Genomic DNA, 72,089 nt, shown 5'->3' with positions numbered 1-72,089 from the left:
GGGAACAAGATCTCTGTGGAAATGCAGAGAGTTGACCCTGGAAAGTGCCCAGAATTAAAACCTGAAGACTGAATCTTCTGCACCACTTTAACTTTCACTATAAATTACAGTGTCCCTAGCAAGGTTGCAGGGCTACTCCAGTCGCTGGGGATCATGAGACAACCCATTCCCTATTAACCTTTTTCTTTCTGTTGGCCTTCCTTACAAGAAAGGAGATGTATGGAACAAAGGCAGACCAGTTCTGGGGCACTCCAGAACTACACCAGAGAAGACACCAAGACACAGTGGAGTCTTGACCTCCTGTCCTTAAAATGGGAGACAGGAGGCCAAGAACTGACAGATTACTGAGGATGCTCTAGGGGCTGGTTTCACCAAACATGTCCTCTTTTATGTGTCCAGAAATCTGGCTGAAAATAAGGATTGCTGGCTGTCCCACAGACTGTCAATAGCTGTAAATGTTTGAACAGTGTCTGGGCTCAGACAAAGCCTGCTTTTGCATGGAATGCATATGTTACTAATGTATGATAGAGCAGCCACATGAAACTCCTTGTCACCAATACATGCAAAACATGAAAGTACCACCAGTTTTAGACAATGTAGCTGGCTGGCTGGAAATACACTCACCTTGATTCTATCTTACCTCTCATTTTTTAATAGCACCACTGGGTGGTCACTATGTGCCCCTGTATGAAGTCTCTTGGGCCCCTTTGCACTCACAGGCAATAAGGCACCTCAGTAATGACATTTGCATGTATCCACATGCAGTGTTAAAAGGAGTGAATGCATAGGATTAACTGTGGCAAGCAGGGGGATGAGTGGGGAGGATTTTCATTGCTGTCTACACAGCAAGGTCACAAGGGCAGACAGGAGTAGATCATACAACTGCTCTTACCTAGTACAAACCAGACTGCCCTGGCAGGCTGAACACAGGCCTGATCTGGAGTCACCCCAGCACTGCCCTCAAGGAAATCAAGAGACAGACTGGAAAGTAACCTTGGATACCACCCTGTGCTGGTGCCAGTTTGCTCTCTTAAGGGGATGGTAGCTGGAGCAGAGCGATCTCTCAGCTATACCCTCCCTTCCTGTGATCAGCAGAGATGAACTGCTGAAATCGCTGAGGAGATTTTTCTTTGTCTTACAAAAATCTTTAAGGGCCATCCCTGTCATAGATAAAAGGATAGGGTATTTTTCTCAACTTTTTTACTTTCATTAAAATTATTTTAGAGGTATTTTTCCAGTGTATTCCAGCTATTTCCTTGTCTGACAATAGCAATTCATGCTTTAATTACTCATTGGCATAGTAAGACTGTAGAAAAACTGGTAGATTATGAACTACGAGGGAAGAAAAACGTGGTTTAGATGAGCAAACACTCAGAATTTTCCAGCTCTCATAGGTTTTCTTTGATTGCTAAAAAAGCATGTTGGAGAAAATCTGGTAAAGTTTCAGTATCCTTCCTCTTCAAGGGAAATCCACAATTCTTAAACCTTAAGAGCACCATCAAGACTCATTGCAAACCAGAAGACAAGACAAGAATAGAAACCCAGCAATAAAAAAGAAGTCACAACCTTTTAAAAAACAAGCGGGATCCCAGAATCCTATTACTCATCATACAGACAAAAAAAACCAAAAAAAAACAAACAAAAAAAAAAAAAAAAAAAAGAAAACAAAAAAAAAAAACGGAAATGAACCCACATTGTTCCGTCTTGAAGTACCCAGAAGAAAAATCTGCACCTTAAAAAGGTTTGACCTCAATATAGGCCATAATGTAGAAATGTGAGGATCTTGGAAACTTGTGCTTTTCCTGGATTGAGGCCCAGATTTTGTAATATATCTTGCCTGTTACTATTTTTCTTGCTTCTTCCAAAGTAGAAAAGGTTCTTTTGAAGAAATGTGTTTTCTAGACACTTTGATACACCAGAATTGGGGTCTGTTTAAATACTTCAAATTTGACATATATACACATGTAGTTATAACATTTTGTGAATGTGAGCCAACATTGCCTTCTCTGGACCCAGTCCTTCCTAACAATATGTTGTAAGACACTAGACAGAGCAGTGTCTACCCTAACAGGCAGAGTATGCACTAGGCCAGACAAATAACAGTAAAACACTCAACTTTCTGTGCCTTCACCTTCTTCACCACAGTTTTAATGAACAGCACCTGAAAGAATTTATGCCCATGTTGAAATTGGAGTTCCAGGACACAGTGCTGGCACATCACATTTGCTTGGAAAAGGAATCTTTTCTTCCCCTCAGCCTTACTTCACACAAGGAAATCTATCAATAGTTTGATCCAGTGACTATCAGCAGTATAAGTATTCCCTCAGAGGCCATTTTCCTACCTTGGCCACAATGTGCTCTTGCATGTTGTCCTGCTATTTGGTTCCCAATGCTTTCCAGGCTGAATTGAAACTGTGGCTACAAGACATTAACCCTACCCTAAGGTTCTCACACATATCCCTCTTTTTTTGCTGTCTAGAGAGTATGGATGCAAATGCTTTCCTGTGCGTTATCTCATACCAGTTGACTGAGGGCACTAGAGAACTGAGAGACCACGTCTGATCAATATTTTTCCTCCAGCTACACCTTGAAATCCGGCTAGAAGGGGGCCAGCCATACAATAATTCACGATTACTAGCCCCACTAAAATTAATTCCTGCCATATCTTATCAAACAATCAGCCATGAGAGAAAGTTTTCCCTACTGGAACATGCATAAGTCACTCCAACTTTTGTGGCTGTGAACTGAAAGCAATTCTTTCTCCACCTTTCAATGTTTGCTCAGGTGCAGCTTGGTTTCCACGTGGACTGATGGAGGAGAACCTGCCTCAACCAGTGAGCTAACAGGAGCCACCAACCAACTGGCACAGACTGCAAACAAAGTCTTCATCCCTAAAGAGTCTGTTACATAAAAGTGCACAACATAAAACCATCTTTGTGTTTGTGACTTACTGTAAGTCCTTAGGAGGTTTGCCTTTAAGGATGACTACATTTTTAATCAATCAGCAAGGCATGCAGTATGTAAAGTTCATGCTAGCTTGAGCGGCAGCACACTGTGTTTTTCCCCTGGTGAGCAACCCCCTCTCAGCCCCTGAGCTTTAGCTGGTGAGGTTATGCAGCCTTGCCTATTAGGACTGCTCTCAGCCACATGCCTCACTGCACTCTCAAGTCTCAGGGCCAAGAGTAAACTTTGAAGGAACCCTGCCAATTAAATGTAAGCAGGAAACAAAGTCTTCATTTTTCAGCAAAGCTAATGTGGTCAGAAATGTTCTCATGCTGCTGCTACTGATAATTATTATTTTGCATTCAGTAACGATGGCTGTTAACTCAATTTGAATATTAAATTCTGTCATAAAAATGAACGTATTAAAAATGAGAGTTGATCAGATTGTCATTGGTAAATAGACGAAATACATTTTACTACTGGTGAAAAGTGAACCCTTCTGTGACAAATGTTTTACAGTCTTGTTCTGGGGACCTTACAGGAAAAAAAACCAAAACTTAGATGGCATGCATTATCTACAATAGGCAAAGACAAAACATTGCAGAAAGGTTAGGCCAGATGAATTCCAGTAAACCCTTTATAACATTTCCTAGTCCAAGTAGATTACAGCAGGTTGCAGAAAACATATTTGAGGAATGACATGCAGAATTTAATAGAATATACTTGGATTAGTTCTTGTACTTTCTCCATTTAAATATAATTGTTTCAGTCTTCAGTTCAAATACAATAATGTTGCAGTTTCAGTGTTTAATTGTTCTACTGGATTGTGACCCTGCCTGCAATGAATCTAACAGCACAGACAGTCTCCAAAGAGGTCTTGTCTTAAAAATTACAACATTTTCAGTCCCTTTATCTTTTTTTTTTCAACATTAGAAGCAAGTGATGTACATACAACTAGAAAACTTCAGTGCTTGAAGGATCTTGATTGTAATCTTGCTACCCTATGAGACAGCTAAAAGCTATGGCAGGGGAGATGGCCATCTGACTGTCAGAGCTGGCCCAGAGCTTCTAGTGCAGTTTGGGCACCAGGAAAAGCAAAGTGGTCATAAAAAATTTCAGAATGTCCCAGACAGATGCTTGGTTGCCTGCTGCACTGCATCAATGGAGTTCTTGTGGGAATATATTGGATTCATTTCTCTTGGGGCCTCCTAACACCATGAAGGTCTCAGGTAGGTGCCAAACAGAAGGGAAAACAAAGAATTTTGCTTCAAAAAGCCCTTCAAAAAAGATCAGATGTACTTCAGCTTAAAAGAGAAGTAAGAATACAACCATTCCAAGGGGATGCTTGTAATTTCTTCCATGATTTCCATAATTCAATACCTTACAATTATGCATTTCAAAGTCATCTGAAAGTACCAATAAAGACAGATTGATTACTTTATTTGTATACATTGCTATGAGACATTATCATTCGATGCTGCCAAAGTCAGTTCTATGCCAGCCCTTGATCTAAAATTAGAATAAGGACAAGGAAGTGTTCTTTCCTCTACAATGATCACCTAAACCCAAATGAGCCAAGAGAGGCTGAGAGACCATAAAGCAGTCAGTACCAATGAGTGTTTGCTCATGGAAAACCACAGGACCTCCAAACAGGCCCCTTGGAACTTTATTGAGAACATAGACAAATTTCAGCACCCAGTCAGCAAAGTGCTCAAAATATCCACTAGGAATAGGGCTTGAAATTTACCCAGAAAAGGTAACTAGGCAGGAGAGACACACTGTGCAGCAATGTGAAGGACTCAGAGTGGTTTTAGCTTCCGAAAAAATATCATCGGCCATAGCAGCAGTAGAAGGTATTGTGCATTAAGTTCTGCTCCCTGCAGCTGCTCCTCTGAGAGCAACAGAGATCTCACAATGTCCATCCCTGCAGCTCTTCCCTGCCTAGGCAGTGCAGAAAAATCTCAGCCTTGAGCCTGTGCAGTGCCATTTCACAGATACTGAATAGAGGGTCAAGGATATATCTTTTGGCTCTTACTTCCAAAGGCAGGTTTGGCACTTCACAACCACCTAACTGCTCTTGAATTCAAGCCCTTGGCTAAAGCAGGGAATCTGTTTGTTGCTCTCTGGAAGACAATGCCTTCCATATAACCCTGACCCAATGTAGATGTAAGGTTCTGAGAGCTCAACCTGCACCACAGCCTCTCCATCCAGGACCACCTATGAAGAGGGTTTACTCAAAGGATTGTCCACATCTAACTCCACAAGTGCTCAGCTTGCTTTCACCTTAAGACACAGGATGGGTTTGTACGTGTGTACCTCAAGTTATTTCTGTGCACCCTTCATGTGGGCATTGGCCCAGATCCATGAGTGTGTGCACATGCAGATAGATAAACAGATAATCTGGAACTGTTTCAAAGCAAGGGAAACATTTCTCTTTCTTTCTTTTTGTCTTTCTTTCTTTCTAGCCATTTTGCAACAACTTGGCCTTGGGATCTTCCAGGGAGCTGTGTGTATATATGAGTGACACACTTGCCTGTTTTCACTGCTCCTGCCTTATGTCAATTTAAGCATCTTTCCTACACCTGGAGGAGTTCAACAAACATCAGCTCACAGGTGTCACACTCCATTGGCTGAAGGCTGGCTCCAGAGAGTCTAGCCAATATCTGCTTTGGCTATTAACAGCCTTGGAGAGGCCAAGCTCAGTGTGTGTGGGGAAACAGGGGGAGGAAAAGGTGGAAGGAAAAGGAAGGGGGGGTAACATGTATGTGCATGTGCATTTGCTGCTGCTTTAACTTTCCATCCATTTAAGAGTTTAAATACTACTCAAGCACTTAAAAAAACATTAGGACACATTCCAGCTTTCTCTGCCAGTCAGAGGGAAAAAATGTTTGAAACCCTGCATCTCAGCACCCCGAGGGCTTTATGATTTGTTAGGTTTAGTAGTTCAGAGGATTAAAAAGACAGAAATATTAGTAGAAAAAGAAGAGGAAAAAGTCAATGTATTCACTGAAGCAAATCTAATGGGTTGCTGGGCCAGAGAAGAAAAGGTTCTACTACCTGACTGAATCTTATTTATATTTCTTGCTCCACAATAAAAAATAATTTTCTAGACATTCCCCCCCCCTTTTTTTTTTTGCTATGCTAGTCACATTTCCTAAATCCTTTATCAACGACTGCTCTGCATATGAATGGGCTGTAATTGAACTGTCACATTCATGAAGGTCAGTAACCTTTCATTAGGAAGAATGTGTCTTTCTTGATAAATTGCAAAGTCCCTGAGGATTTGAAAGCATTTTTTTTATTTCATTCTTTCAAATATACCTTAAAAATCTAACACAGATCTTTCTCTCTTTTCACAGTACTCTGACAAACCCCTTGTCTTTCTCTTTGTCATAGGCAGTTCCATGCAAAATATTCAATCACAAGCTTTCACTGTGACCTTCTTAAAAACAAAATGGGAAGCATAAGCCCCCCACCCTCAACGCCTCACTTTGAATTGCAGATTGCTAATACTTCTGCTTAAAAATCCCCAAAAGTCAAAACCGTGAGATTAGAAGCTTTGCCGTGTCCTTGCTCCTTCAGACTGGTTTGAGTTTCTATTGTAATGCAACCTAAGTCACCCTCTGTTGGTGCCAGTACATCATTCCATCTTCTTGGTGTGTCCATTCCTGTGCAGAGATGGACAGACAAATGCACCAAGTAGTGACAGGCTGCATGAGAAAAACAAATTGGGGGAGAGAATGGGGAAGAAAAACAAATTGGGGGAGAGAAAAAAACTTATTTAGTACTGCAGACAGTTTTCAATCCCTTGCCACAGGTTAGCTGCATGCAATTCATTCTTCCCTATCTTAGGAAAATAAGCTTTTCAGAGGATTGGTTTTGCACCTTGATCTGCACCCTGACACAGCAGGGTCATTAAACTGACTGGCTGCCAAGTTCATAACTCCTTCCAGAAGTTCAATTCCTCCTCCAGATTCTGATCAGAAAGCGTGTAGCAGGATGCATGGAAATGTGTTAAGCTTCCCACCCTTACCAGTGCAAAGGTGCCTTCAGAAGTGTTAAAATACTACTGAGGCTGCTGGGGCAGAAGCCATCTGTTCCTGTGCCGTGTTCTAGCTAGCTAAGCCTAGTGCCCATCTTCAGCCACTTGACTGGCTGGGGATTGACTGTCAAGGGGTCAGAAAAAAAGACAACTTGGTGGAAAGTCAGATAGATAGATAGATAGATAGATATCAAGATAGAAACACCACAACATGAAGAAGGTGAGACTTGATAAATGGAGGCAAGCATCTGGCCTTCTGTGTTAGCTATTCAAATGCTTCAAAAAGTAATATGAATTACAGGTTCTTGAGAGACTATCCTTTTATTGTCAGCACCCATAAAATTGTGGTTATTTAAGGTACACCCCATAAGATGGAATATAGACGAAAGAGGAGCAAGGCATAATTTCTAAGCAGTTGAAATACTTTGATGGTACAGGCCACACTGGAAGCTTTTTATCTGGAAGGAAAAAAGAAGCAAACATTTCTTTTGATTTTTTTCAGGAATGATTGAAGAATTAATACTTTAATTAGGCTTAATTCACTTTTCTGAAGACTTCTCTCAACTAGTGAGTTCTGTTGGGTCCATATGCCCAGCTTTGAACGGGAATCATTTACTGCAGTACCACAGAATGGATCTTCTTCCACCAGTAACAGAAGTCATAGAAAAAAGACTCTCACAAAGCAGAACAATATAGGTTCTGCCTGACTTCCATATTAACATCCTCCTTCAGCAGCAAGAGTTTGTTTGAATTCACATGGAGAAGGTCTTTATTTAAAAGCTAGAGGTCCTGTTATGCTCCAATTCTTCAATAGTTCTGTTAGATAGAGATAATTCATGCTACAGAAGTAGATCTATATCTGTGTATAAAATATTGAAAAGATCCAAAGTTATGTTTCTGACCACTCTGGCTGGGAAAAGAGTTCTATTCTTATTTAACCAGTTCCCGGACAGCGGTAGGATAATATCAGGTCTGTTACCGTATGAATGGAATGGTCCCTGGCTGTTATGGGGGATTTCCTCTCGCTCCGAGACATTCAGACATTCGGGAGATAGCATCTGGACTTTCCTGGAATGGAATGTCTCAAGGAGCTCACAAGACATACACCTGGACATTACTTCATGGTGGTACTCAGAAACTAGTACATGTGAATGGATCTTCTGCCTGGACACTCAGACATTCCTGTGCATCTCTGAGCTCGCCTTTGTCGGTTTCTACATCTGTATGGATTCAACTACACATGAGAAGGAACATAAAGAAATATGTGGTCATCCCTGCCCCAGGCAGAATAAACTGTATATAAGCTGGTCACTGGAAACACTCGGGGTGAACCTTAGGGGGAACACTGTCACTCTGTCAGCAGGAACCCAAGGTCACCCAGTGGCTGCACCCGGGGCTGGCGCTGTCTTGGCTGTGGTGGGATTTCGAAATTCTCTATTTTTTGTTATTCGATCTAATAAATCTCTGTTAAATTTTTATAAATTTGGCTACAGATTTGATAATTTAGAACAGTTCTCTAGACACAGAGTTCATGGTGAAGGGTAGCCAGGAGTGCCCAGAAGCATAAATGAGCCTAGACAATTAATCATCTGAATTCTCTCCGCCACTTGTGAAGTGAGGTACTTGCAATAACACTGTAAAGAAAAAGACCAGGCTTCATCAGTGGCCAAAGGGATGTGGCAAACACCATCTAGGACTTTAAAACAACAGAAAGGCCTTCACAGACCATCACTTTCAGAGCCACCACATTCAGGCTGCTCAGTGTAAGAGTCTGATGTAGAAACCCCCACTACAGTGGCATCTAAGGTCAATAAGCAAAGAATGATTCAGACTTCTAGTGAGCAGGGGCCACTAGATGCATCAAGCAGGCAGGACTGACTTCTCTACGTGCCTGACTAGGGTACCAAGATGACTTTTGTTTCTGCTGACTGAACAGGGAGCCAAGGTCTAGCAACTTGGCAAGGTGTGCAGAATTGCTCACCAGTCTCTTGACCTGACACACTGTCCTTGCTCCTGTTTCATACTGGGCAACAGGAATACAGCTCCAGTTTATAGCACCCAGTGTCATTGCTGCTCTGTGTGGAATATATTAATACAGTCTTGTGTGGGACTTTTCAACTGTACATCAGGAGATGCCTTTGTAGGAACTCCCATTTTGGAGGCAAGATGCTGACTGCTTTACTAGAGAGAGTAAGCAAAGAAGAAAAAACAAGATATATTTTAATGTGGGACCACTTAATGTTGTCCAAGTCATGGACCAGTTTTCCCAAGTGTTAATTTGGAGACTACAGATGATTTAATCTCTTGCCATGTATTTGGGTGTGCTAGTGATCTGGAGAATGTTTTCATGCAAGTGCCCAATCATCCAGACACTTCCAGTTGCTAAAAAATTGCCAGAATTAACTGACAGTCAAAGCAATTCGAGTGGAAGACTACAATCTTGGGAAAGAACTTACATCAAAATAAATATTTTCACAGATATTTTCTAGCATGCCTGCCCTAAAATGCCCTATAGGCAATAATTCCTAAGGTGTACTGTTATTTTTCTTCTCAGATAAAATGTTAATAGCCAAGTGAATATGAGGTTGCTATTTACAAATCTCTGTAGAATTGATGTTTTGATTCATGCACTTTGGTCCTCTGTCCAGAGTATACTAATTTTTTCCTCACTTGGAACTGGAGGTAGTTTCCTACATTGCAGTACTTGGATTCATACACAGCTAAATTGGGAATTCAGCTGCAATCAGGGAATTCAGATTCCAAGATCTCAGTTGATAACTGCTTATGGAAAAACAGCAGAACAGTATATCACCTCATTGTATATATCCAGACCAAAACAATGAGACCTCTCAAGCACTCCACACTGTGTATAAAATAAAAGTCATTAAAGAATTTGTTTTGAAGTGTGTTAAGCATTTTCCAGGCAGGCGGTGAATAAATCCACTTTACCACTTCATGGCTTTACAAAGAAGCCCATCCATTAACATGGGAACCCTCTTGTTTGCATTTCTTAACAGCTGACATTTGTACCTTTCTAAGGAAAGTGAAGGGCATCTCATTGCCTCATTGTTTAAATCAGTGTGAAAATAATGGGGATGATAGGGAATTGGAGCTAATTTCCTTTGTCTCCTATTCAGCAGATAATGGTGGTATGTGTGGGATGCTAAAGGCCAGGCAGAGGAGGTGACCTGAAGATGACTTCATTCTTATGAGGTTTATCAAAGGCTCCTGTCAGTCAAATGCATGCTGAGAGATTGGGGACTGGCCATCTGGTCCAAAGTTAATCAAAGAGGAAAAAGGAAAGTGAGGAGGTGAAAAATCCCCCTGTCAGCTTTGTGGAAGGTGGAGGGAGAGGCAGACAGAAGAGGAAACTCGGGTGCTCCAGTAGCCCAGTACTCAGACTCGGTGGTTGCAGAGGAGGCATGGAGCAGAGTGGGGTGGAGGAGAAGCAGGGAAAAGGAAAAATATTGTTGTTTTGAAATTTCCCTGGGATGATCCCACACCAGCTTTAAGTGGCAAGCCTGAAGGTCACTGCTGCTGTTAGCCATGCACAGCAGAAGCAGAATTGTTTCACTTGTCCTCAAAAAAAAAAGGGGGAATGACTGACTCACAGTAGGGAACCAGTGCAATATAAAGCACAGGGTTTTCTGTCACAGAGCCAGACTTCCTTCCTCTGAGTTCTGCTTCTTGCAAGCAGGAACAAGAGGTACAGCCATGCCACCTTCGTGTCCTGAAGATTCAACCATACTCAACTCCTCACCTTCTACCCCCGCCTCCACCCACTGGGCTCAAAAACAGATGTCCTGCAAGCACTACCCACAGCCAAGAGGTTGGCATAGTTTGCCCATAATCACTTTTCTGTCAGTGCTGACCCACATACATTTTTGCACTGTGCGTAAGCTAAGAGGGGTATAGAGCAGGGATTTATCAGCAAATGACTTGGATTTTGCTGGGCATCACACAATGCTTGTACGTGAAAGTGAAGGCGCCAATCAGATAACTAAAATACTATTTAAACGTGTGTGCATGTGTTATGCAAAAACGCATTTCTTCACCAAAGATGCATTCTGAAGTAAAACACCAGAGTGTGACAGCCTGATTTCCATAACTAGCCCTGTTCAGCTGCTCAAATCAGCTAAATAGAGACATATTTTTAAAACTACAAACGTCCAGATTGTGAATCCCTCCTTCATGCTGGCAAGTAGTCATGCTAATGAGTAGTCTCCTTGACTCCAGGGGAAAAACTCTTGCCAGCAAAGGTTTCACAATCCCAGCCCTAAACACTTCTAAAATGATTAACCAATATGAACTAACTTAAAACAAAACAGAACAAATGAAAAAAAAATTTAAAGGGAAAAAAAAAGGAAATAGTGGAAGATGGTTTTTTGAGGGCTGCAGATTAAGGCTGAGCGTTAAATGTATTCATGGAATTAGCAGAGCAAGGGATGAATGTGCTTCCTGTAATACACACACACACAGAGGCTCCTCCCCCCAGGACAGAAACATCCTAAACCAAAGAGAATGAGAACTAAAGAGTTTGGCTGCCTCATATTCCTGGGAGCGGGACTTACTTCTCCATTAAGTTTCCATTCCGCATCTTCCTCAGGTTGAGGTCCAGTCAGGCCCCCATAGAGAGGAACATATGGAAAACAGTGGCAACGAGCTCTGCTCTACCTGCAGCTTTGCTGAGCTGAGTCTCCTCCAATGCCCTGTTTGGGAGCATCACTTTGCATGGCCAAGTGCTGCAAAATAGAGCTGAGAATAGTGAGAATAGCATCAGACAGGACTTTTAAACCAAACCTTTACAAAGCACCTAACCCAGGGAATCTCTGCTGAACAGAGGATTTCAGTTCAGGATATACAGCTCTGTCTGTACATACAAAATACAAACATAACTATAGACTCACTGCTTGCTGTCCTCTTATTTTTATTGAGTTTTTAAAATGGCAAGCAGCCTGCTGCACACTAGGCAGCCTGAAACGGGCACAGCCAAAAATGAGCAAGGGTGGATAGATATTGGGACATCTAGAATTTTCTTGCTGCTAATGTTTGATGTGACCCTTTTGTACAGCAATAAAAGTCAGTGAACAATCTCAGGTACCAAACATGCGCTCTGCTTTTACATATCATAACTTGCATTTACTTTCTGCTGAACTACTTTACCTGAACTGTGATTACTTCAGAAGGAAGAGAGTTAATAGCACTAAGAGTTCTTTTTTGGTTTTGTTTTTATCTGCACAGCTCTAAATCTCAGAGAAATATGACTAAGAAAATGATCTTTCCCAACCCCTGGAAACAAAATGCAGCCATTTGGATCCCAACATAAAAACAAGCATCAGCATGTCTGAAATTCTCTGCCGGCTATAATTAAAACTCACGAGTGACTACGACACAACTGTTTCTGTCTTTATGACATGAAACATGCAGAGATTTAGAAATGGACTGACAGAAAATTCAGTAAGGAAATTTCACCAGAAAACTTCTATCTCCTGAAAAATTAGGTATTTTTATCAGGCAGCAAGCCATTATCATAATATTTATGATTCCCCTTGCCCAGTTCCTGCTGGATCTCACAGAAGGAAAAAGCTTTAGGCTTACCTGTGTCTGGCACGGATCCCTAGTCTAACACATTGGTTGAATACACAGGCCTGAACATGCTGTCATCAGCATATCCTCCTTCTTCTTGTGAGCCTGAAATAATTCAATATGCTAAATTAGACAATGCCCTAAATCAATTAGTAGCTCCATTTTCGTCAGTAGCTCAGAGTATTTCCATAAGCAGGTAGGTGATTTAGCTACCTAACCCTAACCTGATGGACAATGAGAGACCACATCCCCTTGAAGACATTGAGACCATTCAACTGTGCTTTTTCCCCACACTTCCCACAGCTCCCTTATTTCTAGTTAGAAATCACATAATTGCAAATTTCACATTGTTAAGTAATTTCTGAAGGACTTTTTCAACTTCTTTGCTATACTTCATGGTCAACAGCACGCATGCTGAACACATTCTTTAATGATAGCCACAGTAGTAATTCACTCAGAAACAGTTTTCTTTCAAACACTTCAGAATAGTAAGGAGTTGGGGGAGGGAAGTTATCAGCACTACTACAATTTATTAGACAAACCCTATGTGGATGCCATGGCAGGTCTGCTATCAAAGGCAAAAACCTTCAGGCTTTTTACATCCCATAATCCCAATGAAAGCCTGCTTTTGCAGATACCCTGCAGTTCATGAATCACTGGCTGTAGCATACAAAATCCCCTTTTTAAGTAATTACTGTACAATAGACAAATCTGCATAGTGGCTGATGTTATATAAAATATTCCAAGGCAGTCTCAAAACCACAATATATTAGAAAAAATCTCAGCTGGAAACAAGTGTCTTTCAGTAAGTATATATTGTCAAATAGGGGATGCTGTGATCTAATCATATTAGGTCTGTCCTGAGGACTGGAAATGGTCTGGCAATAGAGGAACCCAAGCCAGTCATGGACACTGAATGGCTCCTATCTCTAGACATTCTTTTCTATTTGTTTCACTTGGGCTTCAATACACCCTCAAGCTCCTGATTTTTACATAATTGGATGGTTCTGTTATTGCCAACTTAGTTTTCAAACATCAAAGAACACAGAATCATCTCAAATCCATGCATTGCCTGAATAATGGGCCTGGCTTCCTATGTTCCATTTATTCAGCAGAATGAACAAAAAGCCCTCTATTTTTAGGAAAATGCCAAACCTAAACCACAATCTTGTCCATGCATTGCCTTGGTAATGGAGCTGGCTTCCGCATCTTCATCAGAATGAAACAAAAGCCTAGTATGTGAGAAAGACAACAAAATTTCACCAGAATCATATCTCTGTACTTGGCTCTCATTTATCCCCACACCTGAAAAGTTCAGCTTCTACATTCAGCAACAAGGAAGATAGGTTTTCTTTCATGAGAAGCCCTTATTTGCCTAACTTTGGTTTCATCTGTGGACGAATTACTTCACCAAAGCTTGTACCCTTCAGCTAGTCTGTAAATCAGACTTAGAGTGACAAGCGAGTGGCATTTTGCCGAGTCACTTCCAGAACAGGCCAGCAATGCTCAGTCATACCCACATAATCAGAAAACAAACAAAAAATGATAAAGAAGGGCAGAACTGTGTTACAATTTACAGAGCATGATGAATATGTTCAATTTGGATTAATTGTAAAATATGTTCTATTCATCTACTTGCAATTTAAGATCTGGCTAATGGCACAGCAGAAAAAATCTGAACTGGAAAATTAGCACCACTTTAATTGCAAGACTACAGACTTTTCTCTTTCTTTCTAAGGAAGCACACAGAACTTCTTCAGTGGATGCCATGGCTTTAGAAATGCTATCTGAATCAGACTTAGCATTTTCAGAAATCTCCTGTACCTCCCACAATGTCCAAGGTTTATTACACACTTTATTTTCTTGTTCTTGGTGCAAGAAATCTGCGGGACAGTTGGAACTTGGTTTGCAAAAAGAAAAATTATAGTGCACCACAAAACAGAAGGTCAATCAACATTTTGGAAGTGCTTTATGGACTGGAAATCTTTCTCCAAAGTATTTCACTACAGCCCAATAGAACATTACATGCTGGTGGAATTTTGTCCTTTTAAAGTTGGCAGTGCTTTCTTTGACAAAGAGCAAGTTTTGTTCAGGGTTAATTTGCTTTTAGTGCTCCTCCCAAAATCAATATAATCACTGCAGTGCAGTTTGACAGGTTCCTGAGATAGTGTAAATTAAGTGACCCACAGCAACCAAGGCACAAACACCAACTACACAGTGAAAACATGGAGGGACAGCAATTACCATTAAAAAGGCAAAATCTGGCAAAGGCTGTCTGTGTTAGGTTTGTGTGGAGCTCCCAGGCAGGCTGCTAAAACATAAGTTTTTGTTTGAAGGAAGGCAGAGCTAAGATTCAGAAGACTTTTCTGGGTTAGGTCTGCCTTTTTGCTACAAGCATCAGTCACCAAGAGTGCAAGTGGTTTAAAACACAGTGAAGAGTTTGGCAGAAATTTGGACTGCTCTGTATGTGGGATGTTGTGATTCCTCCAGCTGCAATTCCCTAGGATGCATTTCACCTAGCCAACACCTGACAGGAAATATTTAGGAGGTTATAAGTCTTCTTTAGAAGAAAGTTACAGCAGGAAGGGGTCCAATATAACAACTAAAACATGAAAAAAAGCTTTCTCACAGTTTCTGTTCTAGGTGCTGGCCGAAATCCTGGCTCCATAAAAAGTCTTTTACTGTGCACTTCCAGGATGCAAGGTTTGTCAACATCTAGCTAGCTTTCATATATATTTGACCTATTGTGTTGCCTGGCATCATAGTCAAAGAATAACAGATTTAGTCTCAGTGTGAAGAAGAAACACAGCACACAGTGAGATGGTTTGCACAGCCCTACCTCAGGAGGCAGCCATTTCATACACAAAGAAGGTGTCCCCATCCTTGTCATTTATTGGATTTATTTGACAGAGGCAGGGAGGGAGAACTTTGAGAGCATTTTTTGACACAGCTGATGTGTTGATGCTGATCTTATTCTTTCTCTAAACAGTTTTATTGACTCAATAGATTACCAAGATTTTAGATTCAGGGATCACATTGCTGCAGCAATGACTACTGATTTGTCTGTAACAGAGACACAGTTGTACCACAACTATTCCACAGTATCTAATCAACCTTTTTCATACACTTATAGGTTACCTGGAGGCTTTAATTTAAAGAACAGAACAAAATACCCAGCTTTATGAAAAAGGGTAGTTGTGGCTGTCATACAGATGTTTTGCTGAAAAAAGCCCTAACTCACAAAGAAAATCAGAGAGGTGGGAAAGAATGGGTGCAGCCTATTCACTCCTACCATTTCTTGTGAGTTTAACAAACCCATTGCTGTCAAATAGCAGGAGTATCAAAAGACAATATAGTCAGTGTCATCTTCTCATCTTCTCAACATCTAAGCCCAAGAAACAAACAAAAGTTTTAAAAGCTCTTTTTTTTTTTCCTGAAGCACATCTAATGCCTAATATCAGCGTTTTTACCCGTTTTCCTGGTCAAACTATCAATGTGAATGAGCACTGGAGTGTGTGTCCATCTTGGCAGGGTATATGAGCTCACAGAACCATAACTCAGATTAGAACACAGCTTCCAGAAAAAAAACAGGCATTGATCTGTGCCTTTTTTCTTGTACTTCCTGTTAGCCCACACCCTTCCAAAATACAGAAAATGAAAAGATCATCAGAAGTATCATAAAATGAAAGAAAAAATCCCCATGGTTCTGATAATAATTTGGAATATTCTATATGGCCACTAAACTCAAGCAAGGATCTTTGATCTACTGTGCTGCATTATGTAACTTCAAGAAAATGAGATGGGAAGGTAAATATACAAAGTAGGATTTAGTAAGATGCTGGGTGAAGAGGGACAAAACCCCTTTTTATGGTTGTCAGGAAAAAGGAGGGTGACATTCTTGCAGAGTTAGAAGGAGGTCAATAAATCATCATCCTTATCTTGCAAACAGTGCCTGTGACTTCAAAAATTAGCTCATTTATTCTGCACAATTAAATTTATTGAAGTGTGACAGAAAAAGTTTAGCAGTCGCTGATGCAGAAAGGCAGCAACAACGGAGGCAGGCAACAGACTGAATGACACAATTAGTTGATTTTCATTTTATTTATCAATATAATTATTGAATTGTATTCATCTTATTTCACAGATTTTTACCATTATTAGAGCCCAGGCCTCAAGGGAAAGAATTAGTTCAAATTTTCAGTCTAACTTAATGTGATTATCGAGCTGGTAATAAAAGAAAAGTTCTATAAAATGCTACACAATCTTGTATTCAATGTCACCCCACCATCCAGCTCTGAAATCCAGAAACCTTTCACGTAAAAGCAGTAAATTGAATGTGAATTGTGAACATCCTACATTCCCTAGGTGGCAACCAAACCTCTGTTTGCAGGATCCCACCTTGATGTGACCTTAAAGGAGCCAAGATTTTACCTGAATTTTAAACTCAGGTATATGTTTCTTTCTAAAAAATACTCCAAACAAACAAACCCCCAACTAAATGAAAACCAACCAACCAGAAAAAAAAATCCTCTAAAAAAACCTCATTGCATCTTTTTTGACCCCACCCCTATGACAAGGTTCAGTAAACTTATCTGTGTAAATGCTGTGAAAACAGTGCAGGAATACTAGAGAAAGACTGCCATGCCAGAGGAACAGAGGATGAGTATGGTTCATATGCAAAATTACCACACTGGCCATTTTGATACACACTGAAAAAATATAATTCCAAAGCTTTTGACAAGTTTTTTTAAACAAAATACAATGAAAACTATTTACAAATTAGAGAGTTTAGCAAAAGTTATTTTTCTTCCTGTCTAGTCCAGTCTAGAAGCATTTAGATTACTCTAAGTTGCTCTGGCTCACTTCTTGGCATGCCTTTCTGTCAATCACATGGTCTGCTTTGGTTTTAAACTTGTAAGAGACAGAATGAGAAAGGCTGGACCTGACTCACGCACGTATTCCACCCTTGCTTTCTACATACATAAGGAATCAGGCATATGTTCAGCAGTAAGCTATATAATAATTCATGTCCTTTCTCACAGGTTCAGGAAATTAGACCACATGCTATTGCAAGTGTCTAACTTTTCCAATGTTTTGAAAGATTATTTCCATTGCAACTAGCTTATTCAGTTCTACCCTCCACTTACTATTCCATAAAAATTAATTTATTTGCTCTGAGAAAAAGATATACGGGCCTTTCTTTTTCTAAATGTTGGTCAAAGTGTCATGGAGCACTGCCTAAAGCATTAAAAAATGGAAAAAGGGTCCAATATAATTCTATAGCCATAATTAATAATAATGAATATTATTACTTATGATCAATGAGTGATTTTGGGTGTGAAAAGACTTCCAGAATTCCCACTGACTTAAACAATATGTTCCAGTTACTAGGATCTTGATGTCTGTGTAGGCTCAGACGATATTTTGGGAATTTAGTGTACTGACTTCTTCAGAAATGAGCAGGAAGAGAAGTTTATGTCTGTAAAACATATAAATTATTAGTGCTAATAAAGTGGATCTCACTGGGACTATTCGACTTAAATTTGATGTGCATTATCTAAAGAAAAAGGGATCAAAAGAAAGAGAACTGTATATTGCACATTTTCCTTTGTGTCTTTCTTTGGGGCAAAGCCTGGAAGGTTGCCTTTCCATTTATGAAGAATTATGCACCCCACTGGGACCTGGAGTTGATGGAAACCATTCCATAGCAGCACCATGCAGTGAGCTACCCACCTCCAGACAATCAGGAGCAGCAAATGAGCCTTCTCTTCAGCACTACAAAAGATATAATAAAGGGACAGGTGGGTACAAATAGGGATCAAAGGACAGAAGAAAATTTTAATGGTTTAAATGAGTGAGGATGTTTCCATTGCAGTCAAGATAAGCAGAATCTTCACAAGCTTTTGCTTGTACTTGGCTTAAATGGAGGAGAAGAGAATACCTTCAAGGATTAACTTCCTATAATCTCTGCAAAATTCAGCAAGGCTCTCATCAGCTGGGAGGAGCAGCATATGAGCACAGGAAATGGGCTTCTAGACCTGAGGGAGTATTCAGCAGTTCAGTAACTACTATGTCAGACTTCTGTGGTAGTTTTCATTCCAATAACCTCAAATCATCTTGCAATGAAGAGCTTTCTTCTGTTATGAGATCCCAATCCAGCAGGTAAACCTCCCTTATTCAGAGCCCCTCAAAAGAATGGCTTTTGAATAAAAAACAACTGGATTTTAAAAGAATATAAAAGAGAAGTCTTAATTTCTCCCAGAATTATCAGGGCTGGAAGACACTTTGAATGTCATTTAGTCCAACTGTCAACCCAGCACTGCCACAGTTACCCCTAAACCTGATCCCCACCTGCCACAAGTCTCTCCAACACTTCCAAAAATGTGACTCCACCATGTCCCTGGGCAGCTTTACTCAAGGCTTAGTCACTCTTTCAATGATTTTTTTTATTTCTAATATCTAGCTGGAACCTTCCCTGGTGCGACTTAAGGCTGTCTCCTCTTGTCCTTTCACTTGATACACAGCAGAAGAGATGATCCTCACCGCACTACAACCACCTTCTAGGCAGTGGTAGAGAGCAATGAGATCCCTGAGCCTCCTTTTCTCCAGGCTCCCCCACCCAGTCCTCAAAAAACAGGTTTTCTAGACCCTTCACCAGCTCCATTGCCCTGCTTCGTATATGCTCCAGACCCTCAATGACCTTTTTGAAGTGAGGTGCCCAGAACTGAACACAGATTTTGAGACATCACCAGTGATGAGTACAGGGGGACAATCCCTGCCCAGGTCCTGCTGGCCACACTATTGCTGCTACAGGCCAGGATGCCATTTGCCTTCTTGGCCACCCAGGCACACCCTGGTTCATTTTCAGTGGCTGTCAGCCAGCACCCCCAAGTCCCTTTCTGCTCTCTCAGAGTGACAGCTCTCAAGCCACTCTGCCCAAAGCCTGACTTGGGTTCTTGTGAGTCAGGTGCAAGACCCGGCACTTTGCCTTATTGAAGGTCACACAGGTGGCCCCAGCCCATTGATCCAGTCCATGGAGACCTCTCTGTACAGCCTTCCTGCCCTCCAGCAAACCAACAGTCCCACCTAACCTGATTGTGTCTGTGAACGAACCAGGGATGTAGTCAGCCTCCTTGTCCAAATCATCAATAAATATGTTAAACAGGACCAGAAGATGAGCCCTGTGGAACACCACTGGTGACCTGCTGCCAAATGGATTTAGTTTCACTCTCTGGGCCAGAGACCAGCCAGCCAGTTTTCCCACAAATTGGACTGACTAGGTCAAACATAACCAGCATAAAATGGATGACATAAATCCATTTTTCCCTGCCCACTGCATCCTTGAAGGGATGCCTGCTATCCTGGTTTCATTCAACTCAGTCAATCTTTGGACCAGAGCCCATGCATAACCAGCCCTGGTCCTCTTCCCATCCAAAGACACTTCATTATGAATCTGCTTCTTGCTTTTATCTATTATGTCTCAGCCTGCTTACTCTTTTAATAAGCAGTTGCTCTTTCCTGTCTGCTGTACCCTTCCTCTTCTAGGAAGTCACCTTTTCCTTGACACTTCATGGAAAAAAAGGGTAGAAGGAACCCTCTTCCTCTCACAAGGGCTGCAATTGAGTCAACTGTATCTTATTACTACAAAATCTAAACTCTGAACTGAGGATAAGTAAAACAGACACTGTCAGTTGAACCTTGACGTTATCCTAATTTTTCAGTTGGGAAACAGGAGCCAGGAAAAGGAAACATCTAAGATAATGAAGATTAGTGTGGGGCCACTGACTTCCTAGGTGCCTTGCCCAATTCTCCAACTTGGTTGACTTATATGGCATGCCATAAAAATTTAGATTAGTGCATTTTAAAGTCTCCCATGTCCTGGAAATGCTCAGAGAACTTACCCACTCACCACTCACAAGAATGTTGCTCTTGTGCATATTTAGAGCATTGGGCTTAATTAATCTGATGTACAACATTGCTTCTTAAAAATGTCAAAAGCCTAAAGGATGCTTTTCTCCGCCCATAGCAATCAACAGTGCTTTGTTTTTCTCTCTAGTTTTCAAAATAAAAACTTCACCAGGCCAGTTTTGTTCAGGAATTAATTTGATTTTTGCCTGATTTCACAACCTTCCCAGATTAACCCTGTGGACTGCTGTATAACCATCAGGCCTTTGAGCTGACTTTTCATTCCAAATCAATGTTTTCTAAATAATTATTTACCCATGAACAGGTCGTAGAGGCCCTATGGCAATGTTTTCCTCTGCCTTCCATATGCAGAATCATTACTCAAAAGGGCAATGTGCCTCAGGTTTCCAGACTGCTCACCAATTCATCTTTTCTTTAAGCCACATTATGCATAAGCATTAAAGTGCAGCACCAAATCTGGACAAAGCCTGTCCAATTCATCAGAGGAAACAAATTAATTGAATGCCATCAATGAGAACAAAGTGTAGGGCACCCTGGGTGTGTGAAGTTCCTGAACTCCTCCTAAGCTTTTCAACTAACAGGGGCTCAGGCAACAGTAAACTGCATTTCTGAAAAGCACATGGGTCAGTGCCATGAAATTTCATTTTTCTATATACAAGTTTTCTTATCCAAAAAATGAAGATTTACCAGCTAGCCTGAAACATTCAGCATTCTGGTGTAAAGGAGGCTGCCAACAGGAATTGTTCAGAGCTGAAACTGGACAAGCAGGAGGAAAAAGAGAGGATCACAGAGGTGAGTCCATGGCATGAAGAAATGTAGTCAGAGTGGCACAGTGTTTTAGAGTGAAGGAACCCACTCTTCCACATGGTTTCCGCTGGATTGAGTAACACCTCCACTCGGACCTGCCCTGAATTCAAACACAAAACAAAATTCCCTTACAATAAAGTTCAAGTGCTACAAAAGATGGCTCAGTTCTGTCAACTCCATCTTCCCCACCAGTGTTCTGCCCACCAAGTTCTTTGCAGTGTCTCTCAAATTATAAATAGTTCATCATGACAGATCTGACCTTCACCTAGGTTGACTTTAGTAGGTATAGGGGCAGGTTGCTGCTCCTTCAAAGCTGGTAACCTGGACATGGCAGTGTGCTGCATGTGTAAGGGACAGTAATTGGAGCTGACGCATGTTAGAGTGAACAGGTAGCAGAGCCAAGAGCTCAGTTCATGGCTCTTCTCCTTGGCTCTGATGACACTGCAGAGTAGGATGTGCTCAGGGCTTGTGCCACCACTTACACAAAGTTTCACAATGAATAAGACGGATGATGATGGCTAAAAGTCAGATCCTGAAGGAAATGGGGAAAACGGAATGCTAAAATTCTCTGGGGGAAGTGGTGTTTTGTCCTGTGCCTAACTGCAAACAACATAAATCATCAGAGATCAAAGAAAATGTTCCTTCTCCCTAGCTCTCAAAACCTTTGAACAGTAGGAGACCTACCAGTCTAAAGCTAAACAAAAAAAATGAAAGGAGTAACTAGAGTGAGGGAGTAGATCGGTACACAAACTTTGGAAGAGAAAATGCTGTATTTAACAGCCATTACTTGCCTTTATACCATGTAAGATGTCAGAACATTGGGGCTTCCTCTTTGTGTCTCTGTCAGCAAAAGTGAGGGGTCAGCAGAGCACCCTGTTGCTGTGCAAAGAGATCAGCAAAAAGACAAGGGTCAAGCTCTCCATAGCAGTGTGTGGTGGGAAGGCAAGGCATAAGTGGAAAGCAGTTCAGACTGGTTATAAGGATATTTATTTTCCCCTGGGGACAACCAGAGTTACCCAGAGATTGTGCAGCCTCTTTGGAGGTTTTCAAGGCCCACTTAGATAAAGCTTTGAGCAGCATGGTCTCATGGCAATCCTGTCTAGTGCATGGTGTTGGACTGGAGACCTCCTGAGATATTTTCCACCCTAATTATCGTGTGGTGATACTTTCTCTGATAGTGTTTGCATATTAACTGATCCTGTATCAGAAAAGAAAGCAGCTCTATAATTGGTAGCAAGGACTCAGTTTTAGAATATTTGGGTTCTTCAGCCTTTTGTAATGGCCAATTAAATACCAGTACAATTACATTACAATTGAGATTACACCTAGATGTCTAACACCTCTATTTAAATATCCAGTTTTGACTTCAGTGTGTCAACAAGCCAGTACTTTTCAGCACAGAAAATTTGCATGCTGTATGTACTACATATAGTATGGTATTTTGATATAGTGACCCATAATAGGAAAAAATACACACTCACAGGAAATTAATCTTCATCTCCTGGAACTGTTCAAATGTCCAAGGTTCCATCAGACTCTTCCAGCTTAGCGCCATCTTCCTTTGCATTTCTAGGGGATGAGAACATAAGGAAATGCCATTCCTTTTACAGCTAAATCATGCTATTACTCCAACTACTTCTGAGAGATTGGTACTGTTTGTTCTCCTAGCAGCAACTTTGAGATACTCAAATAGTCACATATTGCTCAGAGAAAATATAGAAGAAAACAAGCTGAAATTTTGGTGGAGACCTTAATTATGAGCACATAAGGATAAGCGTATTTTTCTTCATTAAGTCCAGAATGTCCAGCCTGTACAACACAGCAAGAATTTTTAACCCAAGTAATGTCATTGATGCCAGATATTTAGTGCAATGATTTCAGCAGTGAATGTCAAATATCTCTCAAATATTTGCATGCTTCTTAGCTCCTAAACTGACAAGCTTTAATTTAAGCAGATATAAGTGAAATCTGCCACAGCACATGTTGGCTAAGATATTTAAATTATACAGTCCACAACGAGAAAGATACAGAGCAAATGCAATCCTCATTAGAATCAGTGTGGCAGGGGCTCTTCTCATTACAGTTATTTAAACAATAAATTAATTAAAAACTCCTCAAAAAGCCCAAGCACAAAACTATTCAAGATGTGTGGGAAAAATGCCACAGTCTTGCAATCTGCTCTTTCTGGAAAAAATGGCAGTCCTCTCTTTTCATCTTTATTTCTCTTTTTCCTACAGATCTCATATGGAGTATATAATACATAACCAAGCAAATGGGGTAACATAAAGCATGAGGACATTAATTCCTGCATCACACCTTTGTGCAAGCTCAACAGACCCCAGCAGTGCAGGTAGTGGCAAAATGAACTGGAGGGCTCCTCAAGTTGCTAAAAGAATTACCTGCCCTTTCCAACATGAGTCCTTAATATGTCATACCTCCTTCAGTACATTCTCTTGTCTTTAGCCCATCCCTTAGGGATATAGGGATTTTCACAGGACAGACACTTCACCCTTTTAATTTTACTTTTCTCAGGAAAGCACTACGTGCTGGTCTGTATCTATCCATCTATCTATCATCTATCTATCTATCTATCTATCTATCTATCTATCTATCTATCTATCTATCTATCTATCTATCTATCTATCTACCTACCTACCTATCTATCTATTTTCTCCCCCCCACCCCAGCCTTTTGAGCCTGTTGGCACATATCAAGCCAGCCACTAGAGGACTAGAAGGTAAAAGATGAAATCCCACAAATCATGTGAAAGTAAGAAGGGAGAAAATAATTGTAGTTCGTTAAACAAAAGAGACCTTTAAGAGCTCTTTCACTGTATTTTTAGTCACCAAAGAACCCCCAGAGAAAAGAACTTTGAGGAGTTTCCCAGCTGCAGGCAAACCTTGGAATAGAGCTCATACCTTCTTAGATACAGGTTAATCCAGTCACAAGATCCAAAGCTTCTCATGGGCCACTCATTAATTATAGCAATCAGACCCTAATTTTTAGGCCCACTTTTGGATAGAACAAATTGTTATCTCTACCTATCTGTTGAAGTCCATGGAGGACAAAGGACTGGATCTAAACCTGCAGCTATGTGCTCACAGTGCCACTTGGATAGGTGGAGAGGCCTGATAGCAAGGGATCTTCTGTCCCTCCTCTAACCACTCAGTTCTCCTCCAGAGCAGTTACTCAGGCACCTTAATTCATCAGCTGGGCATGTCCAGAAATAGAAATGTTTTGGCTACATTGAGCCAAACATCTTGGAGCCATCCTACCCAAGAAAGCATTTGGGACTTATGAACTAGGTCCTCTAGTGCTGACATTCACTCAGCTCATGGCTGTAGAGAGGAGAAAGTCCTATTGAATCTGTCTTGTTAGACAGCCAGCAGCAGCTGAGTTCCCAGGGTTGAGCAAGAGTACACAGTGGGAGCTCTCCTTTTGGGATCTGGTCACTTTCTGCCCCAGGTGCTTCCATCCCAGGTAGGGTTCAGAATTATTCTCTCAGTCTGAAGCCAAGGGAACTGGGAATAACAGATGATGATGATGATGACTAACCACAGACATTCTGTTAATGCCCTGCTGAGATGATCAGCCAATGAATTTCCATGCAAAGATAAGTGCCTAAGAAAATGGAACATGCCAACCACTCTCCACTGATGGAAGAGGCAACCTAAACCATTAAACTTCTCTCTCTTACACAGGTACCTTTACAATTTGTCCTTCAGACCCCAAAATATACTATTCAATTCTTTAAACTTGTGACAATTTTATTTTTAATAAATAATCCAGAAAAAAATTGTTAGATTCAGTTGGGGTACATTTCAGACTCTATAAATAATGTTCAAATATTTACATTATAAATTTAGCACAGAATTTCAAGTCTTACTTTTTAGATGCCAAATACTTTTAGTAGAAACCTTTTTAGATAATAGGATTTTTCTTGTATTATGCATTCATAAACTTCCTTCAGTGATAGGGGTGAGTTGAAAGATCAGTTCAACACTGCTGATTAGTTTCTTAATTAAATTATTGTGTTCAAAGAGGGATAAATAAATACTGGTCACAATTTAAAGGGAAGTAAAAGTGGGTCACAGAACTTGAAAAGGCTGCCCAGTGAAATAAAAACAACAAAATGTTGCATTTTTCACTCTTGAGAAGTGCTTTTGCAAGTGGCTGGTGCTGTTTTTCTTCCTCTCAAGAAGTGGACAGGAAATGCTGCACTGAGCTATCATGAAAAAGGGGTCAATCAGGGGTGTTTTGTAAGGTGGGGAATGAGATTTACAGCAACATAATCAGTTGACCAGTTCATCATTACAGGCTACACGTGTCCTAAATTAGGAGAGCATGAAGCGGGTGGATACGTTATGCTGTTTCACGGGAAGCAATTTGAGCGAGTTGTTCTTGTTCCAGTTCTTTGAGACTCAACAACACATCTCCCAGGAATCTGTAAATCATCAGCAGGTGATATTGTTGGCTGTCATAGCACAGACAGGCAGAGCCAGTTACAGCTTTTACCAGGTTTTTTTTCTGTTCTGGTTCTTAAAATTCTCCTTTCCAGGAAGCTGCAAAACAAACCACAAAGCAATCAGTAAAGCAGGACAGCACGGAACAAAATTCCAGAGATAAGAGACATGCTGATAATATAGTCTTTGACATCTGTTTGGGGGCACTGCTGAGTTAAATATCAGTCCTTTACCAGATTAATATATGTATGCCTGATTTCTCTCTCTCTCTCTTCACCTATGTAGCCTCTCTCAGTGCAGTATCTGAATGCCCTGGGAAACACCAATGAATGTACCCTCCGAGCACTCTTTTGGAGTATCAAAATATAGAAATTACAGACTTCTCTGAGGACAGATGTAAAATATATGTCAGAGAAAGGCCCCCAGAATTCTGGTTCCACATAACCACAGCAGAAGCATATATGTTACGGGGTCCCCCATCTATCTGGTACATAAAAGGTTGTTACTGATTGCTTCTGTGGCCACTGAGGAGGGAACAAGATTTACATCAAAGACAGCTGTGTTGGACATGAGGGGAATCTTCCAACTGCGGAAAAATGAGATACTGGGACAGGATATTCACAGAAACACTGGTGACTTGTCCTTTAAATAGGTTTTTGAAAAAGGGCTGATAAGTAATCCTCAGGAATGGGTCTTTTGAAAGATGGAATTGCCCTGCTGTGTTCTATGCTGTGGACATGACAGCCCAGGGTATTACCTAGTTTGTTTTGCTGTCTTTAGCTTTGCAGTGCATATCAGGACTTGAGTGGCAGACAAGTAGTGGTGACATTTATTATCACCATGCTAAAAGAGAAATGGGTTTAAGTCTACTATGTCACAAGATATACAACATTATATATCTCATGAAGTTATTAGAATAAACCAAGAAGCCACAAAGGGCTAAGGACAGGGTGTCTCAGCAATGCTGAAGCATGGTCAGTGGGGTAAGGGGGAACATCTCCATATAAAGAGACTAGGGCTCTGACATGAACTATGAGGAGTATGTAAGGTGGGCTGAAAAATAAAGTAACCTTTAGGAATTCTCTCAGCAGCTGGTCGGTCAAGAATCTATGAGATGGAAAAGCAAAAGAAACAGCTACATCTGTATGGAAGATGAGATCTTATGGCTCCAACCCCTTTTTTAATTCAACAGAGCACTTCCATCTGACTTCAGGAGCTTGGACTTGGCTTCACCCTTACGAAAAGTGACCCAAACTTCGTATTTTATAAGGGGCTGAATTCCTAGGGAATGCCAAGAAATTTAGCACCCTCCAATGGAGTCTCTTGTTACAGCATACTTGTGTGGGATTTCTGAACATCTGGAAGCCCATCCTGACCCATAGTCACGGACAAATAGTGACTGCACAGATGCACTCAGAGGGCTCTCAACTTTCTTTATGTGCACTCAGCAACTCACAGTGCCCAAGCATTAAAACACAGGTATCACATTTCTGAGCTGGTTTTTCCAGTCAAAAATATATCAGTGCATGACCCCAGCCATCATTTTACAGTGCATTTTCCTCCCCATGCTTGTTTGAATGGGGTTTGCCTCTGCCCTCTTTATAGAGATAAAATAATTGAAACAGTTGACATAAAGCATGTGTTCTGAATTATTTATGTGTTTTCTATGGGATTAAAAAAAAAAGAAAAAAAGAACCAAAATACCAAGCATACCTGCCTATGTATGCAGCAGAAATGGAGAGGATATGGGAACAAATACAGCCCAGTTCAAAACCATGTTTGCATGCTGTGAGGAAAATACCTGTTACATCATGTATAGGTATGTGAGTTTTCTATGGATTAAGCAAACATCACCATATGCTGCAGATCAAAAAAAGATAAAACCTGTGTATGTGTAGAGATACAGATATCTGTCTCCTTCTGCCATTTCTAACAGCATCCAGAGCTAGAGTTCATAGCAGGATCTGGCACTGAGGAACCAACATGTGCATCTGAATGTGGCCCTGCAGAGATAGATACATTTGTTTGTATGCTTATACTGCATCAGGGGTGGAATATGCAGCTCATTTCTTCTCTTTTGTCTAAGTTGGAGAAGGCTCAAGTCAGGCTCATGAAACCCTGGCAGCATACCACCCATCAGGGCATTCCCAACATAAACCTCAAAATCCTCTGAGTAGCCAAGCTGTAGGTATATACCTGAGAGTTTCCACAGCCCAGCTCACCATGTTACAGGATCACAGCTGTGATAACTTGATCTTCACTACATTCTCGGGAAACATCTAAGTCAAAAGCTTTTCAGAACTATAGGCCTCACTTTTCTGTTCATGAGAAAAACCATTTTTATGTGGCCATGGTATGTTGTGTTTATCTGAAGATTATGTTCAGCTGTTGCCTTTGCAAACCTTTTGATACAGTGCCTGTAGATGTTCACTAGCCTATCAAGGATAAAATGAATACAGGGGAATCTTGGAAAGACATCAAGCAGAGAGGAACCTAGATCACAAAAACATGATATTAAGTATAGATAACGATCCAAACTTATCTAGGGCCTGGGGTTTATCTGGACCCTTTCTGTCCACAACATCGATGCTTACAAAAAAACCTCTGAAATTTTACACAGGCAACTTCTGTGACATCGGCCATTGAGGAACTCATGCTGATTTTGGTAAGTGCTGGGAAAACTGGCCTAGAGCTATTTTGGCATAGAGCTATTACTTTTGCCTCTGGGAAGCAAAGAAAGTAAAAATAGATCAGTAACTACAGCTCAAGAGACAGATTTACATGGACCATGTAAATAAAAAACTTGTCCAGGCTTCTTTTATTTCCAGTTGTTTCATCTTTATAATATCTTTTCAGCTTTCCATTAAAGATGGCTCTTATCACAGAAATCAGCCTCAAATCCAAGGCTCTATGTGGAATATCCTTTACCTAGACCAGCCCTTTTTAACCCCATGTCTGCCCTTTACAGGGCTTAAGCTCTGGTTCGGAACCAGACACAATTTCCAAGCTGTCCTCTTTTAACAAAAATTTAATCTTTTTCTAAGTTTGCTGGCCATAAAGCATTCCTCAGTTTCAAAATAGCCTGGCTTCCTACATGTGTCCTAGGGTCACTTCTAGAGAACCTACCCTAAAAGTTAGTATATGCTGTTCAGGAAACAAAGGCAAATATTAGTTGACTAGTGTGACATAACCTTATAAGCCTCTTGCAAGCCCTTGCCCTTCTCCCTCCTTGCCCTCCTCCCTCTAAGGCCAGAAACCTGTTGCTAGAGATTTTTGATACTCCAGGCTGGAATCAGGCATCAGAGTGATGAGGGGAACATGCAAAAACACAACTGCTCTCTGCTCACATGGTGAGTGCTACAGGGGAGTCTGCCAGGCATCCCTGTCCCTGCCTTGACAAACATTGCTGCCTGGTTATTGAAACCACTTGCAGATCTCCCTTCCACTCACATGATGAACAAATCCAGACCACTGACCCTCTATGCCCTAGGATCCCCTTTCTTCCTGTTTTAACAAGGACAATTTCAAAATATGGTAGCTAAAAAACTCCCAGAGTTCATCACAAATTGTTTTAAATCCCAATGGAAAACAGATTCTTCTGTTTCAATAACAGAGTTTGCTTAGAGAGCTGGCAATTCAGAGGAGACTGAACCACAGCTTCTGCCAAGCCTTGGCTGCACACCACAGCAGCTGGGGCAATGAGTATTTATTTTTTCCCACAGTGTTGGAATTGAGATATCACTCATGTAAATATGTTTCCCATGTTTTAAATAATGGCTGCTAAAGGGTGTCTCCCACACTTCAAGAAGCTGAGTGTACATCTTTGTCTAGTCACCTGCTCTGGAATACTTGGATCAGGTCATGTAACTCCAACAATGTCTTAGATTGGAAACCCCTGCTGGCCTTTAAAACACAAAACATTCTCCTAAGGTGATGGAAAGGAGAACCTGAGTAAAACACTATAGATGGCAGAACACTTATTGTCCTTCAATTAGCACCTGGCATCCTCCTCACTGGATGGATCATCAGTCGTCCTCACACATAAGCCCACACTTACAGCCATCCATCCTTGTCTCAAAGACCTTCTCCGCAGCCTGCTGGGGGCTTATGTTAAATACTGATCTGGTCTCAGTCCCATCTAATCAGCAATACCTTTAACATTTTGCTGACTGGCAAAATGCAGGAGAAGTGGGATTATTCTTTGTCACCCTCACCCTAGTAAGCATCATCCTTCTTAGTCACTCAAGTGCAATGCCATGCAATGTCTCAGATCTTCCTTAGAGGCAGTGCTTGCTGTTGCAGCCCTAGAGGAACCAAATGTATTCCCTTTCTTCTCAGGGGAAAATGCCAGCACCATGATGAGCCTGCCTCCCCAAAATACTCAGGATTCAGCACAGTAATCAGCAAGAGCCAGAAGTTTTCTACAGAGCCCCAGATCCAGGACTGCCACTAGGATTTAACAGCATCCCACACAGGCAGATGTGGCCAAAAAAAATCCAGCTGCTGCCAAATTGGTTGCAGTTTCAACTGCATCTGAAGCTGGCCAGCACTCTAAGGTGGCCTTCTCACACCTTTTCCTTAATGTGAGCAGCCCAAGCATGCCAAGGGGTTAGGATCTGCACAGATGTGAGTTCAGGCAACTGCAAACAAGGAGAACACAAAACTTGGAACAGAAAAAAAAAACCCAACAGTCCTCACCATTCCTTCCCCACCTCATCTTCCCATCTGTTATGTATTCACATGCTAAGGAGCTCCCAAACCTTCCCTAAGTCCAGCAATTTTCAATTATCAGCTCCAAGTCCTGGACCATTCCTGCTGGCTCCCAGGAGATGCTCTATGAGGGCGAAGTGGGGATGTCATGGCCCAGTGCCATGCTTGGGAGTTTCCCAAGAGCTCTGCTCCAGTTTTGGGTGTGTGTATCAGGTAGAATAGGATGTCCCACACTGCCCTCTGTAAAACCTCTTCTTCCCTCCCAAAAGCCTCCTGAGAAGGGGGAGTTTTCCCCTCTCTTCAGAACTGAAGTAGGCAGAATAAAACACCTCACTGTTCACCCACAGCTTTCCTAACACAACAGAGCATGCACTAGCAGAAAAACAAAATAGCTACCTCCTTTTACAGCAAATTACACAGCTTTGTCAGGCATATTTTTCTACTCTAAAATCATCCCAAGAGTGAAAGCAGTCACTGGGCACCTTCAGAGGTCTGGGAACAGGTATCAGAACAAGTTCTACCATAAAGCATTGTGTATCCACAGATACACATGCAATGATGAGGACACGGAAAAGCTCATAAGGGAATCAACCATTTTCTCATCAGAGAAGGAGTTGAATGTTGTCCCATCAATAAGGCTCGTGGCCACACAGTGAGCAGTAAGGAGAAAACTAAATATTGAGTTGCTGCTCAGTAATTAAGCACAGCCCGTGCTGTGCACAAAATAAGGCAGAGATGAAAGGGAGGAAAAGAGCAGAAGTGTGTGTAATTAAATTCTATGACAGAAAAACATTCCCACAGGGACTAACAGAAGATACCAGGAGTATCTGGAATTTTGGCACTTGCTGACTTGGAATTATCAAACATGTGCATGTATGAGGGTGTCTGTATGTGTGTATTCAGGCCATGCACATGGGATTGTTCCGTGCACAGGTGACCTACATAAAATCAGTAGTCCAGTCTCTTGAGAGAATGCTGGAGGGATGGGAACTGAGGTTAGAAGGACAAGTGTCAGAGGTCTATCAACCAAAAGCTGTGCAGAAGAACAGAGTGATTCCTTATACAGATACATAAATCCCACTACTGAGAAATTTGTGTGAGTAGCAGGACAATTAGAGTCAATTTGCAGTTTACCTACTAGAAAACAACAGCCTTGCCTTTGCAACTCTGAGGGCATCCTTCGATTAGTTTCTTTTTTAATGTACCTGCATTCTGTTTCAGCATGAGCAATGGCTGGAGTAGGAGAACTTTATGATACCTCTCTTCTAGTAAAGGAAGTAGGAAGCTAGGCACCTACCCACCATGTAGACCTCTCTCCAGAATGCTGTTTGCCTGCAAATCACTGATCAAATGATAGGTTTTGACTGTAGATCAAAAAGCCATTGTTCCAATTCTGGGACAGGCCAGAGAGTGAGGCAAGGCCTGGGTGGAGCTGGAAAAAATTACAGCAGGCAGCAGATGGGAAGAGGTGGCCTGGGGAGGAGAGGAGAGGCAGTGGAGAACTGTCTTAGTAGGTAGCAGCTGGAATGAGAGGGGAAGTGGTCAGTTTAAGGGAAGAAGAAAAGACGGAGCTGTAGTGCTGTTACACACTTAGGTCAGTCCTGCAAATTACGAAAAGGAGCATGGAAAAGGAAAATCAGAAGGCAGCCTTTAACTTCTCTGGTTTCTGGCAACCTGGGAAGCCTTGTTCTAATCATTAAAATAATGACCAGTCTACAGTACAGCAAGAGAGGAGGGTGCCAGTCACCTCTCTTCCAAAACTGACCAAATCTGCCAGAAATTTTCCCACTGGTTTGGGCCTAGGAGTGCCAGTAAGCTGATTGCTAATCTCTAACACATGCCTGATCTCAGCAGTCACAGTGGGGTGAGGCACAAGGGTTTTAATTTCTGCTTTACATCCTTCCCGCTAACGCCCAGCATGCCTCTCCCTTCACCACATGGCTGTGCGACCTCTGCTTCTACTATTTTCCACCTTCTTTTTCCAAAAGTCAGCCTCAGGGCCAGGGAAGGTGCTGAAGTACTGTGCGGGAGCAAAACCCAAACACAGCTACTTAAAGCAAATATTATTTTTCAACTGAAAGACTTTTAAATTTCCCCCCCCAGTTTATTTTTAGAACAATGGTAAAACATACAAATCCTGGAGGCCTCAAGCACTTTCCTGCTGTGCTATTGACTTAATTTATTTCTTTAATTTGTTAAAACCTCACCAAAAAAAATGTTATTCTTTGGAGACTTTGCTAGCCCAAGTTTTGCATATATTATTTGCTGCAAAAGATTAATGAGGTAGCAGAGGCATTTTTAATGGATTCCCTTGGTTTTCTCTCACTCTCCATCACTTTTTTTCTTTTTTTTCACTTCACACGGCAGTGCAGGTCCACAAGTCTGCTGAGAGCTCTCCACAGACAGGATACAGGGCATGGGAAGAAAGTAATGAAATTAAAAAGTCTCTTGCACAACTCCTGCCCTTCTCTCTCCCCACTCAGAGATACCGTGCTAGCCAGAACTCTGCACCAGTGGATCCAAGGCCTCCAGAGCCCCATGCTTTGTGAGGCTCCAAGGGAGTGGACGGGGCTGAACACCCCGGGTTGGATCCAAGGCCTCCAGAGCCCCATGCTTTGCAAGGCTCCGAGGGAGTGAATGGGGCCGAACACTCGAGTTGGATCCAAGGCCTCCAGAGATCCAGAACCCCGTGCTTTGTGAGGCTCTGAGGGAGTGGACAAGGCTGAACACCCTGGGTTGGATCCAAGGCCTCCAGAGTCCCGTGCTTTGTGAGGCTCCGAGGGAGTGGACGGGGCTGAACCCCCCGGCTTTACAGGAAGGCTGCGCGTGTGACAGCAGCTAATCCTACGCATAGTTCAGAGGTGCCGTCAGCCAGCCCGGCCAGGCACAGAGGCCCTTCTCTTGGCTCACTGAGGAATCTGCTGACACTCCCAGAGACTCTTAGGGAGCACTTTGGATGCTGGCCCCAGAAACCTTCCCATCGACCTGCTCCTCCTACAGGAACTGAACAATGCCTGAAGTGTGGCAGCAGCATGTACTTCCGCGGTGGTGGCTAAGAATCAGATCTGTTTCTCTTTCTTCATCCAGAATAACCAGGCTATTTGTCAAGAAGACACACTATGCTTAGAGGTGTCTAAATACTTTCTCTCCTCTCAGCCCACGCTCAGCCTCTATTCCACAGATTTTGCCTAACAGGAGGTGAAATGGAGAGAGAGAAGAGGAAAACAAAAAGTGAGGGAGGACAGGGGGAGTGGGTTAAGATACTGGGGTCAGGGCAGAGAGATAGAACCAGTTCTTTGTGATAGCTTTAGAGACAGGGTAGGTCGGTGATGGGGCAAGGGTATGTAAAAGGGAAGTCACAACACCCTGCTGCAGAAGTGAGGAGAAGAAAGGTGAAAATCTCTTAAAAAGCAGCCAACAGAGACCTCCTCTCTTTCTTCACATGCAAAGCTGATTTTTAGCCTGAATGGATCAAAAAGAAATGGCAAGCAGCCACTCTTTAGCTTGCCTCCCTGCCTTTTGGGAAGTCTGCCCATTGCTTTAGGGCTGGAGACTCCTATATGCTGAAGAACTGAAAACAAATGCACTTCAGCATGACTGCAGCCAGCCCACTCAGCACATCACTGCACTCAAACCACTTGGAACAGTTTGGAACTCTGTCCACCTTGACCCATCAGAGAGAATTCATGACAGGAACTGAGCTGGGCATACTAACCATGGTATGACTTCATTTAGGGGGATCAGCTAGTGGTCCAAGTGCCATGTACACTCTATGGGCAAATCCATGGAGCTCAGTATCTTTTTTTGCCATAGTCTTAACTCTAACATTGTCAGGACCATTGCCAAACATTTCTGAGTATGCCACTGCTGCAGCACTGAGCCCAATAATCTGCACTTTTGCCTGAATCAGAGTGTGTCAGACACGATCAGCCAGATTTCTACTGGCTCTGTTATACACCCTCAACTGCCCTGCTTCGGGTGCTGGTGCCACACAGGCACAAATGTTCTGTAAGAAATCCTGCCCCTGTAGTGTGCCATTCAGGCAAACACCACCAGCACATTTTTCTCACCCTGTCTTCTTTTTCCACACAGAAAGAGCGAGGCAGAACGACACTGCAGGAATAAGGAAATGACACGAAAGTACCTGTCTGGAACAGCCAACTCAAAGGCAGTGACACACAATAAATAAGCCTGAATACTGAAAAATGGGGCTGCCATTCTCTGTCATGCCAGAAATTACATAAACCACAAAAGAGACATGTCAATCCTTTGAGGCACCCCCAGAAAAATTTTTATGGCACTGTATTTCATAACTTCTTTTGCTACCTAGAGGGTCCAATTTCCTAATCTGTGTCTGCCTCTGCCTCCCCAGTTCAGTCTCCACTGCTGCAGGGGCATTCAAGTCACTGACTACCCACCTCCAGAGGCACATAGGGCCCTCCAGTGCACATAAAACACAGCTTCATGCAACATGCTTAATGCTGACATGCAAGGGAAGGACTGCTGAGGGAGGCAAACCAAAACAATAGCTCAGTTATGATTCAGACTAAGGAATAAGATCAGCTGAGAGGAAGTTTCTCTTGTGTATTTATCAAGTTTCAGAAGCAAGACTTCTTTCCACATTGAATTCAGTGCTATTGGACAAAGTAGCTTGGAGCTACTTTGGTCATTTCTAGATGAGTTGCAAGCACATCCTTACACCCTCTCAGGTAACTCTGAAAACATATGGTGGTTTAGTGGTTTAGTTCAAAAAATATGGTGCTTTAGTGGTTTAGTGGTGGTTTAGTTCAACCAACAGAATTTTAAGTGTGCAGATGTAGCCCAAACATCTTTGAATATCACTGACTGGACTGCTCAATATATTATGTTGATCAAAAACTTGACAGGATTCCGCTTCTGGATCTTCTTTGATTTGGTTTGGTTTTTTGGTGGTGGTTTGTTTTTTGGTTTTTGGTTTTTTTTAATGGTATGACACATGGTAAACAATACCACACAGATATGGCAATAGCACTTAAATAATCCCATACATAGCAAAGATTCTTACATACATTCATTTAAAGCAGGCCTGAGGCAAGCCAAATATACAAACAATTAGAGATCTGTAGGCATGCCAAGAAATATTCATGCAGCATATAGGCCCAAGAGAAAATATAGTGAAGATTAAGAATATTATTAAGACATATCCAGAGATAACAGTATTTGATGAATTTCTCTATGAGTATCTCTGTGATCCTGGCAATTCCCATAAAAAGGACTGGACTGACATTTTCCACATTTACCTACAACAGTCCAATCTATAGTTCTGCAGTAGAGGTTAGTATCTGCAATTTAAATGTCTCCTAAACCACCTTCCTTTGTTTTGTTACAGAGTAATTAGATCCACCTCCTTCACTCAGCTCCTGACCAACATTTCTGTTTCACTCACATCCCAAGGCAACTTCTGTTGCCCTTTTCTTTAATTTTTTCCACAGAAAAGCTTTTTTTTTTCCCATCCCGAAACCCATAAGCTTTTTGTTCCCATTACAATCTTTGGCACGCAAAGCAGGTGGTATCAGAAAGTGCAAATGCTTCCATATTCTTTGAATTACTACAAACTGCTGGATGGTTTTGCTCATCTTAAGTACCCAGTCTTTTGATATCTCAGCCAGTCCGTTCCATGCTCACAAGTTAATAAGACTAGAGGCAGGGAGAGACATGAGAAAGGCCACCCAATTAAAGTGAGAAAATGAAGACCAAAGCAGGCTGCTGTGCTGTCATATGGTCAGGTACTGAACTGTGCTTGGTGCAGTCACTGATAACAGGCTAGATATTGCTGCACATGTCACTTTGCTGTGACCTTCACTTGTCACCTGGCTCGAGCCTTATGAGAGCTGACTAACTTTTAAGTTAAAAAGGCTTAAATTAAAATTACTAGTAACCCTGGAAATCTTCGAATAGCTTCACTGAAACAAGAGGAATGACTTTGAAATTACAAGCCCTGTGGAAAGGACTCTACATAATTTGGTAATGGACGCAGATCACTTTCTTCTCCTTGAAACCAGCAGGAACTGAGCACTGAAAGTCCGTGCCTACTGGAGGGATAGGGGACTAACCCATGTGGCATCTAAGCATGAGGTTACCCAGTGCCTGGGTCAATCCTTGCATCTGCTCAGGTACAAGCTGCTCCATACAGCATATACTATTCTCTTGATCATGCATCCAGAAATCACAGCATAAACATTGCTCTAGGCATCAATGCTATGGAGTAAATGTTCCCAAACTCAATGCTCCTGCTCCTGAATGCACTGAGAAGGAAGTGAGGGGCAGAAAACTCACTGTTAAGCAGAGACATAAGCCTTCATTTAAACATCATGATGAATATCGCCTACATTTCAGAGAACTCTCACACCTGAAAATTGCTAGGAAAAATAGGACACATCTAATTTTCAAAATAATAATAAAAACCACTTCAATGGATTCTAGGAGTATTTAAAAAAGGGTTGCCTCTTCCTGCAAATGGATGGAGTTGAGAAGGGCTCACCACACTCTGTACCAAATGAAACTCTTACTAGAAACAGAACGCATGCCACAGGAATTATTTGCTGGTGTGTTCTACTGATTTTGATCAAAATTCTTGTGAATTCAGCTGCCATCAGAATATCCAGTGAAAAAGAAGAAGAGGGAGTCTAAAAGACTAAAAGTCTGTCAGTGCTACAGGACATCCCAGCTTGCAAAGAAGGCTGACCAGTTTACCTCCTGTGAACTTGGTATTTTACACAATGACCTGTAAGAAGTCCACCTTAAATAAAATAACTAGGAAAACCCAAATAACTGGAAGGAGATTACAGGTATGATTTTGTTACCTAAGACATCAAACAGTTTCACAACTGGTCTCTTAAAACAAAGGAAAAAACCCATCAAAATGCCGAATTTGGCTTCCACAGTGCAAAGAACAGCTGGAGCATTTCTGCATGACTTATTTTAATGCAGCAAGATTGGAATTTTTAAGTTCCCAAGGAAAAAAAAAAACAGCAGAGTTGCTTTTCACTTTCTGCTATCTGTACCAGTTACCACCTGGATCCAAGTATTTGCCACTTAGGATCCAACTATTCAAAAATCTAGAAAATTAATTGGTATCAAAGCAAAGGTCTGTGAAACATCTACATTCAAGGAGTGACCTTTGGATGAGAGAAGACCATTCCTTCACTCCCCAAGTCCTACAGTTCAAACTTGCTGCTTGAAAAACTGTTTTTCAGCTCCAAGTCCCAAGTCCAGCAGTGAAGTGCAGGTGAGATATAAACAAACACAGGAGAAAGGAAGAGATTTCTGAGGCATTATTGTAGGCTCAGCAGGTTTCATTAATTTGCCTGTTCTGGGGAAATTCAGACCCCTTTTCCATTTCTTTTCTGATACTTTCCTGAAACCTACACAACACAGCAAGCAGTGCATTAGGCAGCACAGCTTTTGTGCCACCACAGTCTCAAGGGTGGCCACAGATCTCATCCCAGCAAGGACCTCAAACAGTCATAAAGCGAGAACTGGGCAATGACATGGGAGCTATGCACCACATCTGCTGGAGGTCTCTATGGGATCAGAAGAGCAAGGGAACTAGAGACCTACTTGCCCCAGATTTGCCCTCAGATTCCATTTATCTTCCCTTGGAGTCCTCTGACACACCCAGACATGGGTACAGGTACAATGGATGTTCCTGGATGCTATTCTCTCACACACAAAGTCATACTGCTCCTCATGCCAGGCACTGGCACTTGTTCTTAATCTTACAGGGCTGTTTCACCTAATGGCTCCAAACCTGGCTTCCTGAAAACAGCAGGGGACAGCTGCTGAAACACCATCAATCCAGACAAAGTCAACATGACCTGTGGATGTGGTCCAGCTCTGCCAGGAAGGGCCCAACAGTGAGGGTGGCTGAGGAAATATTATTGCAGCCTGGAGGCTTTCTCATGCAGAATTCTATTCTGGTGCACCATTTTTTGTTGCTTGAGCATTCCCCAGACATTTTGGAAACTCCAGATGCAATAACACCGAGTAGTAGGTCACAATGTTTTTATTGATAAAGATTTCACCATCCTGATGTGGGTGTGATTGCTTGTGAATGCTGCAGGATTATACAGGGAATAATCACTCACCGTAGCCCACAGCATATAACATGCCCACCAAAAAGCACAATAAATTAAATAACAGTGTTTCCTGCCAGTCCAAACAAATGTTTCCCCTTCCTAGCAGAGCAGAAGAGTACTAATCCACAGAACTGCAGTGTTTTGGAACTTCATGTAATAGTGGCAAGAAAAAAGTCGTGCTGCTATGAAGTGACACAGAAACATCCGTAACACATTTTTGTCATCAACACAGCAGCAGTGGTTACACACAAGGAAATGTTTATGTGATCCATTTGCTAACATATAAAGCTTGTTCTAAAACGATTTCATAATATGCATTCCCAAGCAATGACCCAATTTGAGGTGAGCTATTTGAGGTGATCACTGCATGTTTTGAGGCAAGACAGCCATCTGAGTTACAACTATACCTTCTTTGTCCACAGACTGCAGAGTGTGCAGCAGGAAGAGACCTGCAATGAAAATAAATTAAATTATTTTACTTGAATCATTTAATTATTTTCACTTGGCAAAAAATAAGAATGAAACTGTGACTTAGTCAATGGGAAATCCTTAAGGACTTGGATAAAGTTGTCATGTGTATCCACTTGCTCTAACCTTTGGCCTTTTGTCTAAGCACAAGGCGCATATCAGTTAAATATATGATGTCTTCTCTCTGGGAAACTCAGAGAGTTAATAAGTAATTTTAAACTATTATGATTTTGATGCATGGAAAAAAAACCAGCTTGGCATTCCTCAGACAGTACAGCTGGGTAAGTACAGAATTTCCCGGCACTGTTTAAGGCTGGGTGGGGTGGGAAAAAGAAGAAGGAAAAAGAGAAACAAATGAAGTTACTAAAGAAGGGGGAAAAAATGTGCAGAAATCCTGCCAGAAGTTCAGGAAATCTTTTCTTCCTTGTTTTGCTTATGGAGATCAAAAAATCCAAATTAAATATGAATCCCCCTGCAAAATGCTGATGACTTTGCTCAAACTAGGGCAGCTAAGGTGCTGAGAAGCCATGAAGCTCAGCTGTAGTCCTTCAGATAAATCATAAAAGCAAGTAGCTTAAGTGATAGGTCTCCTGTCTGCAGGATCAGCACAATAGTTCTAATCCTTAAGGAGGAACTGACTCCCAGGTATGCCACCAGCCCAAACCAGTTCTGTTCCAGTCCTCCAGGCACCTCCACAGCACAAGGAGAAAATAGCAGCTGCAGAGAAGAGCACATGACCACAGCAAAGCCACTGCCATGTTTCAGGGAGATCCCAGCCCACAATGGAGGAACACACAGGGAATTGCAAGTGTCTTTTCCAACCCATTGCACAGCAGAGTGAAATGTCACTAGCCAGCATGTATATGGGATTTTACAGTGCCAGTGGATGGGACTGTGCTCACAGGTATGCCTGGCCTTCAGGTGGGAGGACAGAATTCCGGACTCAAGAAAGGCCCTTCTTATTCCCTGTTAACTTGGTCTTTTGTCAGCCTGTAGCAATACTCTCAAATCAAATCTGCAATTTCATTGCACCAAATCACTTATTTTTCACCTAAGTACCTCAAAAACAAGCACTGAAAAGTCTACATATCACACTACATGTCTCCACTTAAAAAAGACAAGCATTGCACAAGCTATGAGGGTGCATGGTGGAAATTAGACCCACCTTATGAGTCCCATTCATGAAATGTTCAGTCTTCTCTCACTTTCCCCATGGCTTCCCTAAGCAACAAGATTTCTCTATCTAGCATTTTTAAAAGACAAAAGTATCCTTCAATATGTGCAGGAACAAATTCAGGACCATGCATACACAAAATAGATGTTTATCAATATTTGATCTACGTATTGATCTTACCAATGTCAGTGATCCCCCTGACTGGTTTCCTGTGGCCAAACAAGAGCAAATAATTTTTTAAGAGAAATCTGAAGCTAGGAAAATACAACTTGCAGATGTATGTGAGCCAGTACCTCCCTCTCACCCACAAGTTTGGCAGACAGATCTTTCAGAAACAGCTTGCAGGACATGGCCCTGTAAGCAGGAAGGCTTTTAAAGCAGTGCACAGGTACAGGGATGATTTTCATGTCAAGAAAATAATGTTAAGTCCATTAAAAAAACTGCTTTCTGCAGTGATTCAGGGACCTGTGAAATTGTGAGAGACCATTGGAATCCCACCCAATGCAAAACACAGCCCAGGGGATTTCATCCATTCGTTTCTGCAGTTGTCTTGCACATCCCACTTCATTAAGCCCCTAACTTTTGACTAACCTCAAACCTGTAATTAATTCCAGAATTAAAATTAAAGTCACTGTCTTCAGGGCCATGTCAACACTGCCTTGTGTAAAACAGACCTGGGGGCAGGCCACTAAAATATGACGATGCAACTGTATTGTTGAGAACCTTCTGCTCAACTTCCTCCATATCCCATGGAGCGTCCGTGTCATACAGTAGGAACCTTCCCAGGAAAGAACTTGGCTCACCCACCTGTCAGGGAGCATTTCCTCATCTTTCACAGGACAGGCATTGGCAGACTCAAGTCATCATGGGTGTATCTCAAGAAATGTCCTATCCTGAACCCAGCCCATCCATAGTGCAAGGAGTGTTCATTTTGGATGCAAGATGAACTGGAGAATGACCCCAGACTTGGAACTGTGCTCAAAAGGCAGCCCAGCCATAGCCTACATGCCAGAAAACCCATGATCACTCCTTTGATCATGCTCCCATCATCTGAAGTGCTCTCATCAAAAAGCAAATGCATGAAATCTCTCCTCACACAGAGCATAATTCTGCAGGTTCAAGAAGTGGTCTGCATTATGCTGTTTGGGAGGAAGGGGTACAGTTATGCAGTGCAGCACTATTAAAATCAGCCATATAAACTGGTTGCTCATCTAATCCATTGCACTGTTTGGCCCACTTGCTCTTTTGAGTTTCTATCTTGTTCTCCAGCTGCAGCTGCCTTGCAACTCCCACTCCCTCTTCTTCACTGTCTTCATGTAAATCAAAAATCCATCAAACCTCACTTCTTCATTAATAAATCAATTCTTTGTATTACTCAACTATAAAGCCATGACTCTGTAGCTGCAAAGGCAGAATATGTTTGAGCACCTGGATGACAGCAAGCAACAGAGAAAAAGAAGTATTTTAATAATACTTAGGGCTCACAGAGGACCTTTTCTTCTTGGCACATCTGAGCTTGCCAGAAGGGTTGTACTACACTAAAAGAAATTCCCATTTCTCACTTGATAGTCACACCCCCGACCCAAAAGATTAAAAAAAAAAAAAAAAGAAAAAAAAAGATCAACGTTCCTATCCTTTTCTGTGCTATTTCCTCTGTTTGAGTGCTATATTCATGGCTTTCTTTCCTGAATATGGGCGAGTACAAATATCAGATGCAGACTAGAAATGCTGGGGCACACACAATGCATTCTTGGTTTCTTCTAAACATCAGACATATCACCAATTAAAAAAGAAAGAAGGAAAAAAAAAAAAGAACACACAGCCTCCATTTACCTGCTTTCAAGCAAAGGTAAGGAAATATCTCAAACTTTCCACAAAACCTGATATTAGCTCCCATCAAAGCCAGGAGAATCCATCCTATTGTTTCCCTTGCTAGTGCTGCATCGCTGCATTCCTACAGAGCTGCTGAATTTGTTCAGAGCTTGTTGATGTTGTTGTTGTTATTGTAAAAGCTGAGTGTTACACAAGACAGAGAGCTTGACAGCTTTCCCACAATCCTCAGCATGTGGGAATAGCGAGTAACAAAGTGTTAACACCTGCCAACTGGTGGTTAGGTGTACATGTCTCTGTTAACAACAAACACTGCTGCTAGCAGTCATCAGAGCAAAGCAGCAAATCTGTTCCCTTCTCCAGCGTGGAAAACACGAAACAATGACAAAAAAAAAAGCACCTAATTGCTTGATTAAGATGTATCAGTGTTGGAAACTGCTGATCTAGAACATTGAATCTCTGACATTTACTTCACTCTTGATTAAACAGAAATGTTTAAAACCAGTTATTGTGCAGGCAGAAGCTCAGAGCACTGTGTAACATCCAGGGAATTGTGGCAGTGAAACTTTTTGCAAAGAAACACAATCAGAACTACCTCCTCTCTGCTGTTTCATAAAGGCATCAGATGCTGAGACTCTCTGGCTCTTAGGAAAAAGGGATGGAAGGGCACAAATGATGGCCTAGGAGTCAGGTAACTCCTTGGAACTTCCAGAGGAACCTTGTGGAAAAGTCCAGCTCCTGCTCTGAAAAATGTTGCTAGACATGGAAGTCAGGACTGTTTCTTTATGTTGAGGGGGATTAGCTGTGTACTTTTAAAAATCATGTTTTCATTTGGTGATTTCCTAGGCAGCTTTGTGAGCCAGGTGGCACTGATTTATCATCACCAATTTGCATGTGACTAATGTCCTAACCTGAGGCTAAAAGCCTGCTTGCTCTGGATATACCCTCAGTAGCCAGCTTGCTTGTTTTATTGTTCTTTCCTCATGACAAAAATGTAAGGGAGAAGTGAGTCAACTCACTCATCTCAAGTAAACTAGAGATTGCTAAGTCAAAAGGAAGGAAACTTCATTAATGTAACAGTACTCACAAAAGCTCACTGCTCTCCAAATCTCCCTAACTGTACACACAGAAACTCCAGCTCAGCTGGGGAGAGACATTAACCCTGATTTTCATCAGAATGTATTTCTTCAGTAATTGCTATAAGGAGAAGAAATTGTCCCATTCTTTAGCAGTGGGGCAGGGGGTGGGGGGTGGAATTTCACATTTATGTCTTTCTCCTAAACATATTATCTGAAATAATTCAAACAACTATGATTGTACCTGATTAATCAGATGATGGCCAGGACAAAAGATAATTTTAACCTACACCAGTTCCTGAATCTAAGTCACATGGGAGGACGAGGGTGAGTGGAAGTCATGAGTAAATTCTTTTGATGGTTCTACCAATTTCTGCCAGCACTAATGTTGCATGAAATAAAGATTTCCAGTAGTCAGCACCTTGAAACAGAGGGCACTCATTCTTCTTATTTCATGACATATCAAGTATTTGAAAATCCTATAAGTAGTAGACAGTTAATGTTTATAAGTTGACTTACAAAGGCTGGCAGAACACTGTTCTGACTTGAAGCAACATCATTTACTAAATTGCTATGGTGAAGGCTCAAACAACCTTCCATATAAAGCTCCCTGCAGAAGGTTCTATGGATAAAAATGGACAATTTTAGTCAGCCAAAAGTGGCTTTCTCCACCAGGAATGGAGAAATAAAGTAATATTGTTGCCTGCCAACATGAATATTGACCAATTTAGTGAGATAGATATTTCCAAATAGCAGTTGGAAAGCTTTTTTGGTATAGGAGGTTTAGGATCACCTGCACTAGAATATTATTAGAGGAAAATTTCTAAGCTTTGTGTGAATATTCAAGCCCCTTAGCAGATGAATTTAGAATCTCAGTCACATGGTTTCTGTGACTCAGCCATTTGTTAGTCATCCTCTGCCCATTATATCTCAGAAAAGTTACAGATACCCATAATTAGAAAGGCAATCCCCCTCCTTCTGTCTTTTCTGCCTGTTCTCTAGATATCATGTCCTCTCACTCCCTTACTTGCCAGAGGTCCTGTGTTATTTATTCCCATTCCTCTCCCAGCTAGATTTATTTCCTTACAGTCTCACCCATTTTATGCCCTCCCCCTGGTCTCTAGATGCTACCCCATGTTCGGAATGGTCCAAATCAACAGCTGCCCTTGCAGCTCTCTTCAATCCTCCCTTTTCTGAACACAGCAGCTCTGCCTGGGTCCTCATCTCTCTCTCACATGGGTTTTTATCAACAATTGCCTTCTGTGTTCCCATGGGCCTTATTCAATTCAGTGGTATTCTTGCACACTCTGGGAGCATAATGCAAGAGAACTGGGTTGCTTCTGACTAAACGTCTCCTGGGCTAGTTTTTTAATTTGTCTGAGTTGTTGATCTGTCAAGCTGGCACTTCTGTTTTTCCTCCAAGTAACATTGCTACCTGATGTGTTATTTCTACTCTTGGATGCTACTCCCTCCATGCATCATTCGACCAGTTCTCCCTCATTTGCTGCATCAAACAGCTTTCTTGGGTTTGCCTTGCAACCCACTATCTTCTCTTCTTGCTGTTCAATCAACTCCCACCATCCCTCTGCCAGGGGTTACTGCCTTGGTCAGAAGCAAGTCCAGTTCTCCCAATACTCCATGATTTTTTTTGTATTTTCTATTTGGTAAAGAGCAGAGATCCCTGAACTACCAAAGCCAGAGGGCCAACTGTCATTCAGCCTGAGACAGTGTAGCTCCTGTTCACGAGGACAAACACACAGAAAATGCTGTAGTGAATTATCAGTGTCTGATCTGCTGTAGGCAAAGGGGCATGCATCACTTAAATCTCAGATTTATGGCCCAGGTAGTGGGAAGCAAGAGAAGTCTGGGAAGGACAGGTACATACATGCCCTTATCACACTCAGCACACTCTGAATGCGAGGATGAGTCTCACAGAAAACTCTGTCTATTTAAAAATACTGTGTAATCTTCCCATCAGAAAAAAACACCTTGGTGGAAAATTTCAGACCTGTACTAAACTCTCACACCCTTAATGCCATAAACATCTCACACTGACATCTGTAATACCTCTGCCGATTTACAAATTCTTACTGAGCTACTCTTTCTTTGGTGACAGAAGACATTAGGTCTATTATTGGCTCATTATCCCACACTAGTCCCAAACACACGGCACATGTATTTCATCTGAGGATAACCCTGCCTTCTTCAGGACAAGACATCCCATGGCAATCCCTTTTCCAGCAGCACTCCTTCCCCTCAGGGTGTTTGCTGGGCATTGCCAGGCTGCCAGGCAGACAGGTGCACACCAGAGCAGCAAGGCTCACTTAGACCCTATTGGTCTGAACTTTATCCATTGTGTTTCTTTCTGAAGGAACCATCTTCAAGGCAGGTTGGTTCTTTGTTCAGACACCTTGTAACACCTGAGACCACAATACTAGAACACTCCAGCAGCAGAAGAACTAAATCTAAATGCAGAAAAAACCCAGCATAGTCTGGTATTTAATGCACAGAGCTGATGATCTTGAATGAGCACACAAACTCGGACTCCATCCATGATTCTACCAGGTGGTGAGGGCTCTGGCAAACTGTGATTTGGCATAGTGAGGTCACATGCTTTCCCTACTGACACATGCACATTCCTGTCTTCAGTTTTAACATGAACAGGTTAAAGTCCTCCTCTACTACACTACTACATTCAGATGATGGCTGAAAGCTGCATCTTCATAGTGTTTTCCCATTAGGTCAATATCAGCCAACAAAGGAGCATTTGCTTCTTGTTCTTTAGCTGAATAGGAGAAAACAGTTGGTACAATATTAGCCCAAAGAGGGAGGAATATAGAGCACCTGAAATGCACTGCCAACAAAGCAATTAGCAGGAGCACTGGGGGTGGGCACTGATTGCTTGCCCTGTTCATCCACCTCACAGAGGGACTCAGTTCCTGGGTATCCAATAGAATTCATCAGAGTTAACATGCAAAGCTGTGCATACAACTATCTTGGAAATGAAGTACTCTTCCTGTGTTGCAGGAAATAGATCTGTTTCTTGGTAGTCTTTGAACAAAGGAATGAGTTGTCCATTCTGTTCCACACTAATCTTAATAGTTTACATTACAGGCTTACAACTGGTCTCTTTGAAGAGCACTGGGAAGGAAATAGTTCTGGTGGTGGTGATGTGGGTTACTCAAAAGTTCAAACAATGTAAGGACAAAACAGGCACACGAAAAACACTTCAACACCTACCTCCTGGTAAATTCCAGGGTACTGATCAGTTTAGATCAGTTTTTTTGGAGAGTAATGTCTCAGGACTTGCCAGGCAAGTCTTGTTTCCGTTCCTGTACCTCAAGGCTCCAGCATTGCACTTTTGATATCCAGTAAGGCAGGGTTCCAAGAGTCCATGGTTCCATCCAGGGTTCCAACAGTCCAGTTTGTCTTTCATCCCTCACCAATGATGTGCAGCCTTTTCGCCATTGAAAATCAGATAAGCAGATAATCAGAGTCTTAATAAAAAGGAATATTTTGGTGTGATTCTAAAATTCCTTCAAGTGAAAGACACATAGGCTTACTCTCTGGACTAACTGCAAGATCTCTCTAGCATAGAGCAACTGAAGTAATCTTGCTAGTGCGTGTCAGGGCCTGAGCATTGGAGTTGTCCTGATCATAAGCACTATAATCCTGTCAAGAGGCAAAAACGTAATGACATATCACCAGTCCTTTAGTCTATACAGTTAGCTAAAGACCCTGCATCTGTGTGATCAGATCCTCTGGAAGGAAAGGATAGCATCAAAACAGTAACCTCTTATTTCCAGTTCCTGTTTTGGTTTCTACTCTTCAGCAAACAAAAGATGCCTGTCTTACCCAAGGCTGCCTCAGCATTAGACAGACTGTGTTTCCAAGTTGCTTTCTCTCCTTTTGTCCCATGTTTTAGTTTTTTGCCTGTAAGAACAAAGCCAAGGGTCTTGGGGCTATTTGCATCTTTGGGGGATTTGGATGCACTGCAGGGCGAGGCTGGGCCTCATTTTAAGAATAGGTTCCAGCCCACGCCAGTGCCAAGAGGCTGACTAATGCAATTATTTCCTTGCAGAGCAGCATTTTTCAAAGTGCTGATTCTTATTAAGAAAAAGGAACGGATTTGGAGCTCATATTTTGATCTGGTGCCCAGGATTATTTGGAAATTCTTTTTCCTGGAACGAGACTTTTTATTCCAAATTTCTCCATGGTGGGGAGAGAGGGTTTCCTGGGCAGAATTAGGATAATGATTACAGCCTGCATACAATCAGTTTTAACCGCTGTGGAACTCCAAAAATGAATGTTATTGCTCAGTGGCTTCATTGAAAACAGAAGTATTATTTAACCAGAAGGATGGCAACACATGGAAATAGCTCATTATCATATTTTCTCCCTATTTGAAATGTCACATTGAGTATGTATCTTTCATGTCCACTACACTTTTATTAATTTGGACTGTGTTTAAATATATTACACAGCATGCTTTATTACAAAATTCTGACACATTCCCATTGATGAAGCAGGGCTTTCCTTCAAACACATGTAAAAGGCAACAGGAGCTACTCTGCTAAATATTGTTTTAAATACAATAAGAATACCACATAATCTCTGTGTCTGCCCGTGTTTTTCTGTGGCACGGAACATACAGAGCAAAAACAACATTACATCCAAAACTTGCTTGCTGTTTACTGAAGGGACAATGATGTTAACATTATTATTCTAGATCTAAATCTTAACCACTTACCTTATTTACATAATTGCAAGACAAACATATATTTTACTCAATGGCTGGAAAAGATTCCAGCAGTGTGATTGCCTAGAAATTAAAAAGTAGAATTGCAGGGCGTATGTGTGAGATGAAAATGGCTTGTTTTAACACAGCTGGTGTATCTCATCTTCTATGCACTTTCAAACATAGCACTTACCAGAATGATTGTCCTCCTCCACCCAGGTCTCCAACGAAGTAGAGGATTTATTTCATTTGCTAACCTTCCTCTGGAATGCAATCACTCCAAAAGTTAGTCCTGATTTATACTTGTTTAAGCAACTGCGAGAATCAAACCAGTTTTTAAAATAATGTAAAAATGAGAGTTCATTCAACTTTTAGATTTCCTTGGACTGAAATCTTCTATTACTTAGAATTCTATGCTGAATGGGATCAGGAATTTTGTAGAAGGTGTGACTAATATCTGATGGATAAGATGTCATCTCTGCACTACTGCTTCTGTTGAGGCACTGATGTATTAGCTACTGAACTACTGTAAAACCATTTTAGTTTGAACCATCTTGGGTACAACAAACAGCTGAGGACTTGCCTCCTCAGGGCAGTTCCATTACACCCTATTATCCCACCCACTAGATGCCACCAAGAGCTGATTGTGCCTGTATCAGGAAGGAATCTCTTTCCTCACTACCCACACCCCCTTCAGGAGTCATTTGGAGCCAAGGCTGGTGAAGGTGATCTGATTCCTTCCCTGGGAGCCAACTGAGTGGTATACTTCACACAACAAGCCTCTGCATGACATTACAGTCAATCCCAACAGCTTGTTCTAAAACATATTCCAGGGACGGCTCCTTGGACCGCTGCTTCCTCATCCATCCTCCTAAGAGAGCAGTAATCAAAGTTTTATTATCTGAATCATGGATTCATATTTTTTTATTATTATTTTCCCTAGCAGATGGCCTTTTTCCAAAATAATTTCACAAGCAGAGATTCTTATCATGAGGAAGGTAATACTGTTCTGAAGCAAACTCCCAGATGGGACCACGTGGAATAAATGTGTTGTTCCTTAGATAAAGGGAAGGCGTTAGACTGCTGATCACTGTGTGGATGCTGCCATGGAGGAACAGCACGGCCCTGCTCTGTGCTATTAAATACTCTACTACTTATTCTTCTGCCCTGAGTGTTCAGTCCTCACCCTACATAACCCTTTCCTCAGAAAACATTTACACTGAGAAGAAAAATGTTTTTCAGCATTTGAAAAAGAACAAAAAAGTTGTGTTTAACTACAACACATGTCTGTCTTTAAAAATCTGGATTGCTTTTATATTTAATTCATTGACTGAATTGTAATAAATGAATAAACCTAATTTGGAGGATAATAAAAAATATGAACTGTGTTGCTGATGCCAAAAGCAATAACTACAACTTGGTTTTTCCCAATTCTTTGCTCCTTCAGACCCAAGCATTACTGTTGTAATTTTTTCCTGTATTTTAAGTGTTTTGTTTATTTGATTTCTGCATTAAAGGAGCACTCCAGTGTAATATAAAAGGATACTATAATCACGATGTCTAATTACAAAGAAAAGCTAAGCGTCTAATATAAAAACAGGCAATAAAAAAAGAATTACTACCAGATCAAAAGCCACCGACACAACAATCAGATGAAGCAGGCTAGGAAGCACCACTCAGCTCTCCCCCTTACAGGGTATGGGGAACAGAAAAGTTTGCTGTGTGAGAAGATTGAACAGGGTACTGGATAATGTCATCTAGGCTCCCTCTTCCATGAAAGCCTGGACAAAAGGACCTTCCAAGACCCCTTTTGTGATTCCATAAAATTGGAAGATCTCAATGATGAATGGCTCTCACATTAACTGCAGCTTTTCCTCCTTGGTTTATTCTTAATTTCAAGAGCTCGTTCTTACTTGTTTTGTTGGGTTTGGGGTTTGTTTGTTTGGGGTTTTTTGGTTTGTTTGTTTTTCCCCTGATTTCCAAGAGTAACAAATGTGAAATGGTATCCTTTTGGCTGCTAGTGGGCAGGATCTTGTGTTCTTCACACATTTAGATTTTCCATCAAAATCATCAGGAATGTATTAAAACAAGCAGGCTAGTTTCCATCTCTTGGCACGAGTCAATGAAGCATTTAGATGTACATGAATCACAAGACTGACTTTGCAACTGGCAGCTTCTAAAAAGGAGTAGATGATTTAAATATGTTCCTGAAGCAGCAATGTTTCTTTACCTGGCCACAACCAGCCCTACTAAAAGAAACAGTAAAATTGCAGACAGCCTTGCTATCCACAGCTTCCCTCAAATTAACAAGCAATTTAGGTTTGTTTTGTAGACCTTAAAAAGTCTGAAGACCACCTTGTATTAAAGGCAGCTCATTACTCTTGCCCATATGCAAGTGGACTGGAGTCTAATGTGCCAAATTCCAAGCCTGAAAGACTGTTTAACCATAAATCCCCTCACAAAACAGAAGCATGAGTGACTTATGGATTTGAAGATAGAAGGGACAAAGGAACAAAGTAGAGCCATCAGAAGGATTTTTCAGATTCTCAGCACCATTGACCCAGAGCAACAACTTTACTGAATCAGCAGAAATTATCCTACAGAAAACAAAACAACAACAAAAAAAACACCAAAAAACACCTCAACCCACAAAAGCAATCCAAATTCCCAAAAACCTCTAAATACTTTTTTGCATCTCATGTGTAGGACTTCATGTTTCTCTGTAACTTGGCAGTGGAGCAACTTTTAGCAAGGATACCAACAGAAGATTCATCAGCAACCATAGTGACATCTGAAGAGGCATATGCTTACAAGAAGTATTTTGCCTGTTTGCTTTAACCTGATAATTAAACCCACAAAGTATAGATATGCCTTGGATAATGTCATTTACCTTGTGCACAGGTGTGTGTTCATGATTTTAAGATTATTTCAGCACTGCAAAAACATTTTATAAAATCCAGATAATGATACTATAATTGTGAGACCAACAAATATAAACATTTTAGAGAGCATTGCTTGTTATTGTTATTTCTGTTTCACTTATAAAGAAATTTCATGTAGGCTGTTTGGCTTTTTCTAGCTGAGGAGAACAGTCATGAGACAAACGATACTTCTTAGAAAAGCATTCTCTATAGATCAGTTCCTTCTAACACATTCTTCCACTGGCAGACCTCATTCATTTTCCATGTTGGTTTTGCTAAAATTAAATAGCTTTAAGAACAATAGAATTACAAGAGTTTTGAGGAAGGATGAAGCCTTAAACAGATAAAATCTTTTTTTTCAGAAGAGGTCTGTTACAATCAATTGTTTACAAAGATGATGTAAACAGTCGGATTCCCCTGCAATTTCAAATGTGTTTATTTAACTAAGATTTAAGCAACTTAAGTGAATTGTTCAGGATAGATTCTAGTCCAGAAGAATTCTGACTACATTTGCCAGGCAATGATTACCTCCATTATTTGCAACAGTGCTCATTCCTTTGCTCTAGTGTTCCCATTCTGCATGCAACTTCCATTGATTTTATCATTGCTGCAATTAATTGACCTAAATCTAAAACAGTACTGGAAACAGAATTTAACTTGGTCAAATCACACTAAATTTGAAAGAGATTCACTGCAATGTAATCTCTGCTGAAATGTTTACAAGTTGCCTGCGGAGGAGAACTAAAAGCCAAAAGGGATTTCAGAAGGAAGCTTGTGGAAAGGCGAAATGTACCTAACTACATACACCATGTCACACCGCAGTCATGTTCTCCTCTCTCCAGGATCTTCAGTCCTACCAAGAATTATAGCATTTCAGTTCAGTTCTATACACTACTCCTTCCACTCAAAAGACCAAAAAGAGTGGATTAATCTGCTATAAATTGGTAGGCATGCAAAATCTAATTGCTGTCAGCATCCTGATGCAAACCACTGTGTAAATCTAAAATCTTTATAAGTTCTTTCAATGAGCTTTATCACCAAGATTTGTTTGCACTTCAGGTTTTAGCTTCAATGCCCTCTTAACTGCACGTTCCACCTGCATGTCTCTGAGACAACACAAATCTCCCCATGATTTTCTGTGGCGTACACTAACACAAAGAGGAAGAAATACAGATTTAGCTTCAATTTAGTCAGTGGACATGTTCCTCATGATACAACTTTCAGAAGCAGAAATCCTTGCTGTTACTAAATGAAATGAGAAATGTTGCTGTTTCTAGAGATATCAGAAAAAATTCCCACCTTTTTCAGCCTCCTCTTTGCCAAAAAAGACAAGTGAAAAGTATAAACAAGGCTTCCACATTATTAACCTGACAGAACAAGTTGCTTTTAGGCTCCAAGTAAGAGATTGAGCTATTACAGTTTTTATTTCTGGATGGCTCTAGAAAATTCATCGAAAAGGGAGTCTGTGATGATGGGCTCTGGTTGTAGAGAAAAGCTACTCATCAGATTGGAGAACATTCTAATAATTCTGGGATTCAGTAGGCTCACGAAATAGAGACAACATTGCCAGGCACAATGTCCTATCTAATACGAATAAATACTAATAAAATCTTTAAAAGCATGAAAATGTAAATATATTCTCTTAGTGAAAGATATGTCTTAAAACCAGCAGTATACACACACTTTTACAAACATAATAAAGTCTTTCTCCCCAAAAACTTGTGCTTTTTTTTTTTAATTAGTATTATTTTAATATAGAACAAACAGCACAAAACTTCAGTGTTCTGAGAATTAGGAGGACATGGACATTATTTTTCAGTAGAATTCATAATCTATTTATAAATTGAATTGATTTCTTCCTCTAATGGCCTCTGTACCACCAAAAAACAGCAAAAATGCCAAGTAATGCTACTAATGGCTTGTCAGTCTCTATGTATGAGAGGAGTTTGTACCTCTGTACCTGTTTGTACAGAGAATCAGCATGATTACTTGCAGGCACAAATGGGTCATCCAATTAAAGACTCCATTTGGCATCCTAAAAGCTGCGTCTGGCTTTTTGAAATTCTGAGGGTCCATTCTGGGGGAATAAAACAAATTATAAGGCATTTTAAAGAGACTATGAAATATAAACTATGTAGCTATATTAAAAATATATATAAATTGTAAATGAAAATATATGATAGATGCATCCAGAGTTAGAAAGAATGGAAGAGCAGAGGAGTGATAGACTGGGAGAACAGAGAATATGTCCAAGGTAGGCAGATATGATCTAGGCTACTCTTCACCTTATAGATGAATCATAACAATTCTGAGTACAAGAAGATGACAAACAACCTTAATGAGAGGGAGTGCACAAAAGTCAATAAATGCATGGGTCTTAGAAACCCATTCATTGATTTAATCTGGCATCTTGAATCCACTAAAGCTTGAAAACAGAGGTGCTGGAAGCCATTTAAGAAGAATGCTGTGAAAACCAATGTATGAAGCAATTTGAGATGCTCACTGATGACAGCATATGAGCAAGTAAGAGAGACCTCCACCCAAATAATATATTCCATTTTTACATCTTGAGTCTGGATGGAATAAGGAGGTGGTTAAGAGCTGAGCACTGGTATGCAGACAGAAAGATCCATAATTCTGAAGAACTCTGGGAAATAATAAAGGAAGTGGTAATTAAATTAAGGCATCCTAAAGAACACAGGGAATTTGGGGCTAAGTAGTGGGGAAAATGTAAGGAGCGAAGAAGGAAGTTAAAGTCTGAATAAGATGACAGAATTTGGTGCCTAAAGGTATCCAATTTCTCAGCATCTCAGGAATGCAACAAAGTTGTGAGAAAATACTGTTGAAACCTCGATCATTGCTTTTGCCACTGAGCTCATGTCCCAGTAGTGCTTTCTGCTTGAATCAGACTCTAATGTAGGACATTTTAATTGTGATTGCTGGCCCAGCAGAAAATGGTGAGGCTAATGGGCTGGTTATATTTAACATTGCAGAGAGAGAATATGCAGTGAAAGGTGGAACATCAAAAAGAAGAAGTGACAGAGTAAAGAGTTACCTGGAGTCAAAGCGGAGGGAAGAAGATGGTATAAGTAGGGGAAATGTGTTGGAGAAAGGAGGATAACTTCCTACTTTTGGATTGCTGCATTTCTTTACATATATTTTCCCAAGTCTGCTGGTGGTGTTGTGACCTCAGCTATCTCACTTTAAGATCAGGCTGTTTTTTCATGGTTGTTTCAGTTTAATTTCCTCATAAAAGCATGCATCTGCCAGAGTCTACAATCAAATTTACCTTAAGTAGACAACAGTGCAAAAATGAGGGATTCATGGAACTGCTGAGGTGTGAAGGGGCCTCTGGAGATTGTCTAATACAACATCTGTGTCCAAAGCAGGGACAACTAGAGAGATTGGTGCAGTAAGGTTTTAAGTAACTCGAAGGATGGAGGCTCCTCAATCTCTCTAGGGAGCTTGTTCCAGTATTCAACTAGTTTTATACGAAAAAAGTTGTCTTTCAAGTTTACACAGAGTTTCCTGTGTTTCAGTTTGTGCTCATTACCCCTTGTTCTTACACTGGGCATTATCGAGAAGAGTTTGGTTTTCTCTTCTTTACCACTGCCTCATCACATATTTTTGCACATTGAAAAGACCTGCCCCTCGAGACTCTCACTTGTCCAGAGTAAAATGTTTCAGCTCTCTCATCCTCTCCCAATGTCATATACTCCAGTACTTTAATCATCTTCATGACCCTTTGCTGAACACTGGGGAGCCCAGAGCAGAATCCAGAACTCCAGAGCAGGATCCAGAACTCCAGGCTCTGGAGGAACCCGGATTGAGAAGAAGGATCATCTCCCTTGACCCACCTGTTCTGCAGTATGGCAAATTAGACAGAATTATTGCAGAGAATTAGCAAAGGAAGACTCAACTTATTACATTTTGCAGAGAAGACTATGAGAAAAGCAGGATGACTGCTTGTGTCAACAGTCCAATCTGGTTACACCAAAATATCTCATGGGGTTTCTCTGGTATATACCTTTCTCTCAGGTATCTTTCTCTCAGACTATGGCAAAGACTTAACACCAAAAATCCAACTCCCAAGTAAATTTCCAAAAAATCCTTCATATTTTTCAGGATTGTTTATCAGAGTTGCTCACAAGCTGTTACAAGACCTAGATCTGTAAAGAAACAGCAGAAGAACAGCTAGCATTATATAACACAACTACAACAAAGAAACCTTTTTCCACATTACTTATCCCGGTTGATGAGAAGTAAATGCACTGCTTGTCAGAAACTAAAAGAAATCACTACCAACATATTAAAAATTATCAAAAATTCTAGAAAAATCTTCACAATTTTCCAGGGCCAAGTTTACAAGCATGCACAAACTGAGATGAACATTTATAGACCTCCTTTTCCTCTCTCATTACAGTGCACACTCTCCTGCCTGTGAACAAAAAATCTCTGTAAGGTATGAGTCACAACAGGTGGTAAACACTGCAACATTTGAGGGCTTGTTTAGATGGTAAATGAAACCAATCCAATTAAATCAGCTGTAAATCACACTCTTAACATTTCATCAGTAGTTAACATGAGACATAGATTTCAGGGCCATTTTAGTACAGCTAAATGTGATTTCTTTTTTCAGATTAAATTACATCAAAACTAGGGCTTACAAATAGACCTTAATCAAAATATTATTAATTAGAATGCAGTTATTTCCTTTGGTTCTTGTTACCACATAGATGAATCCTAAGACTTTGTAAACATATGCATACACACACAGAACACTCACTGGTTCAGTGGGAAGACAGATTACAAATTACTCAGCGCTGCCAATTAGTGAACAAGCAGGGCAAAAAAAATCTGCAAATACAGGCAAAGCAGAATGCTTCACAAAATGTATGCTGCTTCTTTTACTTGAAAAATGTCATAACTGATACTGTGAAACATCTTACCAAGAGAATCAGGGAATATCCTGTAACAGTAGATATCAGAAAATATATGAGAATATATAACACATAGGAAAGAAATTCTCATTACAGCCCTGGGTTAAATATTTAGCAAATATTCTTAGAAGAGACGCATGTCAGCTTGAGATACATATCAGCAAATGTCAAGGGAAGCTTTTATGCTGATGTATTGACATAATTGTTCAGGAATACTGCAAGTAATTTTCTGTAGGATGCCCTAAAACAAATTAGTGCTACTATATACACAACCCCCCGTTAAGCTTTCCACCAGCATTTCTGTGGTCATGTTATACCAGTGCAAATGTGCAAGAGCCAGCAAATCTTTAACTCTGCATATTCTGCAAAAAGTTTTCAAATAACTTCCTGTGAGGATTCAACAGAAAATTTTGACCTGCTAAGCTCATTCACTCAGGGAAGAAAAACTGTGCCACATGACCAATAACAAACAGGTTGTACAGCTTAAATTACCAATATTGAACACCTCCACAAACCACAGAATAATTTACAACATATCTGTCAGCTGCAAAGACTTCTGAGGAAACAGCAGCCAGCTGGGAGGTGTTGCGTAAAGAGGCAAGATTCAAATAAGCAAATAAGGCAGCTTTAATACTTACATAAGTCAATGCAGCATCTACATTACTTTCACTCTCGTGTCAGCAAGTGGGACTGTTTTCCATGGATCATGTAGAGCCTGTGGCCTTACATGGAGCTGCTTTCTGTGTCAGGAAATCCAAGGCAATGCTATGCAGGAGGGATATGGCCAATAAATAAATAGATCTTCGCAAAATTAGCATCGCTGGTGTTCAGTCCCTAAGGGACAAAATGATGCAGTCAGAGTCAGGATGACTCCAGACAGATGCCATATCCGCTGTGTGGATTAAACATGAATGTCTGGGTGAGTTTTTGCCACCCTATAATGACATTAAATTTTCAGATTCTGGCTCCGTGTCAAAAGACATGAAAAGGGATGTGATTACTCTCTGCAAACATACCAAGGACAAAGTGTATGATAGGAGGAAAGAGGAATGTAAAAACAATGTTGGCACAGCAATAGGGAGAAGTCAGCCAGAAACATGTTTATATATTAGAAAAAAAGATCATAAGCTTCAGGGAAAAAAGTGACCCTGGGGCAGATATTGCATAAATATAACAAGGGAAGAAATCCTTTCCTCATTTTTAAGATGGTTGATGCTAAACATAATACAATGCAGTTACTTGTTGCAGGAAGGGACACTCTACTCCTATCAAAATTTGTATACATAGAAGGAGAGACAGACATAGAAAAAGGTTGGCTGTACATAGCAAGGTGAGACTCAAAACAATATGAACAAAAAGAAATTTATTTCCTCAAGGAAAAAAGAAACCAAAACCCAGCAGTAAGTAGCTAACATTAGCAACCATGTTATAACTTTGGATGTTGGTTTTTTTCAAAATATTGGCATATTGTTGTCATGCAGCTATTATGAAGAAATCACACTGTGAAGCAAGAAGCCTTCCTGCAAACCAGGATGAGGAGCACAGAATCAGCTGCAGTTTTTTCACTACAGGGGTTTCTCTAAAGGAAAAAAATAATACGATCATTGGTTTTGTGCACACACACTAAGAAAAATTCAGTTTGCAAACAATGAACATCCTTTGTGTTCAGCATTGGCAAAGCAATTGATTCTAGTTTGAGATTGGACTTGTGCCACTGCAAAAGCAGTTTGTCTTTTCTGTTCTGAAAAGTACTGTAATGAAGAGCTTCAACAGAGAGGATTTTTATCATTAGACTCTGGCTATATTTTCTTTCAATTTCTCTCACTTCACCAAAAAAAGTAAAAAAGTATGGAATTCATCCTTCCAGCATATTGAGAAATGAAGAAACTCTGAGATTCTGCAGAAAATGTTAGAACTAATTATATAACAAAAAAAAAAAAAAAAACAAAAAAAAACCCAAACCAACAACCCACAAAAACCACAGACAAACACAACAAAACAAAACAACGCCTTCCCCCCCAAGTATTAAATTTCCAATATACTGTTATCCTCCTCCTTCACAGGATTTTCTCTGCTTTCTTCATCAGAATTCAGGAGCACACGAGGATGTTACTTGCCATAGGTCCTGCAGGTCTTAGTATGCATGCTACACACATGATAGAGTAACAGAGAAAACCCCATAATTATCAGGTGAGAAATAGAGTCACATAAATAGAAAAGATTCCTAGAGTGCCAGAGAGCTTTTCTTTTGTACCCTTATGTGTTCAAGAATTCACATTTCCTCTCAAAGCAGATGCCTTTGTATATCCAAGCAAGCAGAATTAGTCTGCTTGAAAAAAAAAAAATCTGTCCTTCCAACATCACCTTTATAATAAAATATGAGTAATCCCCTATAAAAATTGTGACCTTACTACAGGTTTCTGAGCCCAAAACTTCTTTATTCTTCACTGTGTCAGTATGTCCGATAAAAGATTTCACTTCTCCCTGTGAGTGCTGTACCTCTCATATCCTCAGACCATCTTGGGTAGAACAACCCTGCTGCATTAAGACTCGCAGCCTTAAAACTTGACAGACGTTTCTTTTTAACACCTTTTTATACAAAAGCAATAACAGCAGGTAGTAAACTAGCACTGCTGCACAGCATGGTATCGGAAGGAAGTGCTATAAAACCTATCACAATTATTTCAGTGAAAGACACGGCCATCATTAGTACTGTATTGATCAACATCCCCCTCCCATCTCCACTGTTGGAAAATTCATTCAACATTATTATTGCTGCCTCAGACAGTATTATTATGACAAACCTGCATTATACAATAAGAGGCTTTGGTATAATTGACATCTGAAGCACCAGGGAGCTCAAATGTTTGCTGCTGGTTAGAATGAGGTCTCCAGAGGGACACTTTCTTCCTTGCAAAAAGGGCTATCACATAGTCTTTGCAGTGTGTAAATCAAATCCTCAGTGACTGCTGTTTTTTCATTACTTGTCTGTGACCTGGAACCAGATCCTTACAATACTGTGCTGCTGATTATCCACCTCTGGAACTCACAACAATACACTGCAATGATGAACCAAGACTTGGAAATTGGGCAAAGCTAATGACCTATCTGGGTTAAAACAACAGAAACTTGTTTATTTTTTTGCCTAGTTAAGTAGGAAATTGGATATATAATCCCACTGTTTGGTGCTGTGGAAAATCTCTGGCTCCCATGCATAGCTGGGCACAGGCCAGACACAGGAAGCACAGGTAGATTTAAAGCAGCCATTCCTCCCACCCTCAACCAAATTAAGCTTTTGCCAGAGGTGGTCATTAAAAGACGCACATGTTGCACATTAAAGGCCATGTGGAAATCAAAGCCAGCAATTTACATAAGGTTTCTGCTAGTGTGAAAGCCCAGGCACGCCTGGGACCTCCATCTGGCAGGAGGCTGAACACAGGAGCTGATGCAGGCAAGCACACACTGAGTCCTACTGAGCCCTGTCCCCCACTGGCAGCTGCACTTCGAACGAAGCACACGCGCAGAATCGGCCCCCAGACAACACATTAGAAAGGCTGATTTTTAATGTCTGACCATAGCCAGCTCAAGCTAGTGGTAATGATTTATAAGGGGGATTTGAGCCCACAGAAAGCACTCTACATTTGCCACAGCATGGGGAAATTCTCCTGCATACCCCAAAGTCAACATAATTTATAAAGTTCATACCCCACATCAGCTGGCCTGAGGAAGAATTCCACACACACACACCATTTGCATGGATTCACAAGCCCAAAGGCCTCCAGATCACTCAGTTAAATTGTGACTCCCTGGGTAATTGCCAGCTCCCCACTCTGCCCATACTAGCTAGGTGGGGCACAGCCAAAGAACCATATGTAGCTTCCTTCCCTGTGCCATCATAGCTTCAAGGAAACACTAGAAGCTGGCACGGGTCACAACCACTTATTCTTAAGCCAGGACCTGAAACTGCACTGCCAATACCAGAACCAAGGAAGAAGTGGGCAATGGGGAAGGTTGAGAAAACTAGAGCAGTGTTCTTAGGGGAGCAAACCCTCAAATCCAATAGGATTGCTCAGGACACGTGAAGGAGTGTCAGGTCTGCCACCCTCACCTGAGCCACTTCCAGCATGGTGGCATTCCTGAGGTCATGTGGCAGGAGAAAGAGCACACTACTGTGTCCACAGCCTGCTCCCCTCCCCAAAAAGACTACTTTCACCCTTTCCTCAGTTAGGCAGAAATTAAACAGTTTTGCAGTATGGACCAGTGCCTGTTCCCCATGCCAATCTGGATTCAAAGCCTGACACCATGCTAGTGGTTGGTTGCTGCTTGGCTTTGATTTACTGGGCTGGTGTGGGTGGGGAAGCAGGAGGAGAAACTGCTTGACATGATACAGAATGTGTATCCTTACAGTCAAATGAAACCCTGATGTTTTGTGAGTAATGAGTCAGGCAAAGGCAGGAGGGGGCTGTTTGCCACCCTATTAGGGATGGATATCTCTGGTTAAACAAGCTGGGAAGCAAGGGGTGCTGGAATAGAGGCCAAATGCAGGAGAAGTGGGATAAGTTTGCTGCTTGCATGGAAGAAGAGCACGTGGATCTCATTCTACCCAGGATCCAACAGTGACACCACTGCTCCGGCATTAAGAAGAGGAAAGGTGACTAATGGAGTTTGCTTAGGAGGAGGTGAGAGACCCAAAGCCCTGTCTGCCACAAAGAAGGCTCTAGGCTCTTTTGCCAGTCACTGCCAATGCCCTTGGCTCCCTCTGGCACCAGCAGAAGACACAGGCATAGGCTGAACTGAGTAGATGATCCAGCAGCCCCCCCACACTAGGGCTACAGTGCCAACATTTGTTTTCAATATTCAGGAAAGCCAAGGAAATAAGTCTCAGCAGTTATACTGAGAGAAAACAACAGAAGTCATGGCCCTGAAACCTCAGTGGCACTCTCCTGCAATTATTTCAAAAAAAGACCCATCTTACTCTCCTGTATTTGCACTCAGCAGGGGGAGGTGAACTTATCTGCTGCCTGTGATGTTGGCTTAAGAGCTCTGCTTAGGACACCATCATAATTCTTGTCTTTCTTTTTGCTAATGGTTGCATACCTTTGATTAAAACCTGCATGGTGCATTAAAGGCTAAAACAGATGATGAATGCCATGTAGTATGTTGCGTTAGATCAGAGTTGATTAGAGTTTTTGATGATCCAGCAGCTAGAAAAGGAAACTGCATGAGCAGTGAAAATATTCAGCTGTTACTGTTGTAGGAGGCAGCGTCTTTTGTTTGACACAAGATACAAAACAGTAACTAAATGGACAATGTACTCTCTTGGTCAATGAATAGCTTTATAGCACAATAGAGCTCTGTAAAGAAAAGCTGGTGAATTAATCAGTCCAAATATTTGTAAGACTTCTTGCTTGTTTTCAAGTGGGTAACCCTCCCCCCACAACAGTTTTGGAGCCTGATGCTAGTTAGCTTATTTTTCATGATTGCAAATTTAACAATCAAGTATTTTAAAGAAACAAACTAACAACAAAGCCATGTAGTAAAAGTTAAAGATGCTGACCCAAGTGCCCATCACATCAGCATCCAGACAGATACCTTCAGCAATCTGTGCCAACATACCAGTTAAGCAAAACACTATTGCTGAAAAGATTCAGTTAAACAGGACAGACCTGTGGCAGAGGAGGAAGCTGCCTGATTAAACATAATGATGTCAGAAAACTGGCAGTATGAGCAAACCCAATGGCCATGGTGGGAGGTTCACTTTCTAAGGTCATCCAAAATATGAAGGAAGAGTGCATAGAGCAAGTGTATTGAATACGAATAAAAGGAAAGAGCCAGAAATGAGTAAGGAGAGATGGAAGAGAGAAAAGAAATGGAAAAAAAGGACAAACTGTTTTTATAGTACTGACTCCAAACAAGGAAAATGGATTTTATGTTCTCCTTGGTGATCTTGGTGATCAGGATTTTTTTTATATGTAGCTTTTAAAGATCTCTTCCTCCATAAGACAATTTTTAAAGACACTTATTGCATCATTTTGCAAGATAGGGCACAAGGTATTGGCTCACTAGTTGTAAAAATGTTGCTAAATACTGTCATTTACCTTTCTAGTCAAACGGAGTTTCCAGATTGGTACACTGATGGTTGTAATGGTTTCTTTGTCAGTTAATACCCCACATGTGCACTTCTAAACTGGATCATGGCACTCTGATCAATGGATGGCTGAGGTTACAGAGCTGAAGGGAACTTAAATCCAAGGCCTCTTTCTTCTAAAACTACAGTTTTAGAGCTGAGTCAGAAGTAGGAACACATGTTTTGAACAAGTATTGATATCTTCAGGTTCACAGGCCATTCCAGTGTTCAAGTTAGAGCTGCTTTTCAAATCAGTTAGAGATACATATACACACACACACAAATCTGGAATAAACTGCCAAATCTCCTCTTAGATTTAATAAAGGACAGTTGGGTAGAAGGCATACTTTGAGAAGCCCAGAAATAGTAAGGGAAAGCCACAAAGGCCACAGAAATGAAAACACTTCTATTGGTATCACATACAAAACCACTTCCACAACTGCAAGGAAGCTCTTACTTGCTTTTGCTCCAGGCTTCCCCAGAATGTGGGGTTCAGAGATCTGGATCCTGGATCCTCCTGGGCAAGTGCTCTGTTCACCATGCAGAGAGATAAAAGTTCTTTCTCAAGCAAGCTGTTGTTTGAATCCCATACATAGGATTTTGACCTCTCTTGCATGTACATTACCCATTCCTGCCTGGATGATTCTCTCTGAAAAATTTTCTGTGCTTTCTGTCCATGAAGATATGAGTGCCCAAGGTAGAAGGAAGTTGTCACAAGGCCTACTTAATTTAAATATCATTCAGCTGGTTATAGGATATTCTGGCCTGTCTAGGGCAGTGTGAGCTTTGTCCCATCAAAATGCACCATTACTGCTATCCAGACTTGTTTTTCCTAAAGTAGGCTGCTGGAATCAGAGAAAAAAGAAAAAAAAATCACAACAAATCAGAGCAAATCAGCATTTCTAGCTGCAAAGCATACCTAGTGCCTTTTTCCAATTTTTGCTACCCACTACTCCGTTGCAGCAGATTATGTGTTTAAGATGCACAAGTGAAAAAGAATCATCCTAGAAAGAGGCTGAAATAAAAGCAAAGTACTGCACAGACAGCTTGAAACAAAACTAGCATGACAAACCAAAGAAGTAACTAAGTAATCTCTTCTCTTATAGTGATAATGGGTTTTGATTCCCAAAAACTGTATCAAATTTTTTATGCATTTGCACTCTGCTCTGGTTACATGCTCTTTCTCCTTCATGTTTAATAGGGAACATACTCCAAAGGCACGCCAGCTAGATTACATGGGCACATTATAAGTTTCACAATCTTGAGAGCATTCTACTTTGATCTCAGAAGTTGATTGTTGGAATCCCACAGAGCAAAGAGATAGCACAGGAGGGTCTTTTCACTGATATACACATAAGGAAAAATCTGCGAGATTTCTGTGAAATTTCTCTGGTTTAAAATTTTCTCAAGTGTTTCATTTCAACTATAAATAGAAAACAATCTCATGACAAAGATGTAGTTGACATAGTGTGCAATTTATCATCTGTGAACACATTTCAGAGTGCTTGTCTCAAAGCTGACATGCTGTGTGGACTCTGCAATATGACTACTTTAATATATTCCATGACAAATGCAAGCAAAAGTAGCTGAGATACAAACAAAACACAAATAAAATTTTCCATTGCCTCTCCTGATTTGGACTTCTTTCTGCTAACAGATAACCTTGGGGGAGACAAAAGTCTTGCAGCATAAATGGAAAAACCATTGTTTCTCTCGATTACTTCCTACCATGCTTTTGCCATGGGTTGCAAAGACCTATTCCTGGAAGCACATTTAAATAGATTTGACTTTTTCTCCATCTATAAAAATACCACAGACATGCAAATGATCCATAATATATATGCAGACAGCCACTGAAGTCAACGAACCAACATAAACAGAAACTGCAGTATCTGATTCCTGGACTGTCACTTCTTTTCAGAATATTTTTCTCCTCAGAACCATTTCTACCAAGAATGAAATAGTAATGTTTTACAGTATAATGCTCTTATTCTCCCACATCTCAGACAGCAGATCCACAGCTGTAAATATAGGTTGACTGTACTAGTACCAGCACAACTGAAGGAAGCAGATGACCTCATCTGCTAGAATCCAGTGTAAGGTCTCAAGGGCTGGAAGTGATTTAAGGCTGTGGCACCTGGAGGTGAGGTGCCCAGTCTCAGAGTCCAGATGGTGACTATTACAGAAGAGGTTCTAGATTCAGCCTGCTTGAATATTGGCTTCAGAGACCATACAGTACTAAAGACACTTGGATAATCACTGAGAATTTTCTTTTCTTTCTTGTGTCCGAAGAGTCTACCTATGTGCTGCAAGGGCAAACTTGTAACTTTGCTATTGTAATAGTCAAATAGTTTAAAGGTTTCCCTGTCTTTTCAAGCCACTTTCCAACTTTTTTTGCACAGGTATAAATCCAGACTGCTGAGTCTGGCTCCAGCAGAAGTCTGGATTTGCACAGGGATAACTGGTAGCAGACTTTAGCCCACTGTTCTTCTTTTACAACTCTTGCAGTAAACTAAAGCAACAGCAGACAACAATTCCTAAAAAATAAGGCCTTGACTGATACTTGCTGGATTTTTCTTCATTTCCTGTAGCACCTGCTTCTCTTACACCAGTAGCACAGACTCCTGCAACTGGGCCCAGCAACAGCCTCCTGCTCTGGTGGACATGCCACCAGAGGGCAATGAAACACATACACTGCGTCAGCATCTTGCAGGTGGAGATTTTTGGCCCCAAGTCTGGCAGGTGAAAGCTCCTGTGACAGCCATAAACACACTTAGCAGCTCTGATGAAGAGATCTGGATCCATGTAAAAACCACATCCACTCTGCACTTCCACCCAGCACAAGGCTCAGGCTGCAACTTCTCTTGTACTGGTCAGACCCTGGAAAGCCAAAAATTTCCACAGTCCTAACAGACAAAAATTTACTGGTGACCTTAGTGTCTGAGGCAAGTACTTCCACTCGAGAAACCTTACCCAAAGCTGTCAACATATCATTGGCTTCCTGCTCATTCACACTGTTGCACCTCTGTGCAGCTCAGGAAAGGGGGAAATCCAAGTTCTGAGTAATGGCTCATTCAGATGAATTTGATGTCTCTTCAGCAGAAATTACAATGTTCTTTGGCAGATGGCAAGCTGCCATTGAGTAGCTTCCACTATTCAGGGGTGGATTTCACTTTTTGAGATCTATTACTTGCAAATGCCATTTTTGAAGTCCAGAAACTAAGAATTGGTTTTGCATTTTGTAGTGCTAGATTATCTATAGAGATATATATATTATGTACCTCTGGTTTCAAGTCAACTACCAATACTTGGCTATTTTGCAGAGCAATACATGGCCATGGATAAAGTACAGAATCAAAACTGAATTTTGCATTTGGTGGGTGACTAATTTTCTAATATCACAATTTAATCATCTTGCTTTAGCACCAGAAACTACTACATGCTATTTTAAGCACCAGATACAGGATTTGGTTATCCCAGGTAAATTCAAATTGGCCTAATACGAAGGTGGCTACTACCATTTGTACGATGAGAGCTCTTTGAATCAGCTGCCTATTTTGGCAGAAGGTACTTGAGTAGAATAGCTGGCTGATGTCTTTTCAGCTCTGCTGGTCTCAGCTCTGGATTACTTCTGAACAAGTTCAGGTATTGATGGTACTCAGAGCAGGGTCCCTATATCCAGGTATCGACAATGTCTTCCCTGTTTTCCTTGCCCCTAATCTGGGGTTTGATCAAGGAAGCTGCTGAAATCCATGGGAGCCAAAGTGATTTCACAGATTTAGAGAATCAGCATCTTAATCACATTAAAAATATTTAATTAATACAAAGCCAAGGAATGAAGGCAAATCTTTACTATAAGTAATTGAAGCCTTAAAAAGCAGGTATGCTGTCTGCTAGACAGCACCAACCAGAGTAACTTCTCTCTTCCAGGCATGAGTCAGAAGGTTAGATTAACTTTCAACACTACAATACTGGCATAGCTATTGATATCTAAAAGACTGATACCATGGTGAGATTTGCATACTCACTAGTGAAGGTGGAGATCAACTCCAACAGGTACAAAAACACAATTCAAAAAGTCTAAGAGAATAAAGAGTTCAAGAAGTCTGAGACTGATTTGCTCTTAGTAGAGGGCTAGGATAAGTCTTCAGTAAAAAGAAGTAAAGTAGTCGGTGCATGTAAAAGATGAAGAGATTTAAAATGTAGGGTGGAAGGGGAAGGAAAGGAGAAATGAGACTGGGATTTGGAACAAGCTTCTGTAAATGTTGCTTTAAGTATTAATTGAAGAGTAAACATCCTATTAAATTCTTACGGAATGTGTGCATGAAAAGTAGTAGCACAAGTCAGATCTGCCCCATGTGGATGTTGTTTATGAAGCAGCCTCCTTGGAAGTGTTCCTCAGACTTTTGACAAATGAACTTTCTGTAGGTTGTACATTTGAACACGGAATGCCTATTGTTTCCATCTGCCTTTGGCTTGTACAGTTCCTTGGAGGCTTAATAGAGAGACAGACATTTAGTAGAAAGAGGGCTTTATGGAGTGGCAAAAGCACATTCTGGGAGAATGCACTTGGAAGAAAAAAAGAAAACACAACAAAAACAACTCACAACCAACCACTGTTTTTACAGAAATTAAACCATTGCAGAATAAAAATTCTTTTCAAAAAAGCACATACATTTTTCATGGAGTGAGCCTAAAGCACTTATTTATATTTCATCTCTGTATGACACAGTTTTGCTCATCTAATTCCATTTAGAACATTACAATTTTTGTTTCAAATGTCTCTGTGCTGAAACATATTCTCTAAAGTGCCCTGGAGCTGCTGTATTGGGAATGTTATCTAAATGAGTCATTCAAATTTTTAAGGACAACTCAGCTTAGAAATACAGTATTCTGGTTTTCAGTTATTTTTATTTGAATGTTTTTAATTTGGGGTGGAGAGAAGAAAGATGCAGAACAACAGACAGCACTTGAACAGTCACACAATTGCTGCTGTTTTCCACTTTACAGGATGAAGCCAAACACGAGCAAGTGGCACTGTTTCTCCTGATATGCACAGAGTGAATCTTGATTACTTATGGTGTTTCTGCAAAGGCCTCTTCAAAAAAAAGACCTCTGAAATATCTCTGGTTTTGATCATAATGTGAAAGACAGCTATCAAACACCACTGCTTATATGATGGCTGTTTCTGTGGTGCTGCTGCATATATCACAAATCGCAGAACTTCGACTTAACATTTCATGCATGCGTTGGTTTTGCACACCTGTATATTCCTGTATGTTGAAATTCTAGCTCCAGTGAAGCAAAAGTTTTCTTAAAATACACATCATATTACAATCCTATGCACATAAACATTTACAAATACTTGCTTGAATATAGAGAAGGTCAGGTTCTGTGTCACATATATCACAGGGCCCCTGAGGCTGTAAAGTCTGTATTTTGAAGGTAGGATTTGTTATTTTGCTGAAGTAGACAGACTTAAGGGCTAAATGCTTTCTGAAAAAAGAATTCAAACTCAGGAACACCTGAGTTTAACTTCACTGAAATGAAAAAAGTCACTGTAGAAAGGATGATCCTCTGGTACCAGCACATAACTAGACAGGAATCCATTGGCTGTTGAGCTACTTTAACTACCAGAACACCACATAAGAGAAGTTACCTTTACTTTTGCACTGGTAGTTTCCACACAGAGTCAGAAAGCTCATTGAAGAGGATATTCTTTCAGGCAGTACAGACATTCAGTTGAGCTCAGTCTATAGAATTGCATGGTTTTTACACATGGAAATGCACCATTTGACTGTTTATGTTCACTGTTGTTTGAAATGAAGCTAAAGCAAGCTGGACTTCTGCTCCATGGAGGGTAAGATTTTCTCAGGTTGTCAGAACAAGACCTCTAAGGGAGTCAGGCCATTTTTCAGAATAGAAAAGAGGCCTTTCCTAAATAACCACCCCAGCCTTAACCAATCAGACAGCATATATAGATATCATTTCCTAAAAGTTAAGGCCAAAAAGGATACCAGATGCACCTACTGTGTATTCACAAACCATTAATTTTAACCAAAACATCTAGTTGATGCTCAAAGACTTTAGTGAGGGAAAAGCATTTCTCTGCTTAGAAAACTATCTGCTACAGGCACAGGGTTGGCAAGACCTGAGGAAGCCATGCAATGGCAAGGAATTAATCATCTGAGATGTACACAAATGATCCTAGCAGACGAACCACACCTCATGTTATATGAGGTGAAAGATCCACAGAGCCTGCCAACCTGACCCAGGGAAAATTCCCTCCCAAACCAACTAAGGCAATCCATAATCACTCTCTATGCCACCTACAAAGAGGTCTCCTGCTCTGGCCAATCTCTTGTCCTGCAGGGGAAAGCAGTTCAGAACAAAGAAAAGAAGCTGCATACAGAAACCTTCGCTTCTTGTGCAAGGGAGGAGATGAAAAGAAATCTGCCCTGATCATCTTCAGAGAAATTCAGGTCTGTTAATTGTCTTAATGTGGAGTTGCTGTCTATGAGCTTTTGAGTTGAATGCTTTCCCATTAAGGAAAAGGATGAGAAAGGCAAGCTGTCCAGGCCAGGCTTGAGCTCTCTTTATCCTCACAGAGATAGAGACCTCACAGCCAGAAGGCAGCTTCTTATTTCAACACTGAGCTAGCTGAACTTCAGCTTCTGTCAGCCAGGTGGAAATGCCTCTGCTGTCAGGTGTCTTCTTCAGACTGACCTCTCGCCCTGCTCTTAAATTACCTGAATACTCTGAATTCTTGGCACCCCTCATCCTGATGTTTGTTTTCCAGTCCTTAACTCACATTATAGCCCAGCTTGGACAGAACAGGACACATCACCTGATGAAGAAGCCTACAAACAGTAGTAAATGTTTCTCTTTTTCATGGATCACACTATCCCTTTTTTGCCACAACACAGGAGGAAAAATTAAAATTAAAGAAATTATCAGTGGTGCCACCTAAGTCCATCCATAAACCATTATTTTCCAAAATGTGATTTACTCTGTTCTCCAAGCCAATATATACCAGTCCAGACTTGATTGTATTAAAAAACACCTTTTCATTGCAACAGAAATCTTAAATCTTAAGGAATCTTAAGATCTTAAAAGGAGAGAAATTTTATAGATGATTACTCTTTACTTGGCCATATTGTTTATTCTCTTGCTTTTCCTCAGACTTGATGTTATACATCAGCAGATGCCATACATTACTGACTATAGGACTGATTAAGGTTTGTCTGGCCCACTCCCCCCAGTGTACGGAGTAAAACTACTGTAAAAGTACTTGAACAAGCTGAATTAATTTGGGGGAGAGGAGGCTTCCCATAGAAACTTTCACAACAGGAGGGAGAGAAAGATTATTGAATATTTTAGGCAGTAGGTAAGCTATAAAGCTGAAGAATATTTCTTTACTTGCACAGAACAGAAAAAAAAAAGTAGAGGAGACATTTTGCTCAGGGGACAGCAACTGCATTGCTGATTGAGGTGGAAAATCTGTGAAGGAGGCTCTTGTTAGAACTGTTGGCAGTGTATCATCCAGAGCCGTACATGCTTTCTCTTCACCAGACAGGGATTCTTCATTTCATCTATCATTCAGAACTTGTTGTAACACTTCCAAAAGTCACATTACGTTGTCATACACTTCCATTAACACGAAGACTTACTCTTAGTGAAGTAATTGGCTGCTGTGGAAGATGGGCATGGGGAGCAGGTGCTACAGGTGGCCTTTTCACATTGAGATGCTCCATCAATGCACTCAGCCAGAAAAGCTGCATTTCTCCTGAAGATTAATTGCATCTCCCAGCTTCCTGCACAACACTTTGTACCTGGGTGTTCTGAATATTTCTAAAATCCTTCTCCACCACCATGCCAATTATACTACTACAACAATGTCAACCAAAAAACACAAGAGTGGCAAACACAAGAGTTGCTTCCACCAAATAGCAACATTTCTGAGACCTACGGAAAGCCCAGCAACATCTGAAACTATTGGCTACAATCCTCTTCCCTAAAGAGAGGAAGGACAGGCCATATCATACCATATTTTCTTCATAAGGAGGAGATCACTTTTCTCCTCAACAAGAACACTACAATAAGCCATGTCAGAAGTAGTAGCAAAAGTTGTATTTTCAGTGGTCAGGAATGAAAACACACTGGTGTTTCAAAGTGCCATTCTAGAGAAGAGAATGAAACAAACATAAGTCAGACCATGATTTTTAAATTTCCATATCTTTGAGTCAGTGTGATAATCATCTTTCAATGTCAAAGGATAAAGAAGGGAAAATTTATTATGATCATTATTTTCCTTTAGGCTTTGCAGTTTCCACATGTCTGAACTTACCAGGGTACAAAAGTATTGCCTCACTGCAGAGGCAGGAGTGATCAAGGAAGCTACATGAACTTTGGATATGCTTTTTGGACTACAAAGAAGAAAAGTCCCATAGATAAAGGGCCAGTTTAGCAACATAAATTATGTAGCTTGTTACATACACCACCACCACTACCCCCCAAAAAATGCAGGTATTTAACAAGGTTAGTAATTTGGTACAATGGGATGGTATCCATCACTGGATCAACATTTACACATACAGTAAATTAATTCTAAGCATTTGATGTTAAAAGAAATTGCATAACTACATACACTGTCTGGATTTCTGTTTATATATGTCCTGCTTAATGTCTTTGTTGATAGTCTGGATGAGGGGATTGATTGTACTTTTAGCAGATTTGCAGGTATCACCAGGATGGGTGGGAGTGTTGATCTGTTGCAAGGTAGGAGGGCCCTGCAGGGGGATCTGGACAGGCCGGTTGCATGGGCTGGGGCCAAAAGTATGAGGTTCAACAAGGCCAAGTAGCAGGTTGTACACTTTGTCCACAATAGCCTCATGCAATAGTACAGGAGACAGTGGCTGGAAAGCTGCCTAGAAGAAAAGGACCTGGGGGTGATGGTTGAAAGTGGCTGAATGTGAGCCAAAGTGTGCTCAGGTGGCCAAAAGGCCAACAGCATCCTGGCCTGTGTCAGCAATAGCATGGCCAGCAGGGCCAGGGAAGTCATTCTTCCCCTGTGCTCGGCTCTGGTGAGGCCACACCTCAAGTGCTGTGTTCAATTCTGAGTCCCGCACCACAAGAAAGATGTTGAGGGGCTGGAGCGTGTCCAGAGAAGGGCAACAAAGATGCGGAAGGCTCTGGGGCACAAGTCAGATGAGGAGTGTCAGAGGGAGCTGGGGGTGTTTAGTCTGGAGAAAGGGGGGCTCAGGAGGACTTTATCACTCTCTACAACTGCCTGAAAGGAGGCTGTAGCCAGATGGGGTCAGGATCTTCTACCAGGCAATCAGTGACAGGACAAGAGGACACAGAATTAAGGTGTGCCACGGGAGGTTTAGATTGGACATTAGGAAGAATTTCTTCACAGAAAAGGTGATTAGACTTTGGAATGTACTGCCCAGGGAGGTGGCAGTCATCATTCCTGGAGGTGTTTTAGGAAAGGCTGGCTGTGGTACTCAGTGCCAGGGTCTAGTTAACATGGTGGTGTTCGGTCATAGGTTGGACTCTATCGAGAATCTCAGAGGCCTTTTCCAACATAAGTGATTCTGTAATTCTGTAATATTTAATTACAACCCACAGATAAATATTACAGCTTTAAATAGTAGTATCAAATATCACTGCTTGCTAACTGATTTTTTAACTTCATGTGCAGTCCCTGCAATCCTAAATCCACCTATTGCTATTCACCTCATTAAGTATTGTGTTCAAAAATAGCTTTAACAGCAAACTGTAAACAGACGGACACACATATGTCAATGAAGCCTAAGGAGCTAAAGAGAAAAGTACAGCAAAGTTATATCACTCTGAGCCTTCATGGCCTGACTACTAGAAATTCTTGGGTCTTTACCTTAGTTCTAGGTCAGTTGATTGAGTCACTTAAAAGCTGCAAAGTTCAGGATTATAGTTATTGTCTGGGCCAACCCAGTCATAGCCAGCATTGGTAACCGAGTAATATTAAACACTAATTCCATTGGCATAAGGTGGCCCAACACTAAGATAGTCAAGCCCTTTCTAAAAGGTTTCAAGTCATTTGAATGGGCAAAGACATCCTGATTCTGCTGTTTTACTCAGACTTGTTGTCTTTTAGTTTAGTAATAAATTTCCTTGAAAGATTATAGCAGGATTTGTACCTCTACAAACTCATTTATACCATTGTCTATTCTTTCAGGA

General features: G+C 41.1%; 1 long non-coding RNA gene across 1 annotated transcript; it reads right to left on the bottom strand.

Moving 5' to 3' along the window:
* Nucleotides 1-25,124: 25,124 nt before the first annotated feature.
* On the bottom strand, nucleotides 25,125-46,418 carry LOC136553501 (uncharacterized). The gene is made up of 3 exons (XR_010783164.1): nucleotides 46,383-46,418; nucleotides 39,002-39,043; nucleotides 25,125-25,866 (listed from the first exon to the last, which is right to left on the bottom strand). It is a non-coding gene; the product is annotated as an uncharacterized lncRNA (long non-coding RNA).
* Between the last annotated feature and the right edge of the window lie 25,671 nt (nucleotides 46,419-72,089).

Source organism: Molothrus aeneus, chromosome 1 (assembly GCF_037042795.1).
Source record: "Molothrus aeneus isolate 106 chromosome 1, BPBGC_Maene_1.0, whole genome shotgun sequence".
Classification (NCBI taxonomy): Eukaryota; Metazoa; Chordata; class Aves; order Passeriformes; family Icteridae; genus Molothrus; species Molothrus aeneus.
Note: the sequence above shows the minus strand (reverse complement) of the source record. Positions and strands in the feature narration are given on the sequence as shown.